Source organism: Bubalus kerabau, chromosome 3 (assembly GCF_029407905.1).
Source record: "Bubalus kerabau isolate K-KA32 ecotype Philippines breed swamp buffalo chromosome 3, PCC_UOA_SB_1v2, whole genome shotgun sequence".
NCBI classification, from domain to species: domain Eukaryota; kingdom Metazoa; phylum Chordata; class Mammalia; order Artiodactyla; family Bovidae; genus Bubalus; species Bubalus kerabau.
The window spans coordinates 9927505-9999593 of NC_073626.1; the positions used below are offsets into that span (position 1 = coordinate 9927505).

General features: G+C 44.9%; 2 long non-coding RNA genes across 5 annotated transcripts; one reads left to right on the top strand and one right to left on the bottom strand.

Moving 5' to 3' along the window:
• Window positions 1-27174: 27174 nt before the first annotated feature.
• LOC129645446 (uncharacterized) lies at window positions 27175-45638 on the bottom strand. 3 transcript variants are annotated; one of them, XR_008711329.1, is made up of 4 exons: window positions 45158-45638; window positions 34506-34681; window positions 28105-28197; window positions 27175-27531 (listed from the first exon to the last, which is right to left on the bottom strand). It is a non-coding gene; the product is annotated as an uncharacterized LOC129645446 (long non-coding RNA). The 3 variants fall into 3 exon arrangements; XR_008711331.1 differs by lacking the exon at window positions 45158-45638 and adding an exon at window positions 44780-44910; XR_008711330.1 differs by lacking the exon at window positions 34506-34681.
• On the top strand, window positions 44784-50828 carry LOC129645445 (uncharacterized). 2 transcript variants are annotated; one of them, XR_008711328.1, is made up of 4 exons: window positions 44784-44920; window positions 47283-47471; window positions 48974-49141; window positions 49393-50828. It is a non-coding gene; the product is annotated as an uncharacterized LOC129645445 (long non-coding RNA). The 2 variants fall into 2 exon arrangements; XR_008711327.1 differs by lacking the exon at window positions 44784-44920 and adding an exon at window positions 45778-46132.
• The last annotated feature ends 21261 nt before the right edge of the window (window positions 50829-72089 follow it).

Genomic DNA, 72089 nt, shown 5'->3' on the forward strand with positions numbered 1-72089 from the left:
AGTAACAACAACCAATCTAAGGTGTTAGTTCTAGGGGAAGCTGTGGGCAGAGGGTGCTACGGAAACTTAGTACTCTCTGTTCACTTTTTTGTAAAATCTAAAATCTAAGGTCAGTTCTGGGGGGGGAAACTCATTGAGGGCACTTGGGTTTTCTCATGTGGATTTCCAGTCCCCACCTCTAGATATTCTAATCCAGCAGGTCTGTTAGGGGAAGCACACTGATTGAAACCGCCCACCCTGGCCAGCTGCCACAGTAACCATTTGCTTGAGTTGTTTTATGACAGGAGATCCTGATAAGGAATACGGAACTAATAAGCCTCCACCAACCGGAAGAGTTCGGGAAAGGTCTAAAGCAGACACCGCATGTCCATCCGTTTCCCAGAAGCCCTCTCGCTAGCATCCATCCTGGCTGAGTGATGCGTGCACCACCAGGAAACACTCTGAATTAGAATGATTGGCCAAACACCACCCAGAAACTAATCCCATCACCATAAAACCCGAGACTGCAAGCCACGCAGCAGAGCAGTTCTCCTGGGTTTCCTTACCCTACTGCTCTCCACCCGGGTGCCCTTTCCCAATAAAATCTCTTGCTTTGTCAGCACATGTGTCTCCTCGGACAATTCATTTCTGAGCGTTAGACAAGAGCCCAGTTTAGGGCCCTGGAAGGGGTCCCTCTTCCTGCAACAGGTCCAGGGGGGATGTCCAGTAATTTCCTTCTTATTATCCTGAAGGGGTTCTGATCCTTTGAGTTACCGTGGACAAGAAAAAAAAAAAAAATCAAAGAAAATCCAGCCACCATATGCATTGGGTTAACAAAGCTGGTGCCTGAAGTCTTTTCATGGTTTGGATTGAGGAGTTAGAAAGGCGGAGCGGTGGTGTGGCCCGCGTGTCCACTCTGGATGGCCGGTTCAGAAGGGGGCCTTTTCCCGGCCAGGAGACTGCCCTCCATGTGGGCTGCCCACATACAAGGAGCCGCCTCTGCTTTCCCTCACACGGCTGGGCACATGGTTAGTTCTACGGCTTTTAACTGTATTTTGAGAATAGTGTTATGAATAATTGATCCTCCCAATTAAAATGTTTTTCTTCCAGTTAAAATTTTTATGCACGACCTGAAAAGATGGCCTATTTAGCCGGTCTCCACCTCTCCACTCAGCCACTCAATTTACTGTTCAGAGTTCTTGTTCTCTTAAGACTCTACACAAACACAATCACAACTGCTCTTATAACAGATGGTCGGTGTGTGTTACATGGCCTCCCCCTTTTGGTAAGCAAGGGTGTTTGGCACCACAATGAACATGTTATTACTCACTCCTTCACTCATTCATTTATCCTACCAGCGGAGACACTACTGGGTACTCAGCATCCCTCTAGATGCTGGTAAGACAGCTGAGAAAAAGATGACAGGTTTGTCCTTAATGAAACAGGTGATTGTTAATTGAACTGAATTGTCCCTCCCTCAGTCGCTACAGTCTGATCAATGAAGTCACAGTAAAGCTGATAAATTATTTCAACTGGAAAATAAGACACTTCCATGACACTGTTTAACACAGATGGACTCAATTACAAGAGTAGATATTTTAGATATTCCTCAAAACGTTACATCTTGAAGATTTCAGCCGTTGTGATACCGGCACTAACCGTCCTGTTTCTGAGTCGGGTTAGTGCTGCCAGAACCTCACCACTGGCTTCGAGGATGGCCCAGCTGGACTCGGGGCCCCCCAGGCCACAAAGTGCCTCGTGGCACCGTTACCTCCACCACCATATGTATGGCTTTGGAGACCTCCAGCATCCTTTGGGGAAAATACACTGAATACACAGGGGCCTTTGCCTTTAAAGCACTTAGAATAAAAGGAGAAAAAAAAAACCCACAAAACTCCCATCACATGTACTTTCATTCGTCATGCCCTTAAAACCAGAGGAAGTTGATAAACCAGGAAGAAAGCCAGAAAACTAAGGGAGGATGAAGCGAATTAGAATACGGAGGCAAGGAGATCATCACAGATGCGGGATGCAGTTGGGGTCTATGTGAACCTTCCAGAAGCCTGGATTTGGGAAGGAGAGGAGGGGAGGAAGAACAGGAGGAGGAAGGCAGACTAGGGGCACAGGGGCTGGCATGGAAAGGGTGAAAGAGGAACCGGAGTAGCAGAGGGGAGGGGGTGATGGTCAGCGCCTTTTGAGCACTGCAGTTGTGTGGCTGGTAATGTACACATACCTCTCATTTAATCTGCACAACAGGCGTTAAGATAGAACACCAAAGGCTGAACTTCCCAGTGCAGGCTCTGCCCTACCTAAGGCAAAGAGGACAGCAGCCTAGCCCTCTTTCCCTGGGGGCTATGGCACCTGTCGGTACCTGTGGGCATGAGTTCTGTGGTCCAAAGGGTCAGCTCCAGCCAGGTGTCTACCAGGGACTTGTGTGGTCACGTCTGTGTGGGGACAGTGCCTGGCCTTGCATCTTCCCAAAGAGAAGCTAGCCTCAGCTAGTCTATACAGTGAACCTTGTGCACTCTTGTGGGTGGACTAGCTAGAGAAAGATATCCCTTCCTTGGGGTCTGTGACTTGGACCCCAGGCAGGAAACAGGGCTCGAGGTACACAAGGGAGCTGCCTGGGTCCAGGCATGCATCTGGGTGGAGGGGCAGCTCGTATTCCCCCCACAAAGTAGAGAGTAAACCGTGTCAGGCAGCGCCATCCTCTTTTAATATCGAGCATTGAATTATTCAAAAGCGCTTTGATAGGGGAGCTGGTTTTCCTCACTCCTATTAATCAAATGGCCAAAGCATAAATTGGCTTTCAAAAGGTAGTTAGAAATGAATTTTATCCTTTAAAAAGGAAGAAGAAGAAAAAAAAAAAAAGATGAAGTGCCACCACAAATCTTCACAATGGAATACCCAGGAAAGATAGACAGTCGTAATAAATAGTAAAACCTTGGTATTGATAATATGCCTGTCTGCGAGGGGTTCAAAGCCTCTTCCTGCGTTTTTAAATGTACTCACGCCTCTCAACCTGTGTGTGAGATACGGTGCACAGGTATTATCATTCCCATTATTATAAGAACCGATTCAGAAAGACGGAACGCCTGGTATACGCTAATATAATACATCAGCATCTGAGAAAGATTAGATCTCAGCCGCCCAATGGCCATTCTGTGGTCATATACAAGATTGTATAGCTGGAAATGACACGAAGTGGCAGAGCGGCAGTTAGGGTTTAAGACAAGCAAATGAGCATTTTGGATGGCCATGCTTAGCAGCTGAGATGAATGATGCTTCATTTACTATTATTAATAAACATCCCCCTGCCCGCAATCCCAGAGGCAGACTTGACTGCCCAGCCTGGGCTGGGGCTGACTGGCTTCCAGCGAAGCAGGAGGAGCAGCGCTCAGAGCCTCCAGCGTAAGCACATGACAAGCTGCTTCCCCATTAATAACAATACTTCTTTCACTGGGAGTAGACTGTCTTGGGGGAACTGCGCTAAGCCCTTCATCTTTCAAAATTCTCATGAGAACCTTGTGAGCAAAGTCTCATTGTCCACGTGGCACACAGATATTAAAGGACCCATCTGAGCCCACACCGCTGCTTCAAGGGCAAAGCTGAGACCTGAACTCAGAGGCGCCTCTGACTCCAAAGACATGGGTCTGAAGTACTCTGCTGAGCTCTGTCTAACCAAAGTATGTCCCTAAAACGTAAACACCGATTCTTCTCCGCATCCTTGCAAATGCTAACCTGTGCGTGCGCGCTCAGTCGTGTTCCAACTCTTTGCAACCCCGTGAACTGTAGCCTACCAGGCTCCTCTGTCCATGGGATTCTCTAGGCAAGAATACTGGAGTGGGTTGCCATTTCCTTCTCCAGGGGATCTTCCTGACCCAGGGATGGAATCTGCGTCTCCTGCACTGCAGGTGGATTCTTTACTGCTGAGCCACCTGGGGAGGTTGGGTGAAGCCCACACAAACTGGCAAGGCCACCTGCTCTCCTCAGTCTACCCACTCACGCGGGAGATACGCTCACAGGCACAAACCGGAATAATATTTTACCAGCCCTCTGGGCATCCCTGAGCCCAGTCAAGTTGACAGCTACTATTAACCATCACATCAGGTTAGTTCTCAGCCAACATTTTTGGAAAAATTGACAAGATTCGACTACATAATATTAGAGTGCATCTCAGGCAATAAAGGTGGTTAGTGTTCTGTGAAACAGCCGTTTCATATGTGCCTGTGTGTGTGAGTAGATGCACATACTCCTAGGTCATCAAGAAAAGCCCGAGAAGCACTGATTCTGGGTCCCTTCTGCCCCTCAGCTTCCTTGAGCTTCCCTTCTCCCCTTTCACAGCCACTTCAAAAAAACCCCTGCATCCTGGAACACACCCTGATGTGTGGTTTTGGAGACATGTTTGCTAAAGATTGGCAGCAAAAGCTAGAAATCTTCCTTTCAGCTCCATGTGCCTCCTGGGTTTTCGTTGATTTCATTTTTTGAATTACATGTGGACTTCACGCTGCAAGAGGAGCTGGTGGCAGGATCTCTGTGAGCCAATGTTGGTGACGCCAACCCTGAGTCCACCAGCAGGTCTGGGGTGTGGGGTGCAGTCAAGAAGGAGCTGCTGCTGCGTTGCTTCAGTCGTGTCTGACTCTGTGCGACCCCACAGACGGCAGCCCACCAGACTTCCCGTCCCTGGGATTCTCCAGGCAAGAACACTGGAGTGGGTTGCCATTTCCTTCTCCAATGCATGAAAGTGAAAAGTGAAAGTGAAGTCGCTCAGTCGTGTCCGACTGTAGTGACCCCATGGACTGCAGCCTACCAAGCTCCTCCGCCCATGGGATTTTCTAGGCAAGAGTACTGGAGTGGGGTGCCATTGTCTTCTCCCAAGAAGGAGCAGGAGACGCTAAATAATTAATAATTCAATGATGGAGGCTTGGAGCAAGCTTGGAACTTTTAAAAGTGGAAGAGAACTTTTAAACCTCTAAACCAAGGCCATCAGGGGCACCAGCTTTGTTGAGTGAATTTATATCTGAGCTAAGCTGGCTGAGAGCAAGAAACACATGGAGAATGTGATTCAAAGGTGTGTAGAGGGTGCCCCAAGGCTTTCTCCCCATTATAGACTGGCAAGTTTACCGGTACATGGGGACCTTCGGGGACCTGGACTGAAGTACAGACAGAAGTAGAAGGTCCCACTGGGAGAAGGGAGGCCAAGTCCAGACACATGCAGGCATGTAAGACGATACTCCTACCCACCGATCCCATTTTCAGAGTCCCCGAGCTGGCAGTAGGGAAAGAAATGAGAGAACAGCAATGTCGGGCAGGGGCTGAGATGGGGGAACAGCGAGGCTGGGTGTCCTGCTTCCCTCCCTCTGCCTTCATCAGCTTGAGCTGCCCTAAGGAAAAATCCTGAACTGTGTGGCTTAAATCTTAAACAACAGACATTTATTTTCTCATAGATCTGGAGCTGGGGGTCTGAGATCAGGGGGCCAGTGTGGTCAGGATCTGGTAAAAGTTCACTTCCTGGCTTGCAGCTGGCCGCCCACTCCCGCCGGGACCCACAGGGCAGACAGAGAGAGTGCTCCAGTGTCTCTGCTTATAAGGCCATCAGTTCAATCAGATCTAAGCACCATGCGCATGGCCTCCTGAGCCTTTATTCCTTCCACGAAGGCCATAGCTCCAAATAGTCACCCCGTGTTAGGGCTTCAACAAGTGAACTCAGCATGGGGTGGGGATACAGTTCAGTCCTGGGGCCTCCCAGGTGGCGTTAGTGGTAAAGAATCTGCCTGCCATTGCAGGAGACACAAGAGACATGGGTTCGATCCCTGGGTCAGGAAAATCTCCTGGAGAAGGAACTGGCAATCTGCTCCAGTATTCTTGCTTGGAAAATCCCATGGATGGAGAAGCCTGGTGGGGTTACAGTCCATGGGGTCACAGAGTCGGACACAACTGAATGACTGAGCGCAGCACTCTGCACAGCACAGTCCAGCCCAGAGCACTCCCATTTCAGCACATACCCTGACCCTACACTGATCACCTGTCCTTCCTTCACACTAGCCAAGACTAGAGGAGCCCTGCCAGCTGAAGGCAGGTATGATCTGTGGGCAGAAAGTAGTTACAGAAGTCAGAGCACCCCCACCTGCGGGGAAAAAGGCTCAGCCTGGCATGCTAAGGAGACTTCCCTGATTCTTGTGAGCTTCCAGCTGGTCTCCCATCCGACCAGCCATCCTTTTGTTTTCCCTGTAACGAAGGTGGAAAATTCAAATAAAAACCCCCTCACATCACCCAGATGTCCAGAGGGTACCATTAATAGGGGTCTTTCGGTCTCTAACTCACATGTTTCATGAATGCTTGCATTTTTAGCCAATGTGTTGAATGGCTTTGTAATTAAAAAAAGTAACAGTTTATAAAAACAGCACAAAAAACACTTTATAAAAACACACAGTAACAGCACAAGCAACTCACTGAGTAAATATGCAAGGGTGATGAAAGCCCTTGGCTCGCGTTCTATAAAGTGCCATGAAAGGGTGGGATTTGCAGAAAGAACTGCCTCTGAGGGGCTCTTTTCCAGTCCACTACATGATTTCGGAGGGGAGAGTGAAAAGATCGTTTCTCTATGCAAAAAAAAGTCAAGGAAACAAGTTAGCTTCATGCGTACAGGTAGTGATGCATCCCACTGCATCTAGAGGAGATGGGAACCACGCTAGAAACTTCTAGAAGCTTCACAACTCCCAGAAATTCCTGTCACCTGATTAGGTTGGGAGCTACCTGCACCTGATTCGCTTCCCCACCCAGGGTGGTTGAAATCTATGCCTGCTCTCAACCGTGTCCTGAGTATAAAGAAAGCATCCTTTCTGTTTCAGACACTGGGGTAGCAACTGCAGGCTGCAATGGCAAAGGGGCTTTATTAGAGCGCTAAGTGTGGGTAGCGGCAGCCGCTGGGCTCCGGCTTTATTAAACCGTAGCTCTTCCCCGCTGGCACCTTGTTATTGCCAGGGCTATTGTGAAGCTGAATGAGGAGCACGCGAGGCTAAGGGGAGAGTTTTAAAAAGGAAAGATGAGCCTGGACACAGGAGGGGGTGCTTCTGCTTATCAACGCACAGGAAAGCTTAGGACGAACAGTCGCGTAGAACATTCACATGATGGAGAGGAACTTGCTCGGCTGCATCCCACACTTGAGCTCCAGGACTGGAAATGGGGTTCCCTTGTGGGCTCCCTTGTGTGGCTTTAAGGGACCACCTTCCCGCACTGTTTCTCTGTCCGGAGCTGTGCATCCTCCCAGCAAGGATGCCATCAGCACCCAGGCAGCCCACTGGTTCCAGAGACGGTGTCCTGCCGGAGGAAGCACTCCACTTTGCTGCTGTGAAGTCCCTACCTCACAACAGAGGTGAGGGCTCACCCGGGGTGCCAACCCCAGGAGGGGAAGAGCTCTGCGACCCCTGAGAAGAACCCAGAAGGGTTTTGCTCACAGTCCTGTGCTCTCTGCTTCTCGTTTCCTCTGGTCAGTGCATCCCGAGGAGCCTGTGCAACTGTGGACGGTGCAGGTCTGTCTGGTCTCAGCCACACAGAGCCACCCTGGGCCCCATCTGTGGATGGGTCACCCCACACTTGCCAGCCTTAGTGCAGAGAGCCTTGTCCCCACACAGCATCACCGGTGACAACCCCAAGCCTTCCCTGTCTGGAGAGAGGTCTCTGCAGCCTTAGGTGCCTGGACCGTTCGTCTCCTACTCTCTGCCCATCTTTGTGCCTTTTCCTCCTTTGTGTCTTCCATTTTTCTATACAAAGAGAGCCCTCCAGTGGTCCTTGAGTTGCAGCCCGTATCAGCCCCTTAGGGCATGTGTATAAGGAGGCTCCCCTTGAATTAGGGGAAACATGAGCATTCGCTGTGTAACCTTGGATATGTCCTTTCATCTCTCCAGGTACCACAACCACGAGAGGAGAGAGTTGAGCCCACTGACATCTAAGATTCTTTCCAGCCTTCAGAACTCTGGCTGTGTGCCTGCAGGGAGCCGGGGACCCCGCCCTGCACCTTTTCCTTAGGATCCACTGTGAGAAGTCCTGCTGTGGCTGTTCTGTTGAAAGTGGGGGTTTTATCCCCCAGCTGCTCAGAGAAGACCATTAAATGCCCTTGCTCCCACTTTTCAGTTATTGTATTACTGTCTGCTTCACTTTTCAGGTCTATTAATATTTGCTTTATACATTTAGGTGCTCTTATGTTGGGTGCATTGGAGAAGGAAATGGCAACCCACTCCAGTGTTCTTGCCTGGAAAATCCCGTGAACAGAGGAGCCTGGTGGGCTACAGCCCATGGAGTCACAAAAGAGTTAGACACAACTTAGCGACTAAACAACAACAGCAGCAATGTTGGATGCATGCGTGCGTGTGTGTGTGTGTGTGTGCACGTGCTAAGTTGCTTCAGTCGTGTCTGGCTCTTTGGGACCCCATGGACTGTACCCTGCCAGGCTCCTCTGTCCATAGAATTCTCCAGGTAAGAATACTGGAGTGGATTGCCATGTCCTCCTCTAGAGGATCTTCCTGACCAGGGATTGAACCTGCATCTTCTCTGGCTCCTGCATTGCAGGCAGATTCTTTACTACTGAGCTACCAGGGAAGCCCGTTGGGTGCATAAATATTTACAAATATTTATATCCTCTTGTTGGATTGACTTCTTTACCACTCTGTAGTGGTCTGGGCTTAACGTCTACTTTGGCTGATTCGCCTGGCTGTCCTCGCTTTTTCATTTTCATTTCTATGAAAATGTCAATGACCCTCAGAGTAATTATTGATAGACATGTACTAGTTGCCACTGTGGTCATCGTTTTGGGATTGCTTTGTAATTCCCTCATTCCTTTCCTCTTTTCTCGCTCTCTGTTTGTGATTGAGGACGTTCTGTAGTGGTTTTCTTATATTCCTTTCTCCTTTTGTGTATCTACTATAAGTTTTGCTTTGTGGTTGGTTACCATGAAGCTTACATAAAACACCTTATGTTTATTACAGTCTCTTTTAGGCCGATGATAACCTAACTTCAAATGCATATTAAAACTACATTTTTACCCTTCCCTCCCAATTTTATGTTTTTGATGTCGTAATTGATAACACATTATCATAGTTATTTTAAATAAATAACCATTGTGTAACCATTAACAAATTATTGTACAGTTGTTTTTAATAATTTTGTCTTTTAACCTTCATACTAGATTTATAAGTGATTTAGCCACCACTGTTACAACATGAGAGTATTCCAAATTTAGCCATATTTTTTTTTACCAGTGGGATTTATACTTTCATATGTTTTCCTGATACTAATTAGCATCCACCTGTTTCAGCTTGAAGACTCCCCGTTAACATTTCAAGTAAGACCAATCTAGTGGTGTTGAACTATTTCTTTGTTAACTATAATTTTGTTAGTCTCATGGACACAAAGCCTCACTGACTTTCAGAGCAAGGTTCTTTGGGGGCCCATCCCTCAAGTGGGTTTCCCTGGTAGCTCAGATCATAAAGAATTTGCCTGCAATGCAGGAGACCCAGGTTCAATTCCCTGAGTTGGGAAGATGCCCTGGAAGAGGAATGGCAACCCACTCCAGTATTCTTGCCTGGAGAATCCCATGAATGGAGGAGCCTGGGGGGGTACCGTCCATGGGGTCACAAAGAGTTGGACACGACTGAAGCGACTTAGCACACACACCTTCAAGTGGGAGTCTCCAAACTGGGGGCACTGGATGTTGGGTCTTTTGCTCCTTGGAAAGAATTTGGAGTTGTGAGTCCCCTCACTCCCATGGATTGCATGCTGCTGTGCCAAAGGTGGGGTTTGAGGCAAGAGTGTGTCTGAGCCTTTCCACCTGTTTTGATGTGGGGATTTTCTCATTCACCTCATGTGTAGGGGTCACTCAGCTGTATCTGGGTTTCTTCACTGGGAATTTTCCATGTGTAGCCATAGATTTGGTGTGTCCAAGGGAGGAAATGAGACCTGGGGCCTCCTGTGTCATCACCTTGCACTGGAATTCCATTTCATACTTTGTTAAGCTGTGAGTGAGTCTAGGTCTCTGGATGTGCTTTGTAAACTGTGAAAGGCCCAGCAGAGGAGGGAACATGGAGACATCACGGTTTCTCGAATAAAGTGTGTGGATTTCCACGTCCTGTCTCATCGTCCCTGAGTGTGTTCATCAGAGTGCCTGGCTTCTGCCCACTCGCCTCCCCTCTCTGCCGCTAAGTCCTCCCTCTGCTCTGTTTCTAAATGTTGTGTTGTTTTTTTTTTCAAACCCATGTTCCCAAACAGGGGAATGATTTAAGCAGTTACAGAAGGCGGCAACTTGGGGGTGTCGGAGGGATGGGTTGAGCTGGGGCTGGTGGCTTGGGCATGCCTCTGGTTGCGCTGGGAAAGGGAGGTGAGCTGCTCGGGGTTAGCCCCAGGGGCCCGCCCGCGGAGCAGGGCCCCACATTGCAGTCTTTCCCCTGATCCTTTTCTGGCTCGGGGCCCTAGAGGAGACATGGGACCATGAGAGCCTGGGGAAGGAGTCTCTCCTGGATCAGGACTGAACAGGGCCGTGCCTGGAGCCAGACATACCCCCTACGACCAGAGCCACCCCTGGAACCCCAGGGCCTTATCTCAGCTTCCTTGAGATTGGTGGTGAACAAGGTGTATGTTCTGAGACCTAGGCAGATGGAGCCCTTGAAACCACAAGTGAAATCATGACAAAAGTGAGAGGGAAAAGGAAATGAGCAGAAGGAAGGGAAAGAACGCCAAGCACAGAAGCTGGGAGGAGAGGGGCGGCTCATGTTAAAGAAGCCTGAGAACAGACGGGCGTGACTTGCTTTGGTGTGGGCTGTATCCCCTGTTTGTCAGAATGTGATGCTGCCAGACAGCGTGCTTCTAGGAACACCCGTCTTTTAAACCCAACAGGACATGTGTTTCTACAGTGTCTTTTTCTCTCCTAGTCTCACTGATTATTCATGGAGCTCCTAGTGGGTGCCAGATACAGTGCCAAGCAGTTGATATTATCAGAGTAAACCTTCAAAAGGTTAGTCACTCAGTCATGTCTGACTCTCTGCGATCCCATGGACTGTATGTAGCTCACCAGGCTCCTCTGTCCTTGAAATTGTCCAGGCAAGAATACTGGAGTGGGTTGCCATTTCCTTCTCCAAAACCTTCATAAAACCTTGTGAGATAGACACTTTTATCCCATTTTAAAGGTGAGAAAAACGAAGTCCAGAAAAGGTAATTGACTTGGGCAGGCAGCAGGGACAGCTGGAATTGGAGACTTTTTACAGAGTTCTTGATCTTTCTACTTAAGTATATTGTCCCTCTTTCTTTACTCTCTTTCCCTGCTAATTGGCAAAAGGTCATGATGATCATCACTTTCTCTTTTTTTTAAAGGATTCTTTAAAATTATATGTATTCATTTGGCTGCTCTGGGTCTTCGGTCCCACAGGATCTTCGATCTTCCTTGCAGCATGAACGATCTTTGGTTGCGGCTTGGGAGCTCTTAATTGCATCATGTGGAATCTAGTTCTCTGACCAGAGGTTGAACCTGGGCCCCCTGCATTGGGAGCACAGGGTCTTAGCCACTGGGCCATCACTGTCTTTCTTAAACTAATAAGATTTGTAAGTGCACACTCAAAGTTTGTTCATTCAGTAAAGACTTAATTGAATTCCTACTGTGTGCCAAGCATCATGGCTTCCCTGGTGGCTCAGTAGTAAAGAATCTGCCTGCCAAGCAGAAGTCACGAGTTTGATCCTTGGGTGGAGAAGATCCCCTGGAGAAGAAAATGGCAACCCACTCCAGTATTCTTGCCTGGGAAATCCCATGGACAGAGGAGCCTGGTGGGCTACAGTCCAGGGGGTCGCAAAGAGTGGACATGACTGAGCAACTGAGAATGCACACATGCCAAGCATCACACCGGCATGAAGACACGTGAGCCACACAAGGATCCCAGGAAAAGCCCTTCTCCCCAGGTAGTCTTCTCTTGATGTACTGCATCGCTGCTCCTAGTAGGGCTTCAGGATGTAATCTGAACAAGTGCAGGCCAGGAAATTTAGAGCTAAAATTCCTTTCCTATACCATCAGAATCCTGTGGGTTTCTTAGAAAAATAACCTATAGATGAAATACAGATTCTTTGGTGGCTGGAAACCTGGGTCGTGGTACTAGCATCATTATGCCCAGGTAAGCTGTGTGACTCCCTAGGCCTCAGTTTCCCCAGGGCTTGGACCACATGATCACCATGTGCTTCTCAGCTCTAACATATCATCAATTTAACCAAGTTCTCCACTTCAATCCGCTGTCCAGGTGAATGAATCCTGAGGCCCATTTTGAAAATGTGAGCTGTTGGCAAGTTTTTTTTATCCCTAAGCCTCAGGTTCTCCTGGTGACATACGGCTTCATCAGTTGGTTTCGTTTCTGCACCTCTGAGTCATTTGTCATTTGCAGACGATTTATCTTTGTCATGGTTACCAATGTTCACTTCCCTAAGAGAGAGGCACATACCCCAAATCTAGAAGCTATATGCTTTCCTCAGAAAACAGCCTACAAGTCAAGAAACTGCTAATGGAATCCTTCTTTCAATGTAGCCGAACCACTTACATTATTATAAAGAGAGAGTAAAAAGTAGAGGCAACATTTTTTTGTTTGCCTGATCTGCATTTTTATGTAATCAGATTATTTTCACGTGAGATGCAAGAACAGAATTTAAAAGTCTACTCAAGTTGGTACAGTTTGTTTAAGACAGGAGCCAGACACAATTTCTTTTTTTTTCCCTAGAAACTTTAAAAAACGCATTTCTCTTTTCCTGGTGATTTGCTGACTATGAATGGTGATATGTTCTATGCCAACTGTATATGTCATATAGACATAATCCTTCACCAATCCTTCCAGAACAGCTGTTGCTGTGCCCATGTTGTGGATGGGGACACTGGAGTTCAGGGAGGGTATGTCATCTATGCAAATTCATTTGGATGAGGAGTAGGAGATGTAGGGTTCAAGTTCGGTTCAGTGTAAGCCCAAATGGGTACACTTTCTCTGCGTGGAAGGGAGAGTATCCATACACAGTCACTGCCTGGGAGCCAGAGAAATGTGGACAAAAATCCAGATGGTTTAAAACACAACCAGAAATTAGCAAGAGAAAGTGGCTTCTATACGGCCTTCTCCACAAAATAAGAAGGAAGAGTAGGCTAATCTCAGCCCAGTACACCTTTATATGAATTATAAATGTTTGAATTACTAATGTATGAATTAGTAAAAGCATGAATTAGTAAAACCCCTTCCTGGCTCCCAGGTGGCTCAGATGGTAAAGAATCTGCCTGCAACTGGGGAGACCTGGGTTCCATCCCTGGGTCAGGAAGATCTCCCAGAGAAGGGAATGGCTACTCACTCCAGTATTCTTGCCTGGAGAATCCCATGGACACAGTCCATAGGGTTGCAAAGAGTCAGACATGACTAAGCGCCTAACACTTCCACTTTCATTTCTTCCTGGAGGTGGGTACCCCCACATGCCAGTGGCTTGTTGCATGCAGGGGGATGACGTCCCATCCCTCGTATAGGGAACTCTTCAGTTCCTAGGGGCCTAGGGGACACTTCAGACATCACTACCCTACGGCTGGAGAAGGGGAGGTACCAGTAAGTAGAGAGGAGCCAAGGGTAACCAACCAGGAGGGTCTCGGGATGTTGGAATGGCTGGAGAATAGAAAAAGATGGCCATATTTATTTCATGATCGCCAAACATTTATACTTCTCACTCTTTCTTTTACTTTGCAAATAGTTGAGTGGGCAGAGGGAAACTCTTCTTATGGTTGAAGAGGTTTAGCTTCATTTCCAGATGCCAAGTCAGTTACAGTGTGACCACGCTTCCCAGAAATGGTCAGGCTAAAAGCCAGGGCAGAAGTAGCACACGCTTCTTCTTGTTACTAAATTGTCACAAAGAAAGTTCAAGGAGTCTTAGAGGCATTCCCTTCTGATAACTAGGTCTGATAGTGTGTGCCTATGACTGTCTGCTGTGTCTTGGTTTCTCCTCCTCTGCTTTCTTTAGCTCATCTACGCCTCTGCGCAGTCTGTGATGTTTGGGCTTTAATTAATAATAGTAATAATAAATAATAACAATACAAGGATGGAGATGGAGGAGGCCAAGGAGGAAGGAAAAAAAATCACATGGACTAAGATAATCTAGTGTGAAAATGTTAGTTGCTCAGTTGTGTCTGACTCTTTGCGACCCCATAGACTGTGGCCCCCCAGGCACCTCTGTCCATGGGATTCTCCAGGCAAACAAGTACTGGAGTGAGTTGCCATTTTCTCCTCCAGGGTATCTTCCTGACCCAGGGATCGAACCGTGTCTCTTATGTCTACCTGTATTGGCAAGTGGACTCTTTACTGCTTGTGCCACCTGGGAAGCCCCTTGACTCTAATAGGTATCTCATAAGTGTTTCAGGAGTAGGTGAATTAAATTATACATTGGGAAAAATACCTGAATCTTGTTGCAAATGTGAGGGAAAACTGTGAGAATGTGTGTGTGTGTGTGTGTGTATATGTATGTATGTGTGTGTGTGTGTACTGTGTGTGTGTGTATATATGTATGTGTGTGTATGTGTGTATGTGTGTGTGTGTGTGTGTGTGTGTGTGTGTGCAGTGAAGGGATGGTGGGGAGAGGCCACAGAAGGGGAGAGTTATGGAATCTGAGAGTTAGTGGGTGCATCCGTCTGCTCGAGGAGCACTGCCTGTAAATCAGAGGGAGAAAATCATTGGTAACTTTTGCCATCAAATTGGGATGTGGGGAAAACCTTAAAGTCACTCAGTGAGAAGGGTGGCTGAGATGGGGGCCTAGCTCTGTCCACTGCAAGAAAAACCCAGCCCCCAGTTTTGGAGGGAGCTCATCAATTTATTCCCTCCCTTCCCTGCTAGCAAAGGCTCTTGCCTACTTCTCTGGGTCCAAGATCGTCAGAGAAATAAGCTGGGCCAGGGGTGGTAGGTAGGAACATGGGGATGTGAAAGCCTTCTTTCTCCATCTTCCAGCTTTCCTTACCATTAAGTTGTGGATTGAGAGTGGTTTTAAAAATTCATATAACAATTAAAATAAGATACTTTTAAAAAGCAAATGCCAGCATATGGAGTATTAGTGTATTGGCGCTCTCTCTCTCTCTGCCATCTCCTCCCTTCTCTTCTTCTCTCCCCTCCCTATGCCTCTATGAATATCATGTATTCCTTTTATTCCAGTTCATCTGTGGTCCGAGTGAGCTGTTTGTGACGAAGCTGGAGCCCTTCTTCCGGAATGCATACCTCGGGTGCTGCAGGGCAGAGGTCCCCAGCCTTTTTGGCACCAGGGGCTGGTTTCATGGAAGACCATCTTTCCATGAACTGCTGAGGCTGGGGATGGTTTTGGGGTGATGTCATAGCTCAGTTGGTAAAGAATCTGCTTGCAATGCAGGAGACCTGGGTTCGAGTCCTGGGTCGGGAAGATCCCCTGGAGAAGGAAATGGCAACCCACTCCAGTATTCTTGCCTGGAGAATCCCATGGACAGAGGAGCCTGGCGGGCTCCAGTCCGTGGGGTCGCAAGAGTTGGACACGACTTAGTGACTAAAGAGAGAGAGAGAAGGACAGTGCATTTATTGTGTACTTTATTTCCATTATTATCACATCAACTCCACCTCAGATCATCAGGCGTTAGATCCTGGAGGCTGGGGACCCTGCTGTAGGGCACGTCCAGGAGGTGGATTAATCGGTCCCTTAAACCCATCTGTCATGACGGAGGCTTAATTGGAAGGTGAACTTCTCAAAAGGAGACTTCAGATGGAAGGAGCGGTGGGAAGAGGTGCCAAGGGACCAGCACCCCAGATAGTGAAGGCAGGCGCTGTGGGCCTCTCCCTTCAGGAAGGAAGAGGCAGGCCCTCAGGGGTGACCCGGTGCCAGACCAGAGGGGAGAAGAGGTCTGCCCCTGGGCGTCTGGGACAGGACAGCAGCTCTGAGGGACCGTGCCTGGCCATGCTGGTGGCAGGGATGGGGGTGAACCATCCGCAGGAAGGCTCTGAGAGGGACAGATTACATGGGAATAAAATAAGCATCACCATGTGAATTTCCACTGACTTCCAGATCACTCTCCAGGACACCCTTCAATAATGCTGCTGCTGCTGCTGCTAAGTCGCTTCATTTGTGTCCGACTCTGTGCGACCCCAGAGACAGCAGCCCACCAGGCTCCCCCGTCCCTGGGATTCTCCAGGCAAGAACACTGGAGTGGGTTGCCATTTCCTTCTCCAATGCATGAAAGTGAAAAGTGAAAGTGAAGTCGCTCAGTCATATCCGACCCTTAGCGACCCCATGGACTGCAGCTCACCAGGCTCCTCCGTCCATGGGATTTTCCAGGCAAGAGTACTGAAGTGGGGTGCCATTGCCTTCTCCTTCAATAATAGCTTTGGGGAAAATGAACAGAGAACCAGGCCCTGCCACCTCTCTCATTATACTCATGGCCCTTCCTGTCACTTTTGGAAAAACAAGCAAATTAGGTTTGCCAGCAAATTCCATTAAATTAGGCACATTTCATTTTTGCAAAGTTGAAAATTCAAAAATTGGTTTTGGATCCACAAGCCAAGATCCTATAAGCCAAGGGCAAGATCATCTTCTTACAAAAGCCTGATTTTCCCATCCTTGGTGTTTCTCTTCTAGGAGATGGTATGACAATTCTAAGCCACTCTGTTAAACTTTCTTTCCATAGAAAGTTTATTCATCTACCAAAGTACTCAACTCATTCTCCAGGGAATTAAGGCCCGAGGAGGACAGGAATGCTGAGTGCGTGTTGGATTTATCACACCCATATTTACGTGTGTGGCGGCCGTGTTCTCCCCTCCAGCACGTGTGTACCTTAGTGACTGCGTCATGCTCATATTTATGGGGACCTGGTCACGTGGGAGGCACTCAGTGACCAGTATACAAAAAGCGCAACAGTTCTAGGGCAATTACAGGGCTTCTGACACAACACGACATGTACAGACTAAATCTCTCCCGGTGTTTTGAGTGGCTTCGAACATTTTTTAATACTGCTACTCAGAGCTGTTTCTTCATATAAGCACAGAATTATAACATCCTGCCTCCTGATTTGCTGTAAGTAAAATTACCTTAATTAGGCCCAGCATTTTGGAATTTCTATTAATTAAGGCACGTGATCTTATTGGGTAAGAAGTTTGAATGAAGGGTTGTAATTTAGAAATCTGTAAGTTTATGAGTCTACACTTCTTACACAATGTTTGTACAAATGAAACCCTAGATTCATTTAGCTAATTTTCCCTATTAGTACCCCATTCATTTCTGAGTTTATAGCAAAAAAGAAAAAAGAAGAAAGAAATACTGTAACGTAATTATTAGTATTTCTTTAAACAAATCCTAGAGGAAGAATGTTTTTTAAAAATTAATTCAAATGAGGCTCACACTCTCCCATTTCTCAAAATAATAAGATATTTTACTCTATTTAATTCCAGTTCCTCAGCAGCTCTCTTTATCCATGTGAGAGGAAAGTTAGTGAAGCCTTGGGGAGGAGATGTGGTGGTTCAGAGTGACAAAGTTGAAGTTCCGTGTTTCTAGGGGCTGTTTGGTAGACGCCAGTTCTTCCTCCGGACCTACTATGGCCAAGAGTCACGTCACCTTTGCTACTGACTACAGCTTCCCCTTGATCATTACATGCGTTCATTTCCTGGCCTGGTTTTCCTACAGCAACCAAATAAAAGTGGGATTGTCACCTTCCTTTTCCCGCAGCTCAGGAGTCTGGACACATTTTGATGAGGCTTTATCTAAGGGGGTGGGTATGGGCATAAGGAGATGTTGTAAAGGAAAGCCTCTCCCACCACCAGAATCTCCCCTTTGGCTCACCTCCTTTGGGAAGCCTTCCTGGGACCCTTACCAGGCCTGGATGAGTTGTTTTTGCTCTCTTAGGGCACTTTGGAGCAACATGCAAAGAATAGGAGTTTTAGAGCCTCACAGCCCAAGCTGGGCTCCCAGGGCTGAGAAACCTGTATGCAGGTCAGGAAGCAGCAGTTAGAACTTGACATGGAACAACAGACTGATTCCAAATAGGAAAAGGAGTACTTCAGGGCTGTATATTGTCACCCTGCTTATTTAACTTCTATGCAGAGTACATCATGAGAAATGCTGGGCTGGAAGAAGCGCAAGCTGGAATCAAGATTGCCCGGAGAAACATCAATAACCTCAGATATGCAGATGACACCACCCTTATGGCAGAAAGTGAAGAAGAACTAAAGAGCCTCTTGATGAAAGTGAAAGAAGAGAGTGAAAAAGTTGGCTTAAAGCTCAACATTCAGAAAGCGAAGATCATGGCATCTGATCCCATCACTTCATGGCAAATAGATGGGGAAACAATGGAAACAGTGTCAGACTTTATTTTTTGGGGCTCCAAAATCACAGCAGATGGTGATTGCAGCCATGAAATTAAAAGACGCTTGCTTCTTGGAAGGAAAGCTATGACCAACCTAGATAGCATATTCAAAAGCAGAGACATTACTTTGTCAACAAAGATCCGTCTAGTCAAGGCTATGGTTTTTTCAATAGTCATGTATGGATGTGAGGGTTGGACTATAAAGAAAGCTGAGCACCAAAGAATTGATGCTTTTGAACTGTGGTGTTGGAGAAGACTCTTGAGAGTTCCTTGATTGCATGGAGATCCAACCAGTCCATCCTAAAGGAGATCAGTCCTGGGTGTTCATTGGAGGGACTGATGTTGAAGCTGAAACTCCAATTCTTTGGCCACCTGATGCAGAGAGCTGACTCATTTGAAAAGACCCTGATGCTGAGAAAGATTGAGGGCAGGAGGAGAAGAGGACGACATAGGATGAGATGGTTGGATGGCATCACGGACACGATGGACCTGGGTTTGGGTGGACTCCAGGAGTTGGTGATGGACAGGGAGGCCTGGCATGCTGCAGTTCATGGGGTCACAGAGTCAGACAGGACTGAGTGACTGAACTGAGCCTTAGGCAAAGTCTCTAAGTCTCTTTCGGTCTCTTTCCTTAAACAAAGGGGATAATGAAATTTACTGGAGGGTTTTGTTCTTGTTTTTTAGATGCTTAGTCGTCTTCGACTCTTTGCCATTCCATGGACTGCAGCTCACCAGGCTCCTCTGACCATGGGATTCTCCAGGCAAGAATACTGGAGTGGGTTGCCACTTCCCTTTCCCAGGGATCTTCCCAACCCACATCACTTGTATCTCCTGCATTGCAGGTGGATTCTTTACCACTGCACCACCTGGGAAGCCCTATCAGAGAGTAGTGGGAGGATTAGACATAATTTGCTTTAACATACATAGTACCAGAATAGATAATACTCAAAAATGGTAACTCTTTTTATTTTGACAACACTTCCCACACTGTTCTCTAATCATGTTTACCTATCTGGCATCTCCTCAGGACTGTGAGCTTTTCTAGAGGATATTTCTCTATCCCTAGATGCTGGGACAAAATCTTGCATGGAGGAAATATTATACAAATGTATTTTGGATGAGTGAATCAATGAGTCCATGAGAATGCCTGGATACATCTTTAATAGCCTGATTTGGTTCATCCATCGTGGAGCAAACTTATTTCTTGAAACACATTGATAAAGAATCTGCCTGCCAATGTAGGAGATGCAAGAGACGAGGGTTCAATTCCTGGGTCAGGAAGATCCCTGGGATTTGGAAATGGCAACTTGCTCCAGTATTCTTGTCTGGAAAATTCCATGAGCAGAGGAGCCTGGCAGGCTACAATCCATAAGATCACAAAGAGTCAGACACAACTGAGCAACTGAGCATACACACAATTATTTGAAATGAGACTATTTATTCTAAACAATGAGGAAATCAGTAAAAAGGAAAAGAACAAAGTAAAGAAATTGGATTCAATATTTTGGTTCTTAAAATGGAGCATGCCCATGGATCATTATAAAACTCAGTATATGAAATCAGAAGGTAACTGGCCATGTCACAGGCTAGAATGTGCACATTTTGTGCTTTCAAATGATGGGTGTAAAATGAAAAACTGGAACAGGGCAGGTTTTTTCCTCCACCTCAACCCCCAGCACCTCTCATTTATCGGCAGGACGATCACTATTCTCCTTCTAGGTACCACTCATGGGGAGCATCGAGACCTTACAGAAACCTGCAGAATGAACAATTGTTGGCATCTCCTTGGGAAGAAGAGAAAAAAGCCAAAGCTTTGATAGATTTTAAACTGCAGCCCTCCTGGGATGCCCCAAATGGCTCATAAATACAGCTAGTAGAATATTGCCTATGTGTATTTTCCACTTACACTCACCTTTGAGTTCTGCTCTGGCCCCTTGAGAATCAATACACACAATAACAGAATTGCTGATGTATTAATCTTTTCTGCTGATCTAAGCACTTTTTTTTTTTTTTTCCTACCAAAGTGGGAATATGGCTGGGGGAGGAAGTGAAATCTAGACCATTCTGAAAGTAATGGGGGGAAAATTTAATTTCCAGACTTCAGGAAATACACTATTTCTCTTTTTCTAACCTCACTAAGGCATCCTGATGGAGTGCTCTGGCTGGCCCAGAGCCATGGTCTTCAGTTTAAGCCAAAGGTCTTCAGATTATCACAACCATCCTGTATCTTTGTTTTGTGACCTTCTTAAGACAAAGCCAACCCTCCAGGTCACATCTGGGCCAGAAGTCCCTTTAGAACACTAAGCTTCTTTCTCCAGAGCTGTCGCCTCTGCCCAAAGCGTTTCATGACCATTCTGTAGCCTCGCATGGCAGTTTTTGGGGTCGTGAGGACTTTCATTTGTGAATATATTTCATCAGGGGGAACTGGTGGTAAACATCCAGAGGTGGGGAAGGAAGGAAGAAGATTTCTGCTGGAGATGAGTCTGAGAAGGAGAACCCCGTAATCTACATTCTCAGCATGAAGTGAGCAGTGTCCACTGCGCTAAGAGGCATCAAGGAAGAAACAAGGGCGAGGGGAACTGGTTCTGTTGTGGCCTTGATTCTCTGCTGCAGCTTCTCTTAGAGATGAAGAGACTGACAACCCCTGGAGGGGGGGCGGGGAATCAACTCCTTTATTTATTTTTGTTTTGCTTTTGTTTCTCTTCCTGCTCCTTAGGACACTGGTAAGATTCTGATCCAAAAGATACACAGATGAAAGGTATACAGCTTCCTCCACCTCAGGATGAGGCATGAAGTCAAAGGGCAGGGGGCAGGGAGCATGGTTTGAGGGTAAGAGAGTGCTGGGCTTAAGTCGCAGGACCTTTGCTTCTTGGGTAAAGTGCTTCACCCTTAGGATCCAGGATCCTCCTCTCAAAAATGGCAACAATCCTATCAGCTTCTGCCATGTAGGGAAGGGTGGATATCTTTTCCCTCTGACTTTCTAGGCTCTTGGTTAGGATCCCTGTAACATCAACAACCGGAGAAGACAATGGCACCCCACTCTAGTACTCTTGCCTGGAAAATCTCATGGATGGAGGAGCCTGGTAGGCTGTAGTCCATGGGGTCACTAAGAGTTGGACACGACTGAGCGACTTCCTTTTCACTTTTCACTTTCATGCATTGGAGAAGGAAATGGCAACCCACTCCAGTGTTCTTGCCTGGAGAATCCCAGGGACAGGGGAGCCCGATGGGCTGCCATCTATGGGGTTTCACAGAGTCGGACACAACTGAAGCGACTTAGCAGCAGCAGCAGCAACATCAACAACTCACATTTATTCAGTATAAGTTTTACACCACAGAGGGGCCTTCACCAGAAAATGAAGACTGAAAGAAACTGCTGGACCTGGGTGCTTTATGCTAAGCTTGATGCAGAGCGGACAATCAGGGACAGGACGAAGGGTACAGGGTGAGTCTAGTGAACGGGTGGAGACTTGGCCAAGCCTAGGTGTCCCTCTCTGTGTTCCATTGTCTTAGGAAACAAGGATGCTTCTCTCCAGGTTAGAGAGGGCACTTCTCACACGAGGGCTTTACAACCTACTTCAGTGGAGAATCAGAAAGCCCCTCCTGCAAGTGCTGCTTCCCAAATCCTTAAAGTATTCAGTATGCCAAGGTACCATATTTTGGGGAACCTGGTCACCAGGTTGTGAGGATCAAGCAAGATAATGAAAAGCTGTGGACTCTGTTTTGTTCTATGACAACCCTGGGGGAATCCATGGTGTGAGTCCCATCGGGGAGGCAGGATTCCGGCCCCACAGGGAAACTGAGCCTTTCACTATTCTGGGGACAGCAGCAAAGTCCCTTCTGGAGGCCGCATCAGGGGCCCAGAGTCTGAGAGTGGCGAGGTCCTGGCCAGAGTGACCCTGTGACAAGATCCAGGCTGTGTCCCCATCGCTCAGCCTTCCTTGATTCCTGCTCATTTTCAGAGCTCAGTTTTCTAGCCTTCCATTCGGACAGTTTCGATACTTTTCTGCTCAGAATTAATCAGCTTGTGTCTCTTTCCTTGAATCCAGGAATGCTGACCATTACAAACTTGAAATGTATGATACAACCACGGCATACAATCGGGTGCTCTGCAAAGCAGACTCTCAGTACCTGGTACCTATTGCTATAATTACTTTAATAGCATATTACTATACTGGGCATTCCAAGATTTCATATTTGATACTTCATCTATTCAGATGTCCGGGATGTGTCATATTTTGCTGAGGTACCAATTTAAATTGGGAAGAATACATGTTAGATTATTCCTTGTTTGATTTTTTATTATGGGGAATATATGTCATCTATAATTCTCAAAAATAATAAATATATTTCCATTTAAAAAGACACATGACTGATTTGAGTTATATAGACTCATAAGCAACAAAGCTTTGGAGATTTATTAACCTCAGATTAACAACTAGCAGGCCTAGATTATAAGAGAGAGAAATGTATTCTGTAATTATACTTTAGAATGGTATCCCATGGAAGGGCAGGGTCTTCTGGTCAGATTTATCAGCTCTAAAGAAACTTCAGTGGTTAAAGAAAGGAAGTCTAAGAAAATAAAGTTTAATATTCAGAATTAAGGCCTGGGTTATAATCTGTATTCAACTGATAGTCTGCTAATAGAGATACTTGGTCTGTTCTCCAGCTTGAGTCTGCATGGACCAGCACCAGAGCATCTTGTCAGTCAGCCAAGTCCTTGCTGCTCAGAGAATGGTCCCCAGACCAGTAGCATCAGCATCGCCAAGGAGTTTGTTAGAAATGCAGGCTCTCAGGCCCCATCCACACCTACTGTATCAGAATCTGTATTTTACAATATTCCCTGGTGATTCATAAGCATATTAAAATTTAAGAAGTATTGATAAGTAACTTGGTCATTAACAGCTGGGAGAAATGTCAAAGCTAGTTTCCCCAAACCAGATGGGGATACAATTTATAACCCATTTTCAAGTATCAGTGATTTACTCTGGAGTTGTTAACGTAAATGAGTACTATATTCTTTAAGGAGGCTACTCAAGGAAATTTCTGTCTTGCCTCCTATAAAATTAGCATATTTTTGTATTTTTTTTCCCTTCAGATTGAGGCGGTGAGGGGAGTAGAAGCCTCTTTTGTGTTTTATCTGCCTCTGGCTTGAAGTGAGTATGTAAAGGGCAACAGAGAAAGTCATCTTAAATTATCGACATCTCTGAAAAGTAGTGATTTCATCTTCTGTGGTAGGACTGGGTCAGCTCTCATCTTGCTCGAGCCGTTTGTTCAGGACCAGAGGTTCCTGAACTAGAAATAGATAAGTATAATCTGCAGAATGGATTAGATCCTGAGGAAGCCATTATCATGGAGTGTCAGTGAGTAAAATTAACATGTATTTTTAATAAGTCTGTAATTACTTATTCTACGATAGACCATATGGTCTGTTCACTTTCATGGACTCAAACACTTAAGCCTTCAAATGCCGTTTAGTTTTACACACACACAGACACACACACACCTCTTCCCTGCAAAGAAAACAAAAGAATTGCTTTTCAAGCTTCACAACTTTCCTTAAGGAGTAAAAATTCAAATTGCTGTCAAAGCCAGGACTTTTACACCCGTGTCTAGAAGGCGTAGTGAGGCATCTTGTACCTTGCACCTCAGGCCTTCTTTTAATTTGTTGACTCAATAGTCTGAGCTGAGGGCAGCCCGGTTGTGCTAAGTTTTCAGCTGTTGGTATCGATTTCCTTGTTTTTGTGAATTTTTGTGTCAGACCTGGCATTGTTATTTAAATGGATCATTGAGTGTTTTTCGATTAGAATTCCATTAAATTGAAAAACAAAGAACCCTCTGCTACGCTCAAGAAGAAAATGCCTTCATTTCCCCCTCTTCTAGATGCAAGTATTTTTTTAGTCAGGTCTTTTTATGATAGTCTCATGAACATACTTTCAGAGACGCGTGCATTTTATGACTTCACTTGGGTCTTTTTAAAACTGCCGATTAAGCAATACCCCTAAATTTTTTTTTCTCCTCTAAAAGGCTGCAGGAAGTCTCATTTTGCTATCATTGCCTTAGAAGGGGTCCACAAAAAATTGCTATCTTGCAACACATTCTGAGGAATGGGGTAATAAATGCCGGCCTTTAGAGGGACAGATCAGACAGTTTAAGATGCTAGTGTATTTTGAAAATTCATTAACTGAATTTTTAAAAGTCAAGCTGATCACCAAGGACAATTTCACCTTTTAAATAAATAAGAGATGTAGATTTGGTTGAAGAATGGGATGTGGATTACCCAGCCTGTTTATGGCAGTCCTTGAGCTGGAAATTCAGAACTTCAGTCCTTGAGTTGGAAATATCTGCAATTTGGAAAGACCCATTGCAGAGAAGACTTGGGAGTCAAGGCTCCATTTGCCTTTCTAAAATTTTTAACTCAGTATTTTCAACAATCAAGGAAAGGGGTTCAGGGTTCACAGTGGTAAAGAATCTACCTGCCAATACAGGAGACACAGGTTCAACCCCGGATCCAGGAAGATCCCATGTGCCACGGAGCCACTAAGCCTGTGTGCCATAACTATTGAGTCTGTGCTGTAGAGCCCGGGGGTCCAAACTACTGAGCCCATGGCCACAGCTACTGAAGCCCAAGCTCCTACAGCCCGTGCTCCACAACGGGAGAAGCCACGGCAATGAGAAGCCCGAGTGCCCAACTACAGAGTAGCTCGCACTGGTCACAGCTAGAGAAAAGCCTGCGCAGCAATGAAGACCCAGCATGGCCAAAAATAAATAAATAAATAAAAAGTATTATTTTTAAAAAGGGGCGTTCAGACTTAGGACTTAGGCTGTCCTGTTGTAATCTCTTCCTTCTCATGGAACTGCATACAATCACTGGGTAGAAAGAGGGGCTAAAGATCTCTGTGCCATGTCGTGAATGGGAAGCCTTGGGGCCCTGCTTCTTGGGTTTCGTCTCTCTGTCCCCAGCACATGGGCAAGTCCAGGACTCAATGCATCTGTTATTTGTGGAGCAGCTTGAGAGTCAAAGCTGCAACCTTAGATGAGCGCCTCCCTCTGGGGACCACCTGACTCTAACCGGAGCTTCTACCTAGACACCTAGTTCTTCCTTCACATTTGAGAGAGGGGCTTCAGCAAACCACCAGAGAGCTGGACGCATATCCTCTGCAGCTGGGAACTCACAGAGGATTTATGCCCGATTCATCCCTGGGGAGAACGTCAGTAAGCCACGGTCACCAGAAGGAGAGCTATATCATGACATTCCCCGCAATGGCAGGGCGAAGTTGCCTGTATCCTAGGGACCCGAGATGCAGCCCAGTTTGGTACTATTGGCCTGGGCTGTTGTAGACAGTATCCTTAAGAGTCAAGAGGAGAGAATGCATGAGACTGCCCTTAAGAAAGTCAACTCGAAACATCAATGGTCCAGAGGTCACGATACCATTGTACGGCAGTGTTACTCAACTAAGAACGTTATTATCTGTTTCCTTTCTTTTCTGCCCCAAAGGGTAGAAACTGAAGCCAGTGAATGGGGAGAAGGTGGACCGGAAAAGGGGAAAATTCAACCACATCCTCTCCTGAAAGAGAGGCAGCACAGTTGCTGGAGAAGGAGGCGCAGTGTCTCCATGGGGTTCACGACACGCCACCCCCCAGTATGGAGCCTTGGCAGAGTGAATATTTTAAGCTGAAGCGGTTTGAGAAGACAGCAGTAGCAGGAAGGTCACTCTGACTTTTCCCTACCCTTCTCCCATGAAACAGGTCATAAAGCTCTCAGATGAGAAGTGACCTCCCACACCTGGAGGAGAGGCACATCCTTATCTCTGAAGGCAAAGGGTTTCCTGGCCAAGTCTCCCCCAGTTCACTCCCTTGACCATTTTTTTTCTTCAACTCTTTAACTTGTCTTATTTCTCCACAACTATCTACTGTTCATCAACACTAAGACAGAGGGCTTCCCTGGTAGCTCAGTAGTAAAGAATCCACCTACCAACACAGGGGACACAGGTTCGATCCCTGATCTGGGAAGATTCCACACGCTTATGCCGTGGAGCAACTGAGCCTGTGCACCAAAAAAAGGAAAACTGAGACATGACTCGGGACTGTTTCTTCAGGTCTTCATTTCCTCACGCAGGCTCTGGGTCATGTAAATAAATGTGTGTGCCTTTCTCCTGTTGCTCTGTCTTCGTTAGTTTCACCTTCAGACTCAGACAGGGATCCTAAGAGGGTTGAGGAAAACTTTATCCTCTCCCGCAATCTCCCTGTGAATACTGAAGTTGTTTGGTATAGCAGGCTGCACACACTCTGTTATTGAATTAGCTGAGACATGGCTGAGATGTAGAAGGACAGTGTGATTTTTCTGTTGCCTGAGAGTAAATAGTAAAGCTGTGGGATATGGAGTGTCTGCACTTTTATCCTCAGACAAGGCAAAGTTTCCCCACTGGGTGGTTTAAAAGAGCAAGGCTGTCAAAAGTATTACTCCCCTTGAAGACTGTGGGATTGACTGGATGCTGGCTTGTGTATGTGTGCTCAGTTGTGAAGTCATGTCCGACTCTGCGACCCCATGGACTCTAGCCCTCCAGGCTCCTCTCTGCATGGGATTCTCCAGGCAAGAATCCTGGAGTGTGTTTCCACGCCCTCCTCCAGGGTATCTTTCCAACCCAAAGATTGAACCTGTATCTCCTGTATTGGCAGGTGGGTTCTGTACCACTGAGCCACCTGGGAAGCTCCTCAGAAGCCATATTCAGTTGTGATTTCGTCTTGGGTCCATGTCAATTTTTAGCAAGGGAAGTATCAGACTTGCACTTTCGAGTGATTTCTCAAAGAGGAATAATAAGAACATTTTAGATTCTTTAATCATATTGTTTAAGATTGCACACTTAAAATTTTTCTCTTTCTCTACCTGGTTGACACATTCACTTTAATGTGGTAGCCAGAGTACGTGCCTGTCATTTGGAAATAAACGCATATTTGAGAATTCGTGGACAGTTGCTTTAGAAAGGTCGCCCGACTGCAGCAGATGACAGCGAGGAGCGCGGACTGGAGGGCGGCAAGGGTGGAGGCTCGCAAACTATGGGAAGCTGTCGTGCCGACTGAAGTAGGAATGGCAAGTGGCACCGAGGGTGGACGGAAGGGGCTACGTATGAAGCTGGCGATAATGTCACTGCAGGCTTGCGTGGGTGACTGTTCCATCAGAAGCCTCAGCACCTACAAGCGAGCTGACAGATCAGGAGTATAAAGAGTAGCGATGTCAGAAGATCCAGGCTTCAAGTCCTGGTTTCCTCACTTAATATGTGATTTGGGCCAGTCATTTACTTTCTGAGCCATAAAAATGGGGCTATTGAAACATGAACTTGCTACCGCCTGGAGCAATTGTGCTGACCCACTGCGATAATGAATAAGAGGTGATTCTGAAAAGAGTGAAGCACTCGACACACGATGGGTGTTATTTCGTATCTATCATTATTCCATGATAGAAAGATTCCATGCGCACTATATTTCTGAGCGTGAGTTGTCAGGCTCCACCTCTAATTCTAATCAAGGAAGCAGACTACCCTGGTTCTTAGCAAAAGCAAGCATCATGTGTCAAAAAGAGTACTAAATGGCTCAGGAGACCTGGATCTGCCCTTTCCTCCCTGCGAAGGGCCGAGACTCAGCTTCCTTATCTGTGAATAGTGCAGGACAGCCCTGTCTTGCCTCTCTCTCCACTGACCCCAGAGGGAGTCAGTGAGCACACCCTGAGCTGAGGAACTCGCCTGGGCTCTGCCCTTCCCACGACTTCCCCGCCTCACCTCTAACAAGTCACCTTCTCCCTCTGCGAAGTGGGCAGACCATCTGTATGACCTTTCAGTTATGACATATCACCATTGTATTAAAGATGGATCCTGAAATGAGATGAAATAGAGAGTGCATTAGTCACGACCGAGAGTTAATTTTTCTCTGTTCTGCCTGGTTTGGTGGGGAGGAGGGGATAAATAGGTTGAAAGGGGGAATAAAAAGTTTACCACTAACATTATCCACACATTAACCAAGCCACGGAAAATGGAAGAAGCTGTGAAGATTTTCTCAATATGCAGAGCCACCAGGCAATCAGTGACAATAAAATTGTGAATTCAGCACTTCCATGCTGGGTTTTAATTTTCTGGCACTGGCGTGCCCATTATTTAAGCATGCATTTGGGTTGGTGCCAGCCCGCCCGTCTTCCCCACAGCAAGGGAGGGGTCCCGAGAAGCCTCCCACATCACACACCAGCGGGTTCAGGGCTCCCGTAAACCCGCTGCTCTTGAAGGTTCAGGAAAGGGAGGTGGCACAACAGATCTTGTAAATGACAAAGGGAAGCTGGGGAAGAACTGATGAAAAATGAAGAGCATGGAAAAGGAGGGAGGAACCAGAAGAAACATGGGAATAGAATTAAGGGAGGAAGGCGAGAAGGTCATGACTGTCAATGCTGTTTCGTGGATGGCACGAAAGGGGAAAATTGGGTGTCAGAATAAGGTACAAGAAAAGAATGGAAGATGTTGATGTACAAGGACTGTGTGCTCCAGATACCTTTCGCTTCCCTGGTCAAGGATGCAGTCAGGAGACACCCCCAGCTGCAGAAATGTTGCACCTGCCACAGTGTTGGTCCTGAGCCTCTTCCTAGCAGCTCCCAACCAGGGGTGAGGGTCTGGGGTTTTTGCCCAACATGAACCCTGCCCCAGAGCGCCCCACTGGGCGGGGGCTAAGGCCTTCTCAGAGCTGCCTTTACATGGAGACTCTTCCTACCCAATCTCCCTTCCTTCCCCTTTATGGTGGTTTATTTTATATGTCAGCTTGGCCGGACTATAGACCCAGTTATGTTAGCACACTAATCTCAGTGGTGCCGTGAAGGTACTTGGTACATGTGGCTGCTGCTGCTAAGTCACTTCAGTCATGTCCGACTCTGTGGGACCCCATAGACGGCAGCCCACAAGGCTCCTCTGTCCCTGGGATTCTCCAGGCAAGAACACTGGAGTGGGTTGCCATTTCCTTCTTCAATGCATAAAAGTGAAAGTGAAGTGGCTCAGTGGTGTCCGACCCTTCGTGACCCCATGGACTACAGCCTACTAGGCTCCTCCATCCATGGGATTTTCCAGGCAAGAGTACTGGAGTGGGTTGCCATTGCTTTCTCCAACATGTGGCTAACAATCTCTAATGAGCTGATTTTAAGTGAAAGAGATGGCTTTCTGCAACATGGTTCGGGCCTCATCCAATTGGTTGAGCACCTTCAGAAAAAGTAAATTAATAAAACTAAGGTTTTCTGGAAAAGAAGGAATTCTGCCTCAAGGCTGCAGAATCAACTCCTCCTAGAGTTTCCCGCTTGCCAGCCTGTCCTACAGATCTACAGATTTCAGACTTGTCAGCCTGCCGCACCCCAAATCACATGAGTCAATGCCTTAAAAATAAATCTCTTTCTCTCTCTCTCTCTCTCTCTCTATATATATATATATATATGTATGTATAGGAAATATATTATTGTTGTTATTGTTTAGTAGCTAAGTCATGTCCAATTCTTTTGCAACCCCATGGACTGCAGCCTGCCAGGCTCCTCTGTCCATGGGATTTTCCCAGGCAAGAATACTGGAGCGAGTTGCCATTTCCAACTTTGGGGGATCTTACCAACCCAAGGATGGACCCCACACCTCCTGCATTGGCAGGCAGATACTTTACCACTGAGCCACCTGGGAAGCCCAAGGAGATATACATATACAGCTCTTCTTTTGGTTCTGTTTCTCTGGAGAGTCCTGACTCTTCTTTCACACACATCAGACCTGTAATCTATCTGAAGGCTCTCCCTACTTGCTCCTGTCCCCCCTCCTCCCCTTTATCTTTTGAGCTGTGACCCAGATAAATCTCTTGCACTCTAACTCCATCAGGCCCTCTACTTCCTGAAGAAGCCACCACTCAAGTTCTGTGGCTTCATTTACACTTTCCAGACTGTGTCCTCATTTTTATTTTAGAAAAGCTGGGCATGATTAGACACAGGATCTTATAACACTTGAGTGGGAGGAAAAGAAATTGAAGAAACACAGTGAAAATGGAGAAATGAAAGGAAAGTCAAAGGCCAAGAGAATCCTGGGGTCATAGCTAGGAGAAGCATAAAGGAAACTGCCTTTCCAAAAAAAAATATGTCAATGTCAGATTTGGATGTTTTATTAAATAAAGTATCTCCCAAGGGCTTTTTGCAAACAGTGGATTGGGAAGACACCAGGCAGGAAAGCAGAGGAACAAACACATACTGGTGTTGATCTCATGTTTGCTTTTGCTTATTGGAGAATCCATGGAAAATGTATATTTCTCCTTTGCCGATTGCCATCTCTTAAATTACCTTACTTAAGAACACACACAAAAACAGTATTCATAGCATCTGCTTCAATTTTCTCCCCAACTTTTATGATTCCTCTGCCTGGCTTATTAACAAAAATTGAGTCTGAATTGTAGAAACGTCTGTTATTTCCCAGTTGATTTCTTCCCCCCTTGGTTGCTTTACTTGTGGTTTATATAGAGAGTAACCTGGATGGGTTGATTCCGGGGCCAGCCCAGGCGATACAGTGATGCAGTGATGAGGTGAAGACAATGTGACCGGATCAGCCTGCTACACGAAGGCAGAAAGGAAATGGCAAGTGCTAATTAAAGCCACTGGACCTGTATCCTGGCACGAAGTTACCTGTGAGCCTCTGGTGCTGGGTTTCTACTTCCGCGTTTGCACTGACTCCCCTAAATCTGCACTCTTTCTATTTTTGTGGTGTCAGTTATAATGTTTCCTCTTTGATTTATAATTTTGTTTGAGTCCTCTCTCTTTTTTCTTGATAAGTCTAGCTAATTCTGTCCATATGGTTTATCTTTTCAAAAAATAAATTATTAGTCTCATTGATCTTTTCTGTTGTTTTCTTTCCTGATTTCATTTATTTCTGCTATGATCTTTATTTTCCCCTTCCTTCTGATAACTTAGGGTTTAGCTTGTTCTTCTTTCTCTAGTCCCTTGAGATATCAAGTTAGGTTGTTTATTTGAGATCTCTCATTTTTCTTAATATAAGTGTTAATCACTGTAAACTTCCTTCTTAGAACTGCTTTTGCTATACTCTACACATTCTGGCATGTTATATTTTCACTTTCATTTGTTTCAAGATTTTTTTATTTCTTCTTTGACTCACTGGTTATATAGGAGTATTAAGTTTCCGATGATTTTCTTATAACAGTAGAAGCATACTGTAGATATTTTGTTAACTTGCTATTTGCACTCGATCACATACTGTGTGAATTATTCCAACATAATATATACATATTTCTCCATAACAGCATTCTTAATTAGTATAACATATTCTGTTGCATGAATATACCATTGTTTATCCAACCAATCCTCTATTGATGGACATTAAAAGAGTTTCCTAAGGCGCCCCAATTATAAACAAGTCTACACTGATTGTCTTCAGTCATACATCTCTGTCCCTTTGTCCAAACATTTCCCTGATAAATTCCTAGGAAGGAAATTACTAGGTCAATAGGTGTGTGCTGTTTAAAGGGCCATTCGTGCCTATTGATAAACTGCATTTCAGAAAAATACACCAGTTGAGACCAGGGCTATTATTTTAATAGCATATGTTTATCAGCTTATATTAGTTCCATATGTTACTAAAGACCTCTAAATCCTCTATTTCCAAAATTAACTTTGGAAGAAAAATGTTGTTAATCCTGAGATAATAAGAGTAATTAAGAGACAGCTTAATCCTAACCCCTTTGACATTAAAGAAAATTCTCTTTATGGACTCTAAAAAAATTAAGTATATTTCTCTTTGCTGATGAACCAGTCTACAATAAAATGGATATAGCATTACCTAAGAGTAAATAGATTTAAGAAGCAGATGCTTTTTTAAAGAATATATGTATGTTGTTGGGGTTCAGAACACACTACCCCAAAATGTGGCAACTTGGCATATTGATTATTTTAAGCTGAAGGTCATAGAAACGGCAAAGCTGAAAGGATTTTCTAATCTCCTCCTTATTTTCTGATGCAGGTCTTAGACCCTCCCGTGGCAGGTGGCCTCTCTATATACCTGGAGGAAAAGAACATCCTTATCTCCAAAGATGGAGGGGCCCTAGAGGAGCCCACGTGAAAAGCCTCTGCTACGTTTCCCTCAGTTTACTCCTCATATCTCATACTCCTTCCTTTATGTTTTCCCCCAACTATCCACTCTTCATCAAACCTCATACAAAACACTCTGGTCTAATCACTTCTTCAGGTCTTCCTCTCCCTCTGAAGGCGCCTGAGTCATGTAAAAGTTATATTTGTATTTTTTTTCTCACTAATCTTTCTTTTGTTAATCTAATTTAGAAGTCCCCAGCTGGAGAATCTAGGAGGGAAGGAGAAAAATATTTTTTTCCCTCCATTACATGTATATAAGGGCTTCTCTGGTAGCTCAGCTGGTAAAGAATCCCAGTTCAATTCCTGGGTCTGGAAGATCTGCTGGAGAAGGGACAGGTTACCCACTCCAGTATTCTTGATCTTCTCTGGTGGTTCAGACGGTTAAGAACCCACCTGCAATGCAGGAGACCTGGGTTTGATCCCTGGTTTGGGAAGATTCCCTGGAGAAGGGAATGGCTACCCACTCCAGTATTCTGGCCTGGAGAATCCCATGGACTGTACAGTCCATAGGGTCACACAGAGTCAGACACAACTGAGTGACTTTCACTTTATGTATATAAACAGAGTTGATGATGTGGCTTAATGTTTGAACACTGGCAGGCTGGATGAAGAAATACATAGAGAATAACTAGGTATCCAGTTTTTGGAATCCAGACATTCAATACTTTTTAGTAGAGACAGATTTTCCACAGTCATCATTATTATAGCATTCCGTCATTTCAGATCCTAGAAACTCTGCAGCCAGACTTGAGGTAAGTTCAGGATAACAGGCAAGCACTCACAGGAGTTGACACGAATGCATTTCTTAACAGCTAGACATCATCAACACCAAACATCCCAGCTTCCACTGGCCAGTTTGCACTGGCTGCTGTAAACACACACCCACGCGGCTAACAGCAAGAATCACCCTGACTTTGTCTCGAAAGTCACAAAAGGGATGCTGTTAATGACTCAGCACTTTCGATCAGTCATAGACTGAGGCTCGATACATGTTTGTTGCGTTGAATTGCTCGGTGTTAATTGTCTCATCCTTAGGTGTTGTTCCCTTTCTAAGCATAAATGGGATTGACAGATTGAAATTTTTATTCATGGGTCCCTAACAAGATGGGAAGCAAGGGAAGCTGGATGAGAAGTGTGCTTAGGCACCAACTTTATTAACGTCCATCAGGGGGTCAGAGGGGTGGAGGGGGAAAAGAGATCGGTGCTCCTGAGTGCCCGGTTAGCATAGCATCTGGACTGTGGTCCTGTGATCTCAACGCCGTCAGCCCTCCGCTGACGGCAACCACACACAATTCCTGTGAGTCGGCACACACACGAATTTCATTCAAGGCAGCATTAACCTAGAGGTGAAGTCACTTCTGCCCCCACGATGCCGACTTCTGAACTGTCATCACACACCTTTTACAATCCGAACCGCCAACATGCCAATTAAAAGCCAGGTTTGCAGTGGGACAATAGAATTGAACGTGGGTTTCATTCTTTTCCAGTGGAACAAAAGCAATGGCGTTGCTCCTTGAGCTCTGGGGACAATGAGCCTTTCTTGAATGGTCCCCGCCACCGCACACTTCCCAAGTACAATCACTGGCTGGGTAGGTAACAAAAGGGGAGCAAATGGTAATGAATCAGAATTTGCGGAGTCGAGCTGCTGCGGGGCGAGGGCTGGCTCCAAAGAACAGCAGAGCGACCCGTTCTATTTGTATCACTTGTTAACCAAAATCGTCAGTGACTTTTGGAACAATTACCACCTCCCTGACACCAAACCCTATACAACATAATAACTCTTGAGCCTTCCTCCGTCTGCATTATTAATCACGTTCACGGCGCCTTCCTTAGCAGGTTACGATGTTAGCTGACTCCCCGACGCTCCGTAACAAACAAATTGAAGAGGCTCGCTCCGCTCCAAGTCTATTCATCCAGTCTATTCACCCGCCCTAAATGCTTTTCCACTTCCAATTGGCATTCTGGCCATGTTGCACATATATATATATATTTTAAAAGCCATCTTACAGGTCAATAATGTTAAACTCTTACCCATGACAATAATTTCCTCTTGTCCACTGTGTACACACAGAGAGGCGCACACACAGAGCGCACGCGCGTGTGTGTGTGTGTGTGTGAGCACGGGCACTGAGCCCTTTGGTCTCTCTCCGCATCACGGGGCCTCTCTTCCTATTGTGTCTCAGCCTTTTACTGGCAGTCGCTTTCTCCTGCAAAGAGAGATTACAAATACAATCCTAGAATTGCAAATAGAATGGTGGATGCCTTTTGTTCAGCTTCCTGTCCAAGTTGTTACAACCTTTGTCATGGTAATGAGCCATCAGAATTTCATAGCCTGAATATTCTCTCCACTCCTCACTCCTGCGTATGCAGGGCCTATCTGTGGGTGAGTTTATGGTCTCCTTTCCTGGATAAATACGACTGTAAAAGTTGACCGGCTTTAAGAGGACCAAGGGTTCTAAGTGGAAGGGAATGGTTGTCAACTGCAAATTGCCACTTGCCATGGGCACTTGCCATCCACCTCTACAAGGGTTAAATCATGTGTTGCTGCAGCTGCTGACCTTCGCCACCTGCTGAAAGGAGTTCAGAGTGGAGAGCAGAAATAAGGCACTCTGGGCTGGGGTTGGGGCGGGGGGACGGGGACTATCAGGGCAGGTCTTCAGATAGTTAGATATTTTCAGGAGCTGATTTTATGAGCCCAATTCTTGTATCTCCTCATATCTAGCAAAGTACTAAAATCCTTCATGGTGATGACTGTTTGTCATGACTAACAAAAGCTTCACAAGACTAGTAGAAGACTTATGGAAAAATAAGTGCTTGACTGTATGTATGCCCCTTTCACCAAAATCACACATTTACTGATCTTGACCCCTGCCTCTTCGGAGCGGTTTCTCAGAGCTCTCTGAGGTGCTGCCTCCCAGGATACAGTCCTCACCTTGCCCCAGACGAAACCTAACTTGCAACTGTCACCTTGTGAAATTTTTTTAATGTCAACATGGGTTACTGATGTTTTTGAAGGGGTCACACTGCCACACATATCAACTCAGGGAAGCCCCATGTGGAGATCTGAAGATTAAGATACGCACTTGCCAAGTTTTCCATTGGGTCTTGAATGAGGTGGAGGGGTGTGGCATGCTTAGATGAATTTCCCCCAGTTGTAACAGAGCAGTTTTCATCATTGGTCAAAGGATGTGTGTGGAGTGCCTGCTCTGTGCCAGGCACAGATGTACTAGGGGAGAACAGACATGGCAGGCCAAGAGAACAAGGGCACACATGAATTTGTATTTATACCCAGCACACAACGCAAAGAAACAAAAAATGGAATTCATCTCTATGTATTACTGTTACGTGACTCTCAGATCAAACTTCACCAATGAGAGCCCATTTATAACAGCCAGTATGCTAATTAGTAAGTCACAAATTCACCAATGAAGACTCATTTCTGACCCTGACCATGCTCTTTCAAAAACTGTCCGATATTGCTCAAGATAACAGAAGTGCCTTTGTAGAAACTGGACTTCCCAATGAAAACTCTGACTGCCCGCCCCTAAGAGGTAAATTCCTTTTAGCGTAACTCCTACAATTTGGTTGTGAATTAAGCGAACACATACATGATATTCCATTATCTATGCTAAAGCACTTTAAAGCAAATTACAGACCTCAGAACAGTTTACAAGATGATCCGATCTATATTTGATTTCTGACATGTATGAATAATTTATTTCACCAGTGTTTCATCAAAATTGTGCCCTGTTAATTAGATGGAGGGTTTTTGTGACAAAGCACAAACTGTTGGGGTGGGTGGTCCTGTGAGGTTGTAGAACATAAAAGGGCTTTTTATCCCCCCAGCAGATGGGGTCCCCCAAGGATAAAAGAGGCTCAAGAGCCACTTAAATGGGCCTCGGGCTGTTTGTGATTGAAGCTAAGTGCTAGCTGTCATTAAATTTATGTAAAGTATCCAGCACAGTGCCTGGCACTAGCTGCTCCTTGATAGCTGTGAGATGTTTTTCCTCTGGAGTTGGGCATGCATAGTTAGAAAATCACTGCACTGAGCTACCTGAAACCATCTCCAGGTAGGTGTGACTCTTAGTTCAGCGACTTGTCCTGAGTTTGTATTGAGAAATCATGGATGGAGCTAAAAATAGAACTCAGAATCTGTGTTCAATTTTCAGTCAATACTTCCTCTCTCTGGGATGCCTGCCCTCCACCAGCACCTTTGCCAAGAGAGAACAAGAGTCTCAAAGAAACCCAAGTGCTCTGGTAGTTTTTAAACAACCAGTTCTTGCCTACTCTCCAAATATATTTTGCTCTTATATTTGCAATTTCAAAGCAGCTGAACACAGAGGCTTTTCTCCCTCCCTCCCCTCCTTCCTGCCTTTTAGTCCGGTCACCTCCAGTAGCAGGTTGGGGATTGGGCACGGTGGGAAGGAAAGAAAAAATAATTTTCCCTCTGCTCTTCTGAGCTCTTAGCTGAGACTTCTGTAATAAAAGATTAACAAGAGAAAAACAAACAGAAGTTTATCAACATGGGTGATACCAGGGGGAAATGAGTAACTCAAAGAGGTGGCTTAGAATTCAGGCTTAAATATCATCTTAATAGGCAAATGGCAGAGGAGATACAGGTCTCTTAGAGGAAAGTCAGTGGTATTTAGGAGAGACAAATGGGCCTATAGAAGAATAGACAGGAGGAATGACTGTTTGTGACACAATCTGTCTGGACGTGGTGTCAGGTGGCACAAGTGGTAAAAGACCTGCCTGCCAATGCAGGAGACGTAAGAGATGCGGGTTTGATCCCTGGGTTGGGAAGATCCCCTAGAGGAGGGCATGGCAACGCACTCCAGTATTCTTGCCTGGAGAATCCCATGGACAGAGGAGCCTGGTGGGCTATGGTCTATAGGCTGGGAAAGTGCTGGACATGACTGAAGTGACTTAGCACGCAATGGTGTCAACTTCTAGTCTTGCCTCCTGCAATAAGGACCAGTCTCTCCTGGCTGATCAAACTCCCGGGGAAGGTGGGCAGAGGACTTAAATGATAGAGTTCATTTTGGAGGGTTTGTTTTATACAGATAAGGGGAGTTGAGAGAAAGCCTCTACCTACATTTGCTGTTTCTCAAAATTGTCAATGTGCTAAAGCGGCATATTTGGGGGTGTCATGTCCTAAACCCCTGCAATCATATCTTGGAGTGGCATTTTCTTCTACCCTTCAAAAGAAAAGAAAAAAAAAAGTGCCAACCGCTTTATCTCCTGTGTGTTGGGGGCACAAAGGTGGCAGGAGATGGGGGGTGTTGAAGGAGGAGCACAGACACATCTGATGCTAAAATAACCAGTTCTAATTTGAGAAAAGTCTGAAATCCAGCGGGCACAGCACTGTTTTTGTTTCTTCAACTGTGCTGTGCTGTGTTCAGTCATATCCGACTCTTGTGACCCCGTGGACTGTAGCCCACCAGGCTCCCCTGTCCATGAGATTTTCCAGGCAAGAATACTGGAGTGGGGTGCCATTTCCTCTTCCAGGGGATGTTGTATCCTTAACTGCAGAGGAGGAAAAAGTTTTCCTTGAGCCTCTTAGGGTGTCTGATTGGGTCTGAACATTAAATCGACAAAGATTAACAGGAGATACACATACAAATGTATTTAATGTAAACTGTAAAAGTCACAGGAGTTTCAAAACGAAATGGACATGACCTGAAGAAAGTGAGATTTGGGTGTGTCTGTCCCAGATTTGATGAAGAGGGCAGTCACGAAGGAATACCTAGGGCCAAGGGTGTGAGGTTAGGGGACTAAACCGGGGGACACGTTGCCAGGCCTGTGTGCTCCGATTCTTCTTGGCATTCCTTTGTCTTTGGAGCCAGGCATGCTCCTCTCCTCCTGATCCAGGGAGGGCACCTCTCACAGGAAGGCTTTTTGACTTATTTCAGGGAGGGCAATCAAAGGAAAGGTCAACGTGACCTTCCTACATCTTCCGTTTTCTTAAACTCCTTTAGCTTAACACATTTGACGTGCCAGATGTTGCATTTTGAGATAGCAGGTCCTACACTCCATCCTTACCCTTACTCAACCAGATGATTAAGAGATCTCTGGACTCTGCTTTCTGTAATCACAGTCTCCTGAATTATCAAGATGAGAACCATGGGGGGAATGGACCTTGCATCTGCAAATATTGTTATTCCACAAGGTCAAGGCCAACACTGCTTTCCAACAGCTGCAATGCCCGCAGCTGACATTTCCTCACGCTTTGCCTTGGCCCGAGGCCCAAAAATGTTAGGAGTAGCCTTGCCCTTTCTCCCCATCCCGTCTCCTCCTTCCCTCCCCAGCTCCCCTCCCTGCCAAAGGGAAACTCCTCTGTTTTGCTCAGAAGTTTCTCAAAAGCTACAGTGCAAATCACCCTAATTGTTTGCTAGATGAACAATGATCACTCTAACCTACTAATTAACATTGTTAAAATCTGCTAACAAAGGACATTGAACAATATCTTAATTAGGAAGGATTTCCAATTTGTGATATGGAGCATGTTAGACAAACAGGGCACAAGTCTCCCTTTGTTCCTGGGCTCGGCAGCCAGGGAGATTACTTGATACGACACAACACGGCCGGCGTCTGCCGTTTGTCATTCTATATCCTTTACACATTTGCGCCGCATAATTAGTGCCGTGTCTAATTTTACCTGTGTTATTGTTTGCACTGTAATTTGGAGAGAATAGAGTGGGTGATGCCGGGTGATGGAGACTGGGGCAGCCATCTGGTTCTGCCTCAAAACGACTGCGGCTTTAAACACCTCTGGAAGAAGACCCTGGTTAACAAACACACCAAACTTTTGGGGGCTTCCAGTCGTGGATAGTGGGGTACAAGGTGAAGGGCCTTTTGGAGTCACTCCCAATAAATATGTGGTTGACAAACTTTCTTGGTTTCCCTTCCTTTTCCAAGCTCTTACGGCTTATTTTAAAAGCTCCTATTAGCTATCACTTAATTATTAAAAAGTGTCTACTCTGTTTTCATAAATTATCTATGTGTTAGAGATATTGGCATGTGAGAGAGAATCATGGGGATGAGGGAAGATTCTAAAGCCAATTATCCCAGCTGGGAAGGTTTTAGAATCTAATGGGACCCTTGAATTATTCTGTACTAGAAATTAAAGGGTGTGTGTGTGTGTGTGTGTGTGTTTGGTTAGTTTCGTTGGGTGCTGGGGGTGGGAAGAGCTAGGGTTAGGAACTCTAATGATGCCTATTTTTTATGCTCATCTGTTTGCAAGAACATCCTTACTGTTGAATCCTTTCCCAGGTATCTTAACATCTTTATTCTGGAGATCTGGAGACAGGAAAAATGCTTGGAAGAAATTACTAACACCAAGTGTCATTTGAAATTACCATTTATATAAACTACATCATCTAAAGTAAATGAGAAAACATAAGAAAAAGGCTTAATAGCATGTCTGGCACATAGTTAATATTCAATAAATTGTAGCTGCAATAAACTATGCCATATTATAAAGCTGTATATTCTCTGTGATGGCATCTTGGGTGTGCTGCGCAGTCGATGGTGCAATAGATAATAGATAATAAATTGCATATAATATGTAATCTAATCAAATGTTCAGAGGCTATTTCTAGACTCTGGTCTAAGTCCTTGAACGGTCTCTTCTATGGAGACATCAGGGAAGAGACCAGAGGTGCAACTTCCTCCTCCCAACTTGTCAGGAAAAACCTCCAAGGATTGTCCAATAAGAAAGGAACCAAAATATAATAGAGCAAAAACACAAAACTTTACAATTAAATAACTGTGGTCTGAGGCCAACTGAAGTTACTGACCTTGAATTGGCATCTGCTGCTTCTCTCTTTTCCTCACTCTCCCCACACCCAACAAAAACCTCCAAAAATCAAAACTAAACACCCAGTGCATGCCATACTTACACCCTTAACTAGGGAAGGGAGAACTGTACTGATAAGGTACTGTAGAGAGGTTCCTGGTAGAGATAAGAAACTTGGTGAGTGGTACTTTCACCACAAAATTTCCTAGCTTCCTTGGTGACTCAGATGGTGAAGAATCATGCCTGCAATGAGGGATACCTGGGTTTGATCCCTTGGGTCAGGAAGATCCCCTGGAGAAGGAAATGGCAACCCACTCCTGTATTCGTACCTGGAGAATTCCATATTATGACACTTTCCTCATAAAATTTTTGTTTAAAGAAAAATACTACTCCTAGCCCCATCCTTTCCATCGGCATTTCTATAACTTCTACACACACACACACACACACACACACAGAATAATGTCAGGGGAAAAAAGCCCTTTCTACTACCCTGTATGTTCTGTACACAGGAGCCTACAAATTAAATTGACAAAAGGCAGATTAGCAAGAGAAAAGACAGATTTTGATTTATATAGATACATGAGAGTTCACAGAAAAAAAAATGTGATTCAAAGGAGGTTGTTGGAATTTGGGGCTTACATGTCACTGTGCCTTGTGGCTCAGCTGGTAAGGAATCTGCCTGCAATATGGGAGAGCTGGGTTCAATCCCTGGGTCAGGAGGACCCCCTGGAGAAGGGATAGGCTACCCACTCCAGCATTCTGGTCTGGAGAATTCCTTGGACTGTATCGTCTATGGGGTCGCCAAGAGTCGGACACGACTGAGCAACCTTCACTTTCACTGCCACTTTTTCATAAGGGAGGAAGAAGAGCACTTACGAGAAGACAAATGACTTTTAGGAGAAATAAACGGGCCCTTACGAGAATAGATGAGAGGTATGATGGTTTTGTGACAATGCCCGACTGGGTGTGGTGCTGGCCAGAGGTCTCTTAGAGGAAGAGGTAGCGCTGGCTCCCAGGCAGGGGACGCAGCAGCTCATTTATTTGGAGGAGACTCTGTTTTTTGGCAGATAAGGGATTCAGGACCTCAGCTGAATTTAGCTCAAAATAATTCTTATGCCAAAGCAGCGTATTTGGGGTTGCTATGTCTCCTTCAACAACACACACCAAATTACTGTTGGGCCATATATAGGTAACATCCCTAGTGACTCAGCTGGTGAAAAAATCCGCCTGCAATGAGGGAGATCGGGGTTCGATTCCTGAGCTGGGAAGATCCTCTGGAGAGGGGAAAGTCTACTCACTCCAGTATTTTGGCCTGGAGAATTCCTTGGACTGTATAGTCAATGGGGTCGGAGTCGCAAAGAGTAGAACAGGACTGAGCGACTATCACTTTCAAGAGTTGGAAGAGATCTTAGAAATCATCACTGCCTTATTTTATAAATTAAGAGAAGGGAGGCTCCCAGTGGAAAAGAAACTGCCTGATTTCCTCATGTTCGAGGGGAGAAAAGGATGAAACCTTTGGAGCCTGATCCCCAGGGTCTTCTGTCCCTGAAGGCAACAGCTAAACACAGTTCTCATTTCAAAGAGAGAGGAGAAAAAAAAAAAAAAGATGTAGGAAAAAGAAGAAAGACCTCTTGTTCATCAAGCTTTGTCAGTTTCTGCTCATTTGTGAAAGGGTGGAAAAACCAAGATGATAGCAGTTCTCCTGTAGAGGGTGAGGGAGAAAAGGGGTGAGAGGGAAAAAAAGAGATTATTTAAATTGACATGCTCTCTCGTGATTGCTTGCAAAAACAATCACTTTTTGATGATACAGCAGCCTTAACAGGAGAAGTAATTTATAGACACCATTTCAAAGCTAGGGTGGGGGTGGAAATTCTACAAAATCTAGCAGCATAGAAATGCAGAAGGAAATATTGCTTAGGAGAAAAAAATAAAACAATAAACTTCTCCTGCGCTTTCTATGTTGAAAAGGTTTGACTGTAAATCCTGATTTTGACATTCATCCCAGATCCATTTTAGAGGCAGCCCACAGACTCAACAGGGCGAGAGAAACCACTAAATCATAATTAGCTCATAAAAGCCAAGCCTGTTTCTCTGAATGCCTGAGAACTGGTGTCGCTTCTCAAAATATCATAAATCTATTGTGTTCTCTCCTGTTTTACTTAACAGCCAATTAATGTTACTGTTTAAAAGAATTAAAGCCATGGCTTGGATGAGGGTGTGTGTTGGGGGGAATCAGAGGTCTTTAAACTTTGACTAGCACCCAGATACTGTTTGCAGATCGGCCCTCATTACAAAACAGCTCATTAAAAGCCTCGGCCACGGAACAGTCCTGCTGCAATACACATCGGTTGTATATGATCTTGTTCTTATTAGCATACCGGAAAGGAAAACATTTTTCAACACTATCTTGAGTCAGTTTTAACATCTTACAGGCTGACAGCAGACATGATGGCAGGAGGCCTTGCTGTTCTCTAGGAAGTCCTCCTGCGAGAGAAGCTTTGGGTCACCCATGCAGCCAGCACGATTAGTAGGGGCTTTAGGATGAGTCAGAACCAGACAGACAGGCAGCCCCAAAGGGTCCTGATGCCATTGGTGACTCTGGACCCCAACACAGTTTGTGACTACACCCTATGTTTTCACACATAGACAGTAAAGTCCTCGTTTGTTCTCTGAGGTCTCACTAGGTCATTCCATCAGTTGCCACCCTAAATTCACAGTGAAGACGGAGGCAGCTGGTTATGGGCATTCCTTGGCACTGTAGGAGAACCAATGTGAACAGAAGCTGAGTTGGGAGCATTCAGATCCCAGCCTCAGTTCCTTGATCTGGAAAATGCAGATATCAGTAACTACCCACGTGCAAAAATATTCTAAAATGACTCAGACTCTCACTTTTGTTGTATACGGATCCCTCTATACTATTGTGAGATGTGGCCCGTGTGATATTCAAAACAGGTAACAGCCAGTAAGGCATGGGTACTGGGATGGATGTCCAGCCCACTGGAATATGGTGTGGTCCTTAGACTAGATGACAACGGGATATAACCAGTGTGGCAGGACCCCTGTGGACGGGAAAAAATCCATCAATCCTTTATCCTTGAATAATCTTGAAGGTGACTGCTATACACTGAACATTTGCGTGTCCCCCTCAAATTCATATGTTGAAGTCCTAACCCCCAGCATGTTGGTATTAGGAGGTGGGAGCTTCCCTGGTGGCTCAGATGGTGAAGAACCTGCCTACAATGCAGGAGACCTGGGTTTGATTCCTGGGTCAGGAAGATCCCCTGGGGAAGGAAATGGCTACGCATTCCAGTATTCTTTCCTGGAGAATTCCATGGGCAGAGGAGGCTGGTGGGCTATGGTCCGTAGAGTCACAAAGAGTTGGACATGATTGAGCCACCAATGCACACACACACACACCCTTGCAAAGTGATTAGGTTATGAGTGTGGAACCCCAAGGAATGGGATTAGTGCCCTTATAAAAGAAGCCCCAGGGAGCAACCTCATCTCTTCCGCCATGTGAGGACACAGTGAAAAGACAGCTGTCTACGAACTGGGAGTGAAAGTTGCTCAGTCTTGTCTGACTCTTTGCCATCCCATAGGCTGTAGCCCACCAGACTCCTCTGTCCATGGAATTCTCCAGGCAAGAATACTGGAGTGGATTGCCATTTCCTACTCCAGGGGATCTTCCTGACCCAGGGATCAAATCCAACCCAGGGATCGAACCCAGGTCCCTTGCAATGCCAGCAGATTATTTACCATCTGAGCCGCCAGGGGAGCCCATGAACTGGGAAGTGGGCTTTTATCAGACACCAAGCTTGCTGGTGTCATGATCTTGGGCTTTCCAGGCCTCAGAACAGTGAGAAATAACTATCTGTCATTTATAAGTCACAGTCTATGGTAGTTTGTGATAGCAGCCTGAGTGGGTTAAGACAGTGAGAAGAAGATAAAAAGGAGGAAGGAAAGGAAGAAGAAAGACAGTGAAGAGTATTTATGTCAATGGAGAGAGTTTCAATAATGATGATATTGAAGGCTGGGGTAGCTTGGGAGATATTACAGCTTGATTCTATGTGTATTATCAGTTCATCTTTTTTTTCAAAATTACATTTCTTACATGTCTACCTCCCCCAGCAGCCACCATTATCATTTTGTTAATAATATATATTTCTTCCCATGATGTATTCTGGGCATAGTTTTGTCACAGTGTCTCACCTTTATTTACAAATTTTATTACAAATAAGGCCATGTCTAGATTGCCATGATCAGATTTGGAACTTTAAATTTGAGACTTCAAGCAAAATTTTGCTAGGAACTGATGTCTTCTCTTTTTTCTTTCTTTCTCTCTCTTGCTTTTCTAACCTCACTCTATTTCCTCCAGCTAATTATCAGTTAATATGAGTGAATTACTTGCTGATCGTTTCCCTTGCTATGGCCAGGTCTTAGGCCTTTTCCTGTGTAATTAATAGGAAAAAAGCAGGAATTATTCAGAGCCTCTGGCTCTTCCCACCTGTACAAGCAGCTGTGCTGCTCTTTTAGTCCTTCGTTTGCAGAATCGGGAGGTAGGGCAGAACTGAGAGTAGCCAAGATCAGCTGGAGTGAAGCCCATTGGAGACGTCAGCGTTTCTGGTGGAATAGAATCCAGTAAGAGGTAAGAAAAGGGGTAGGGTGGAGCAGGGCGCTGGGACTGTGCAGTTATGTGGACCTGAGATGTTTGAGGAGTTTGGAAAAAGAGAGAAGAGATGTGGACTGCGGGTGGGGCACAGTCAGTGGGAGAGAAAGTTTCAAAGGATGTTTGCATAGTGCTAGAGATGAAATGCCATTTGGAGGGAGAAAAGTTTCAAATAGCCTTTAAATAAGGCTCAATAATTGTGGTACATGGGCTTACCTGCTCCGAGGCATGTGGGATCTTCTTGGATCAAATAGCCTTTAAATAAATTTTAGTTGCCACCGTTCTTCCTTATTTCAGTAGCTTACTTAAAAGAATGTTTGTAACTATAATTGTTTCATTCAATAGTCATGATGTACATGCCATCTTGTTGCTGTTTTCATCTCTTCCATTTCATACTGATGACCAGTGAAATAATTGCTCAGATCAGTCCTTGAAATACCAGTCTTTAAAAATCCATAGAAAATTGCTGTAATTAACCAGCAATTGAGCAGTATACACGTCTCTTGTGCCCTGTCCATAGGTCAACATGGAGGAATGTGCTGAATTGCTCCAATTGTGTCTGGCTCTTTGCAACCCATGGATTGTAGCCCACCAGACTGCTCTGTCCATGGGACTTTCCAGGCAAGAATACTGGAGTGGGTTGCCATTTCCTATGTCAGGGGATCTTCCTGACCCAGGAATTGAACCTGCATCTCCTATGTCTCCTGCATTGGCAGGTGGGTTCTTTACCACTAGCGCCACCTGGGAAGACCCATGACTTCCCCAAGTCAATTGGTAAAAGCTGACGTTTTCTCAGCTTGAGTAATAACTGGGACACAGCTGCTCTCAACAGCAGACTCGTGACAGAAAATCAGTCAAAGCAGGCTGATTCAACAACTCACGCTCAAAGGGCCCTGCATGGCCTCCTGGGTGTCTCATACTTCTAGAAGCGTGAAGACAGAGGCATGTCTATATCCTCAAAGACTCCTGTGAAATGAGGAGTGCTGGAAGAAATGTGTGGGGATCAGGGCCGCAGTCAGAGAAACGGAGCTTGGCTGCAAATTAAACAGCCAGTCTGCTGAGACCTGAGTCACCACCAGACACTGCAAATTATTAATACTCACGCCTGCTAAATTCTTGGACTTTGCAAGACAGTGTCTCCCTGGCTGAAGCTGAGTCTTCCAGCTGATGACTTTACCCAGACTGAGAAAGGTAGGAACAACAAGAGAATTAGTCAAGGTCTGTCCTGGGGAGACAGCCTCAGCAGCTCATTTCCTTCTTCCTGAAAGTGAACTGGTCACTGGACAGCAGTTATCCAAGGATCTTAAGGCACTGGGCAGGCTAGTGAGTCGGAGTTTTATTGTGGAGTTGGCTTTTTTGCTTGCTTTCATTATTAACAACTTGCAAATATGCCTTTCTGAAATCTTGGATTTCACTTTCTAATTAAGCCGATGACTTGGAGTTAATTGAACAAAAATCTTCCACTCAGTCACAAATAACGCTTTCATTCCATAGGATTCCAATACATCTTCTGGGTTCCTTAAAACTGAAGTGAATAATCACTGTATTGCTGAATCTTTTTTTTTTCCCATTACAAATATCCACACCACTGGGCCCTGGGGCTGTAAAGTTAGCTACAGATAGAATATAGCAACATTACACCTGGGGTCCGAAAAAAGGGAACTTGAGAGATGGACGAGTGGACAGTCCTGCTCTCCTGATGTGGGTGCTCTCGTGGTATTAAGACTTAAGCTAGTGACTTCTATGAGCATATCTCTGTCACTTTTCGTGTGAGTATATGTCTTATCACAACCCCCTCCAGGGAGTCGTGCCTGCATCCTTTTCCCAACTGTATATATCCCACTCCACCAGCTTCAGATGCCTTCTCTGATAAGAAAGGGGGAAAAGGTGACATGGGGGAAGGAAGTGTGATAGCCATTTGTGTTATCTACCTAACTTGTGTTCTCAAACTCTGTTGTGTTTCAGACCTTTATGACAGCATATTAAGAGATAAGAACATTAGATGCATAAGTTTCTACAGAAAGGGTTTTGCCTTATTCCCAGTGCTCATCCATAGACTTCAACCACGGGACCATCAGGCCTCTGTGACTCTCTGATTGACAGTAGGAAGGCAGGGTGGGGTACAGAGAGCGCTCACAGCTGGGACAGCGTGCAGAGCAGGAGGGTATTCTCAGTGGCCATCTTAGCGCACAGGTGGAAAGTGGTGCCCCAGTCTTCTCCTTCTCACCTCTATGCCTTGTTGGTGAATTACCTTTAGCTTCTGCCATACGGTGATGCTTGATATTTTCTGAAATAATAGCAGAGACCCTGAGTCATCAGCTACTGTTTCCTCCCTGGACAGGTCACTTCACAGGCACTGCCTCTGGTCCTTATAGCTCAGCGCAGCCTGGGAAACCTCAACGGTGTTCTACAGACTCCACCACCTAGAACCTCCTGTGGTCTCTCAAAAGGTCCACTCTTATTCTGTCCTCCTGTGAATGAGAAAGGGACTGCATCTCAGTTGAGAGACCCTTTATGCTCCACGAAAACGGTTAGCTTCTTTTGTTCGTTCTTCTCCAGAGTGAATAATTCTATTAACATTTACTCATGAACTTCTTCACAAACTTTCCTGTCAACATTTTTTGCCTCCTTCTGTGCTTAGAAAATTGGGCTAATGGTTCTCGAGGCCCTGTCTAAAACACAATGATCTCATTTTTGCTATATATTTCTGATTAGTATAGCATGTCTAAGTAGATTCTAATTCAACTTTAGAGCTGAATTGAAAATTGTATTAACATGGTCATTTGATACATAAATGTGTTAATTTAATCTACATTTCTACCCCCATAGCTAATGTTTTTCTAGCTATAAAATCATAGTTAGAAAAATTAAAAGATCTAATAAGCCGGTTCTCAAACCTTTGACCACTTAAATTGAGAAACACACCAAGTTCTGAAAAACATCCAGACTTCATTGTCTTTGTGTATATTCTTTCTTTCTCTGCAGGGTGTTATAGAAAAACAAAACAAAAATATTGGATTGGAGCCCTTAAACCAATGCTTTTGTCTTTATGAACTCAGCTGAGTCATTTAAACCTTCTGTGTCCCCATTTCCTCATTTATAAAATAATAGGAATATATATATAATTTGATTATATCAAGTGGGATTTCCAAAGTTCTTTTTCTTTTTTTGCCATGGAACCCTTTCTTAAAAGAAATCTTTAAGTAGAAGCACAATGCGTATGGACAGAGGAGCCTGGTGGGCTACAGTCCACGGGGTCACAAAAGTCAGACATAACCAAACTGCTAAATGATCATCACCACCACAATGCATATAATAGACAAAAGCAGAGCTCTCTGGTTGAAGCAGGGATGATGGGACCCTCAAGACTCACCCACTTAACACCCCCCATCCCACTAACTCTCACCTATTTCCACCTCATTTTCACAGTATATGGTTTAATATACAAGCATAGCTTGGGTATGAGTGAGCAATTACATTCATAGTACATATCTTGATAGGAATGCATGTAAGTGTGTGAGCTTATATGTTCTTCCATGAGTAGACTGAAGAACTCCAAATTTCCCCCACCCGCCTTCTATCTGAGACTAGGAGTGAGATCTAAGGTTGCAAACTCACTGGTCACCAGCCTGACACACTACGGCAGCCTCATGCCCATTACCCCCAAGGATTCCTGGCATCTGCTCTCCTGGGAGGGACAATAGATGGTCTCCTTTGTGCTCTAGGAGCTTCCCTGATAGCTCAGTTGGTAAAGGATCCACCTGCAATGCAGGAGACCCCAGTTGGATCCCTGGGTTGGGAAAATCCCCCTGGAGAAGGGCTAGACTACCCACTCCAGTATTCTTGGGCTTTCCTGGTGGCTCAGCTGGTAAAGGATCCGCTTGCAATGTGGGAGACCTGGGTTTGAGCCCTGGGTTGGAGAAGGGAAAGGCTACCTACTCCAGTATTCTGGCCTGGAGAATTCCCTGGACTGTATAGACCATGGGGTCACAGAGTCCGACATGTCTGAACGACTCTCACTTTGCACTCTAGGAGATGCAGCCGCCCCTCCCCTGCTGCTCAAGGAGAGGACCAGAAGCCTCCTCTCCCACCAGACGCCAGAACTTCCGCTGGTGACCATCACAGCCGCTGCTCCTCCAGACGCAATGATCTCTTTGTGGTTGTTGATTCCACACCACCCGTTGCTGTTCCGAAGTGCAGGTGGGGCGCAGGGATGTGCCTTTGCCAACAGCGCCCCGAGGAGGCCGTGCTACCGTGTCTCGCTCTCTTGGGGGCAGCTGCAACCTCAGGGCGGAGAGCTCTTACCCGACAGACACCTTGCAATGTGGCAGGAAGAATGCCCCCTTCAGTTTAGAAACAGAGCCACTCAGGCCTTGAGGTTTTAAAATATTTCAAGAAAAACCTCTTTCATTTTTTATTTACACTCTTTCCCGTTTGCCACCCCTTTACAGGACTCAAGCAGACTGGTGTTGAAGCCGGGGACCCATCTACATGACAAGAGATCGCACGGTCCTCAGAACTGTTCCTCCCCAGAATGATGAAAACCTAAAAAACAAAAAACTCAGTTAAATTCATCTGCCTGGCTTATTTCTCCCTTAATGCTCTCCCAGGAGGCCTCTCAGATAACCCTGCAGATAATCTTCAGTTCTCCAGATGTGTCCCAGGGTGTCGGAGCTCCAGCTGAGCCATCCTGGGCTCTTCCTGAGACCCTTTATACACACACACGTATGGATGAATCAGTGTGTGGTTACAGAATAAATCAAGAGCTGCTCATTGTCAAGATAACCCCACAGATAGGGGATTGGGATCTTCCCCTCAAAGTTTTTATTTCCGGACACATATGGACACTCTAAGTGTGATAGGGAGGTATTAACTGGTCGACGAGGCAACACGATCCTTCAGGAAGTACCATGAGGTGCTGTGCTTGGCACCCAGAGAGGGTGGGAGAAAAGAAATTGCAAAAGTATTAATAGGGGAAGGTAGGTATTGTTTAGCTGGGATCAAACTGGGAACCTTCAGAACAATCATGCTATGCTTAAGAGGAAGGGGCTTCAGATCTGGGCAGAAGTCTTACCTCACTAGCAGTGATACTGCTTTGGTTTTTTGGCAGCCAGTTTCAGAAATAACACAAAGCCTATGAGTAAGAACTCTGTTTAGTATTTCCCAAAGAGCGCTGTGCACAACCGCCTGGATTATGAGATTTGCTGGAAACAGACACATGTACGACCCTGATGCTGGGAAAGGCTGAAGATAGAAGGAGACGGGGGCAGCAGAGGATGAGATAGTTGGATAGCATCATCCACTCAATGGACATGAATTTGAGCAAACTCCCAGAGATAGAGGAGGACAGAGGAGCCAGGCATGCTACAGTCCATGAGGTCACAACGAGTTGGGACGATTTATCAACTGAACAACAGGGAACAGGTTTGGAGACCTCCACATCCTCTGTCTTAGAGGGTCATGATGTATTCTGGCCACACTCCACAGTAAAGAAAATATTAAGTAGAGAAACTTATAACTTCTTACAATTCATTGTGTTTAAATATGTTAACAATAGAACTCAAAAACTCTAACACAATATCTTCAGAAATAATGTTTTGTGGAGTGCATTTTGAGAAAGTTAGCTTAGAACAGGGGTCAGGAAACTTTTCCTATAAAAAATCAAATAGGAAGACCTTTCTGGTTAATGGCCATGCGGTCCGTGGCAATGACTGAGCTATAACATGAAGACAGCTGTAGACAACACATAAACTAGCCTGCGTGGCTGTGCTCCAAGTAAACTTTGGTTGCGGACACTGATATTTAAATTTCATGTCATTTTCACATGTCACAAAATATTATCTTTCTTTTGGCTTTTCCGAGCCTCTTAAAAAAATGAAAACAAAAACCAACTTAACTCAAGGGCTGTACAAAAACACGTGGTGGGCTGCATTTGACCTCCAGGTTATAGTTTCCTGACCCTGGAGCTTAGAAGCAGCATCCGCCAATAAAGGAAGTGAGCATTTGTGCAGATATCAGAACCAGAGTCCACAGAGCAGACACCCGGTCTATTCACAGCCCTATTCAACCTCCAGTGCTCTGTTTGCCACTTAGGACTGTGCTGAACCATATAGTGCATGCTCGTGAATATTTACTGAATGAAGGGATAGCCATCAATTCCATTTACCTGTCAGTAGCATGGGCAGAAGTTAGTTTGAACTGGTCCTGATCACTGGATATGTCAGCGTAGGAGGCAAGGAACCCATGACTCTGATGTATTCAGTGCCAACAAGAATTCCACACTTTTCTGAATAGCCTTTGGTTGTAGAGAAATGGCAATCCACTCCAGTACTATTGCCTGGAAAATCCCATGGACAGAGGAGCCTGGTGGGCTACAGTCTATGGGGTCGCAAAGAGTCGAACACGACTGAGTGACTTCACTTTCACATTCTTTCAAAGACTGTTGCAGCCACCTGGGGTACAAATAATGAGCAGATTGACTGGCTGGATTAACAATAAATGCATTAGAAAACTCGCCTTGTCTTTGCAAGATAGGAATTTATAGTCAGTGGCAACCATCTGGATCAGAACATATATCTGTTTCTAGATACTTCTTTTACCCACAGTTGACTTTTTACTCGTTTCCTAGAAAGGCTCTGTTTTGGTGTCCCCATGGCATGCGTTTGTCTCCATCAGTCTCACCAAAGTTCATTGTCACCAGCCTGCTTTCTGGGCTTACTCTCAAGTTAGTGTCTTTCTGGGACTGTCTTGTCCTTCGGAAGTTTCCGCTGCTAACATGGAATCAATCCCTGGATGACAAACCTTCGGCCTGGCTGCAGCCTCACCTCCTCATTGACATCTTTCCTGACAAGTCCAGTCCTCCTTCCTCTGAGCATATGGATTCATTCATCCATCCATTCATTCATTCAAAAGATGCTTACTGAGAAGATGCTTACCCTCACACTGCTATGGCCTGGAGGGGGAAAACCACCTCCTTTCAAAGAGCTCACAATTTAATAGAAGAGCAAGAGCCACAGATAATGAGGACAACTTCATTAACACTGGGAACCTCTCCCCCAGCTCCTGACTACACACTCTGGTACCTTCAGTTCCCTTTTCTGGGGCTGATGATAGCCTCCGACCATGGGATTTGGTGGTGAGGCTTCAGAATTAAGACTACATTGGTTTAGTATCTTTCTGTTGTCTGGAAAAAATGATTTTACCCTCCTGAGCCTTAGTTTTTGCATCTGTAAAATGGGAAAATGAATACCTTTTGCTCTCATGAGGATTGCAAGAGAGAATGTGAAGAGCCAGGCACCAACAAGCACACCACGATGGTAACTAGTGTTATTACGTTTCTGCTGCAGGGACAGCCTTCAGGGCCATGCTCACTCCCAGCTGCTGCCTTCGTGGGCCCCACGCCCAGGACTCCCTGTGTTCTGCAGAGAGAATGGGCTTGATTAGCAATGGTAACCCCCACCAGGCTTTCGGGTTTGACTTTCCATAGATCTACTAAACACCTTCCCATTCCTCCATCTGTTTCTCATCTCCATATATTGTGGTTCCAGATTACAGATCTCTCCTGCTCTTGAAGAATACAGCGCCTGTGTTTTTGTTTCTTGTTCTCTTTGCTGTTTTGGAGCAATTCTGAAAAGAGGGAGGCCAAGGACATCATTGCTCTGTCATCGAAGAACCTGGTTATCTTTTCAGATACATCAAAAAGCACAACCCAGAACAGGGTATCTTAGAAATCAAAAGTAAAAGCCGAGCTCTCCCCCTTCCTCCCTGCCTCTCCCCAATGTAATAAAGGCACAATAGCTCGCTTATTCTGTTTCCCCACCATCAGCACATTCCTCCCGTGGGTCCCTCAGGCCCTGCTCACGGATGAAGCAGTCAAGGCTGGAGCTTGACTGACTGGAAGGAAGGGGGGATGGAATCAAGGGAGGAGAGCTTTACCACAAACCAGCTGCTCTTCCGAGGTTGATTTCCATTTTGGAAAATAGCAGAAGCAATTACCGTGGCTCATTAGAAGGCCTAACACACTGGCTGCAAACCTATATTTGGAAAACCGTATTCACTGAGCTCCCGAGTGGTGAGAGGGTGTGAGCGGGTGGCAGGGAGAGGAAATGACAGACAGGGGCCGGCCATGTGGTGACTCGAATCTGCAAACAGGTGATCTGATTGAACTGTGTGAGGAAGGAGAGACGGATAGAGCCAGGACACCAGTCTACATGGACCTGTGTCTTGATGCTCTGAAGCTTGGAAAACTCCAGCCTGTTAGAAACCTGAAAACTGAAATTGCTCACAGAGAAGCCCTTCTTTCCAAGTAAGGGCGTCGAGCTAGAGTCTCTTTCATGAGTCCTTCTGAGAAGGCCCAGCTACCACCTCGAATGCTCAGGGAGCAGGGGTGGGCTTCCATTGTCACCCCTGAATTTACCATCCAATTACATCAGGGCCGTGGGCCTCTGAAACAACCTTCCATTCTTATCTCCCTGCTGCTTTCTGACCAGCAAGTGTCCACAACACAGGCTGCTAACTCCTGTCTTATATTTGCTCATAACTAAAGGAAGGGTTCTGGGACAGGAAGGACATATTTTGGGCAAGAAAAAGCATGGTTCAGGAAGCTTGTCGGGTGGGACTACCCCAGAGAGAACTTGAAGAAAAAAATCACCTCTGCTCTCTATGGCTGGATGAGGGTACCTGGAGCCCTCCATCCCAGGAATATATCTTATATAAATTGTGCGATGGAACTATTTCATTTGTACTTAATCCTCAGTGTTTTTATGGTTCTTTATCATTTACAGAGTACTTGATATTTTGCCAGAACTGTCAAGAGCTGCTTCCTGCTTTAAAAAAATAGAGGAGTTCCCCTTCAGCAAAGCAGAAGTGGGGAGAATGGTCTTCGTCCAGCATTTGTATTGATAGGCAATGGACAGGAGCCAGCCATCTTGGAATTCCACAGCCTTGCTAATTTGTATTAACCTCCCCTGCCCTGTTGATGACCCCTGGATTTATCATAAAATATATCATTTAAAATCCAGGTACCTATTATTGTTTCTATTTTGCTGCTGCTGCTAAGTCGCTTCAGTCGTGTCCGACTCTGTGTGACCCCATAGACGGCAGCCCAACAGGCTCCACCGTCCCTGCGATTCTCCAGGCAAGAACACTGGAGTGGGTTGCCATTTCCTTCTCCAATGCATCAAAGTGAAAAGTGAAAGTGAAGTTGCTCAGTCGTGTCCAACTCTTAGCGACCCCATGGACTGCAGCCTACCAGGCTCCTCCATCCATGGGATTTTCCAGTCAAGAGTACTGGAGTGGGGTGCCATTGCCTTCTCCGTGTTTCTATTTTACAGAGGAATAAAATGAATTTCAAGAAAATATTATGACTTTCCCAGGGCCACCCATCTACATGGGGCTTCTCTGGTGGCTCAGTGGTTAAAAATCCACCTGCCAATGCAGGAGACACAGGTTGAAAAAGCTGTACAATTGCTTCTGATGTGCTCCCCTGGTAAGGAAGCTCTGAGCACTAGTTTTAAGGCGGTTTTTCCCCAGAGGGGCTCCTGATACTGGATAGTGATTAGACAAATCAATCAAACCCTTTCTGGAGGAAGTCTGACTTCAAAACTCACAGAGACCTGATGATGCTGGAGAGCCCAGAACAGGGGCCCTGGAGCAGAGTACGAGGGCTACTTGATCTGAGCAGAAGTGAGCAGACAGATGCTGTGTCGTCAGGGCTACTATCAGGTCATAGAGCTCTGTTTCTTCAGTTGTCCAGTCGTGTCTGACTCTTTGGGACCCCATGGACTGTAGCCCACTAGGTTCCTCTATCCATGGCATTCTCCAGGCAAGAATATGGAGTGGGTTTCCATGTCCTTCTCCAGCATAAAGCTCTGACTGGACCCCAAATAGTGAGAGCCATGCTCCATATCCCAGGGGATCCTCTAGAAGAGTTGCCTGAGCCCTTGCTTGCTTGTGTATCGCTTATAAATGCCCACTCATTGAGGCAACCCCACTGTGTCTCTACTGCTTGCAAATTGCAAGGACTCAATGTAGAAAAATAGCTCGAAGCATTTATTTCACAATGAGAATATAAATAAGATCAAGAACGAACATACTCTTCACTAAAGAAGTGGTGAATTAGACAGACTGTGCTCCTCTTTGCATGGAGCCAGCTAATCGAACAGCTATGAAGAAATCACGAGATGGTCTCAGATGAGAGTGAGTGCTGTGTTTGAGGATGATGGGAGAGGGGAGCACTTGGGTTACTTGGGTTACTTGGCCGGGGCAGATGTCAATAATGATGGGCATTTTTCTAGATCACACATATGTGCATTAATATATTATATTTGTTTTTCTCTTTCTTACTTCACTCTGTATGACAGACTCTAGGTTCATCCATGTCTCTATAAATGACCTAATTTCATTCCTTTTTATGGTTGAGTAATATTGCATTGTATATGTGGACACAGGGGAGGGATTGGGGGAGGGTGGGCTGAACTGGGAGATTAGGATTGACATATATATACTGCTGCTGCTACTGCTTCTGCTAAGTCACGTCAGTTGTGTCCGACTCTGTGCAACCCCATAGACAGCAGCCCACCAGGCTCCCTTGTCCCTGGGATTCTCCAGGCAAGAACACTGGAGTGGGTTGTCATTTCCCTCTCCAATGCATGAAAGTGAAAAGTGAAAGTGAAGTCACTCAGTCATGTCCGACTCTTAGCGACCCCATGGACTGCAGCCCACCAGGCTCCTCTATCCATGGGATTTCCCAGGCAAGAGTACTGGAGTGGGTTGTCATTGCCTTCTCCCCATATATATACTACCATGTATATAATAGATAGCTGGTGGAGACTAGTTGTAAAGTACAGGAGAGTCAGCTGGTGCTCTGTGATGACCTAGAGAGGTGGGATGGAGGTGCAAGGTAGGAGGTTCAAGAGGGGGGGATATATGTATACATACAGCTGGTTCACTTCATTGTAAGCAGAAACTAATACAACGTTGGAAAGCAGTTATACTCCAAGTTAAAAAAAAAAAAAAAATATATATATATATATATATGTGGGTAGCCCTTTGTTCTTTTCATCACTTGGGGCAGGTTTCTTTCCTACCTGGAGAGGTTGGAGGACCACAGCAAAGGGTGGAGGGCCAGGCATGTTTTGCAAATTATGAGGGACTCCTGGAGGCAGAAGCATCCCACTGCCACCGTCTGACAGCTGTCTGAATATCTATCTTCCCCAGAGACTGGAGGGGAGAGGAGTGAGAGAGACAGAGGGAGCACGAGGAGGGGAAGGTGATCCTCCCCAAATCCATTAGCAACGGATGTAAGGCTTGCTCCCAAATTTAAAGAACCGTCCACTAAAGGCAGGTTTCCTTAGAGCCGTGTTTAGACGCTCATGATCTTCAGCTGCTTAGAGTTCCTTTCCCCTTCTCCCCCTCCTGGTGCCCGGGTCTCTCTCCTCCCTCAACCTCGCCGCCTCCCCTAGCCCCTCCTCCTTTCTTGCCTCTCCCCCTCACACCATGTTCCCATTATTGTCAGTAGAATGAGCTGCACGCATGCCAAATCAGGTCATTCACAAATATAGAACAAACGTCTGTCACTACAGACTTACCACGATGACTAAGGCATGGCCCTTCTGTCTGTGAAACATGTGCCCATTAGTTACGTGGGATCGCAGCCCGTGAAACCTCTTAACCCTATACCTTAGCTTCCTGGAGGGGAACATTCCTCCAATACACATCCGTTGGAGTGTCTTGGAGTGATTTATTGTGGTGGCTTGTCTAAAGCCAAGACAAAGTCAGCCTTTCCATTTAATCCCTACCCCTCCTCCAGCATACACACAAAGCCATTTTCTGGAGTTGAGGGTTTAACTGTAAATATTTGTTCTGGCTGAAACCTGCTAGAGGATATTTACCTAAAATGAGATAACTAACAACACTCCATTAAAGAAAATAAGCATGAACGGAGGCGACTTTTCAAGAAAAATTGCTAACCAAACATTAAACTCTACGATTTTCAGAATTCTCTTTTGGATGTTTTAAATTCATCATGCACTTTTACCTTGTAAAAACCAGGTCAGTTTTCCATCCAATCTGATATTAAAATATACCTGGTGACAACTGAGAGAAAGAAAAAGTGAGAAGGAAATAATAGTAATTTTTTAAAAAAGGATAAGGGATTCCCAGGTGGCTCAGTGGTAAAGAATCCACCTTCCAGGGCAGGAAACATGGGTTCGATCCCTGGATTAGAAATTTCCCTTGGAAAAGGAAATGGCAACCTACTCCACGATTCTTGCTTGGAAAATCCCCTGGACAGAAGAGCCTGGTGGCCTGCACTCCATGGGGTCGCAAAGAATCAGACATGATTGAACAACTGGAGCACAGGCAAAAAGGATAAAATGAACTTTTGAAATATCTATTTATCTTTAAAATGGTCTTGTTTTCAAGTGGTTTAGTCCATGTTAAAGCATAGGCCGACCTGAGTTTTAAAGATAACTAAAGCAAAGTCAAAAGTTACATATGTATGAATGAGAAAATTGGTAATGAAGAATATAATTTAATACGGAACACAAATTCCAAAAAGCTAGAGTCTTTATTTTAATTTCTGCAGAACAGTCCAGAGTAATTTTAAAAGACTTCTGAAACCTAAGGAGAAAAACGTAAATAAAAGCACAAACTACTTAACCATACAACTTGTTTCTATTTTGATCATTAGGCTAGGTCTATTTTCATTGAGAAATTCTGTTTTTAAAAAAATTAAGGCAGGTGAAACCACAGATGTTAAAATGAGAATATTAGACCTGTATTAACTGCCCCCAAATAACTATAATACCCAATTGACCCCCATTGTAAATGCCAGTTAATTATTAAAACATCAGTATTGTTATCACCTTTGTTAGTATTTTGTTCATTTCTTTGATCATTAGTTTTCTGGTTCAGCCATCTTACATGGTTGTAATAGAAATTCATTACCATGTGGTGGCTGTTGGGCTGCCTATGGGAAATGACTCGATAGTCTTGCAAACACTGAATCATGCAGAAAATTAACACTCATTTTCATGCACGTTTCCTTGCATGTTGATGACCTAGAAACACATGCTTACACTCCATATTTTTCCTTGTTGCTCTTGATTTGTCTCTTCTCTGGTAGGAATGGAACAATATGGGCTTCCTCCAGGGAACAAAACAACACCTAACTCGGTGACATGGAAGGGCGAGAGGAGCAGATGGATGTAAACTGTACTGAGAGGAGACTGGCAGAATGCACGCAGAGGGGAAGTGCAGCTACCTGGCATCGCACCTGGGCACTGCCAAGCACCTTGGCAGTTGGGCTGCCTGAGAAATGGGAAGGCGTGGGCCAGAAGGAGAGTGGGAGCCAACCATGGCCTGCAGAGCACTCCCTCGAGAGAGGATGTTCTAGAGAGCTCGCTCCTGGGGCCATGGAGTTCAGAAGCTCAGTCTTTACCCCAGTCTCACCACATGAAAGAAGGGAATGACTTACATGGATGCCATTTATTCATCAGGTACCTCCTGGCTTATCACAGTCTTTCCTCCTTCGGTGGACAAGAAGACCAATTAAACTAGTCTTTTATTCAGTGGACATCATCTTTTTAGTCTCTAGAGTGAGGCCAGGGACAACCGCTTTGCACGATGAGTGGACTTCCTCAGCAGTGCTGTACCGAAGAACTTTCTGCAGTGATGGAAGTGTTCCACATCTCCACTGCCCTAAGTAGACACGAGGTAACATGTGGCTGTTGAACACTTGAAACGGGCTACCTGAACTGAGGAGCTAAGTTTTTAATTTTGTATGATTTTAATTCATTTAAAGTTAAGTGTAAGTTCAATTCAACTTGCACTTTCCATAATAAAAATTGGGATTGTTCCAAGATTAAAACTTTGGTTCTTATCTCCCCCTCTTTCCTTCTATTATAACTTTAAAATCTTCTCATTGAGAATCTACTAATTGTGAAGCTTGGCTCTAGGTACCATGTGAGACTAAGCCAGTAAGATCCATGCCCTTTGCTCCCATGTTATCTTCTCTGTGAAAATTTTCTCAGAACTTTCTCACATGACCATCTCTTCCTTTGGTTTCCCATCGCTCCTTATTTGCTTCACTCATCTGGCTTTTATTTCATACTATCTTGGTTGGGAATTCCCTGAAACAATATCCCAAATCTTGATTGAAAACAGGATCTGGACTGGGCAGAACAATCTCCACCTCCAAGTTTGATTTTGTCACCCATCTGTATTTAATCTTTCATTCAAAAGTAAGGTTCAACAATTATATCAGCCTTGTAATTGATCAGAAAATTGTGACAATCTTTTCAATTACAACACCACCTTATACTAATATAAATATATTTTGGAGTTATGCAAAAGGTCAGTTAATATTTGGAAATGTTGCAAGATGACAGGGAAAATGAAATAAAAATCCACTTCTAAGCATGTTAGCACAAGACAAATATTTTAGGCATTTACTTTTATCTAATTCATTTCAATGAACATGTATTGACAGATCCCAATATACAAAACACAGTGCTATTATACTTGCCAATGCAGGAGACATAAGAGATGCAGGTTTGATCCCTGAGTTGGGAAGATCCCCTGGAGGAAGGCATGGCAACCCACTCCAGTATTCTTGCCTGGAGAATCCCACAGACAGAGGAGCCTGGTGGGCTACAGTTCATGGGGTCACACAGAGTCGGACATGACTGAAGCAACTCAGCATATGCACACATGCATTTTTTTCCCCTCTAGCCTATACCATGCCACTTTAAATTGGGTTGGGGGTGGGATATAAATTGGCCTTGCTGGGAGTTCCCTGGCAGGCCAGGGGTTAAGACACTGCGCCTCCATTGCAGAAGGCACAGGCTCAATTCCTGTCTGAGGAACTAAGATCCCACATGCCTCACTATTTGGCCAAAAAATGGGGGGAATAAAAGAGGAAAAAAACAAAATTGGCCTTACTGCCTCCCTTCTGCATGTAGCAGCAATCAGTCAAAATAGTGCTCATCTCTGTGGATGTCTGTGTTTTAAATGCATATAAGTGGGAGTTGGGGAGAATATTTTCACATAAAATCTGAGTAAATGTCAGTGGAAACCTCTCTGAGCTCTCTGTGTCCTGTCCTCCAGACTCTTTCTCTGTGATACAAAGTGCTCACAGAAGACATCGGAGTTGTAACAGAAATCCGAGCCTGACCTGATGTACTAGGTCCTCAAATGTTGACCTCTCCCGGGCAAATAAGTAGCATGGGATGGAATTTGGGTAAGAAAACTACAGAGGAGCCATGAGTAAACCAGTAGATCTTCGGAATCAAACAACTTAGCATAGAATGAGTATCAGGCATTTCCTGGGGAAGGACGGAAAGGTCATTCTGCCTATCGGCTCATCTTAGGACCATATCAAATTTAAAATAGCCTCATACCTTTCTGTGGTAAAGAATCTGCCTGCAATGCAGAAGACCCGGCTTCAATCCCTGGGTCAGGAAGATTCCCTGGAGAAGGGAATGGCAACTCGCTCCAGTATTATTGCCTGGAGAATTCCATGGACAGAGGAGCCTGGTGGGCTACAGTTTGTGGGGTCACAAAGAGTCAGACACAACTGGGCGACTAACGCTTTTCACTTTCACCCCTTCCTGCATCATAGTGGAGACATATCACACTCACATTCAACTTATATGCACTCAAACACATTTTCAGAAAAGCCAACAGTCACAGAAACCACAGCTCTCACTTAACATGGCCGCTAAAGCCAACTACTTCATCTGATGCTCAAGAAACAGAGATGTATTTCAATAATGAAAAAAACGAAACAAAACTGGCTCTATTGGCTCCATTGAAAGATGGTGTGATATATGCAAAGCTTACACACTGTTCTCCATGGGCGATTTAACAGCTCTTTTTCGGTGGAAAAAGAACTGATGTCTCAGTGCCCCTAGGGCTTCTATACGCAGCTGGGGAATCAGACTAGTGGCTCTCAGAGGCTGCTCTTCCAGACCATCAGAGGATGAGGGCACCAGGAAGGCTAGGTCTCTATGGAAACCACCTTCCCCTTCCTTTCTATCCTGCATACTCCTCCTTCTTCCCTCTTTTCCATTTCTCTTATCAGAGAGCTTTCCTCACTTCACAAGATGGGGCAGTAGGGGTGATGCAGTGAAGGTTTCATTGATGGGGGAAGTTGGTACCGTGCACTTTGGGTGGGATCTCTCAACCCAGATAAACCATGTGGATCCCTCAGGGCTCCTAAGGCCCAGTGCAATACAGTAGCTGCATCCGGCTAGGCACCATCACAGCTTGAAGGTTTCCCAAGCATGAGAAACCTTGGGTCATCCTTGCTGTAAATTCAAGTTCGGATTATTTCTAGGCAGGTCACCATGGAGACTATTTTTATCTATGCCAAACAGTAGCCCTTCTTCCAGCTGAATGATTACCAGGTTTTTAAGAGGATAGAAGTTATATTTATTTTCACTGTTGTGCAGAATTAGGGAAGAAATATGTAATTAGGAAAAAAAAAAATCCATACCTCCTGAAAGAAAATGGGAGGCAAGTGGGAACTCACGGTACGATGGCAAGTTGCTAATCCATCAGGGGAGCGTTGTGATTGCTCCAGAAAAACGAGGTCACCAGGAAAACCTTTGCTTAGAAACTAAATTAAGAATAAGGTCCCCATTGTTTGTCTTACGGTGGCCAGAGTTCATGAGTGTCTTGCTTTGTCCCCAGGGGCTCTGTTTCTCCACTCTAGGCCAGCTCTGATGAAGAGGAAGCCATATATCTTCTAAGAATATTTCTGTCTTGTGCTTAACTCAGTAACAATCACAGAGGGAAATGAGGTTATGTGAACTTCCCATGGATATCTGGATGGGAGTGACTCAGTTGATACAAAGGATTCCCTGTGAAATATATCCAAGTAAATGGAGTGGAGTTGATTCTTGTGATTCCCCTAGGTTTCACCAGCTCAGCTGTCCTCAGAAATGGTGACTCCATAACTATATGCAGATGGCCAAACCACATGGTGGGAGATGCCCCCACACAAAACAAAGCCGTGTAAAAACTTTCCACTGCAAATGGGCTAGATGTGGAATATTTTAATGATGGAGTCATTTCTGATGCAAATAGCTTCCTCATTGTTCCATTTTCCAAATAAAAGATTATTCTTGTTGCTAGTTAGTGTGTTAGTTTCAAAACCTCTTATCTTTGAAACCTTCCAGAGCTGAAAATTGATAGCAATGAGGAAAATCAACTCTGAGGCAAACTAGTTTATGGATTCACTCAGAATTTAGCAAATGTGGAAATTAGCACATTTAAAAAAGATATCTAGCCATTTAATCCTAGAAACAAATTTCTAACACTCAACCCATACACACACAAACACACACACATACACACATGCTCTTAGATTTCTACTTTTCAGGAAGTGTTAATTAAAGCCCCATCGGAACTATAGGAAACCTGGGGAAAAGCAGGTCATTTCCCTATGCAAGGGATTAGACTAGCATACACATTCCCATTTTTGGACCTTGCAAAGAATCAGTTTTGATCTCCTCTCTGAAATATGAGTGAAACTGGAGTGTCTAAGTGGCAAAGTAGAACCACAGTGGGGGTAAATTGGAGGGAGAACAAATGTCTTTGGCATTGATCAGTAGCTTCTATCTACCTTTGGAATTGCCAGAGACACAGAATGCTTGCCTCCCCTCTCTTATCCAGTCAGTTACCATAGTTTCTGTTAATAAACAAAATAAATAAATAAATTAATAATAATAGTAATTAATATTATCTCTTCACTCTAATTTTTTGTTCATCCCTCAGAGTGCTGAGCCAGTATCCTTTAAAATAGTAGTTATTCAATAAATATTTCATGGATGAATGGATTTTTCTCATTCACTTCGAGGCTTCAAATACTTGTCCAGCTCTATCTCTCCACAGATATTGGGGTGCAGGAAATTTAGAAATACCACTATGGTAATTACTACAGGAATTATTTCTCCTATTTCCTTAACAGCCTTGGCATTATATGCTAGAGTGGGTTACTGAGACCTGAAATTACTTATCACTAAACAATGTGAATTGGGATCAAATACAAAATGGGAAGAAGAGAAGACTTTAATATCTAGATCCACTGTGACATCACAGAAACGCTTAAGCATCTTCCTCTTTGACTCTTTCAGGAACAGTAGCCAGTAAGTGTGGCGATAACTCAGATGCAAAAGGAAAGAAAAAGCCCACTGGAAGCTTTAGACAGAGAAATGCTTCTCTGACTCTGACACAACTCTCTTAAGAGCCTCTGCTCCCTCCTTTAAGAAAGCCACCCATTTTTGTTTTCATCAATAACTTCTATCACCAGGTCCTACGTTACTAACATAAATTATGGATAAAGAATCAGTAACAGAAGTTCCATAGCTTCTCTGGATCAGGTAAAATGAAAGGAAACTGTATTCCTTGATAGAAATGTTCCCCCCTAACAAAAGTAAAAGTAGAAAGAAAAAAATTTGCCTTGATGCCTGTCCCTCTTGTACTTCCTACTTCCTCACCTTGGAAGCAAACTATTGAAAATGTTCACAGAAAGAAGGTTCTGCTCAGCCTTTTGGAGAGTACAGCACCAGATTTATATTCTGCAATGCCCTGAGTTGGCAGTACCAGTAAATATATTGCAAACAAAACCGTTCCGGGAGAGAATAGTAGTCCCAGCCATCGAGAAATGAGGCTAGGGCACCACACAGCACTCATCCAAGTCACCATACTTGAGCATACTGGAGGGTGGAGGGTGTTCCAGGCTTGGAAGAAACTAGACTCATTTGACTTGCATGTGGTTTTCTGCTTGACCAAAATGAGACAGTAGCAAATGTCCAATTACACATCGAACAGACTTCAGAGCGTTTCAGCAAAACTCAAGTACAGTGACATTGAGGCACCATTATATCAGCTTGGCAAAGTCAGATCCTTTGGAAAAGCCAGATCTTGTATAATATTCACATAACACACATGTGTCCAAAATCAGCTCTGGGGACTTGCTCACAGTCTTCTCAGATGTTCCCAGTTCTCTGTTTTGACTCCTAGAACCACTTCATCCCTTTCAACATATCACAACCCACCAGAGAAAAATCTCATGGCCTTCTTACGTCTTTCCCTTTTTTTCTGATGAAAGATTCATTGTCGTTACTGAGTTTTCTTTTCTCCCACACAAGATGGTAGCCAGTATTCACTGTTCTGGACAAATCACGTTGTAAAGCGCTTCCACAAGTATGATGATGGGTAATGTGGGGGTTCTTGAACCACTGATGGGAGACTTGGGTCTGGTAATCCAGAGACTGTGAGGGTTGTGCCTTTGGTCTTTGCTGTGTGAAGAAGCTATGCAGTCAGAATGCAGAATGAATCTTTTGGGGCCACTGGACCCAGATGACACCACCCTTGTGGCAGAAAGTGAAGAGGAACTAAAAAGCCTCTAGATGAAAGTGAAAGTGGAGAGTGAAAAAGTTGGCTTAAAGCTCAACATTCAGAAAACGAAGATCATGGCATCCGGTCCCATCACTTCATGGGAAATAGATGGGGAAACAGTGGAAACAGTGTCACACTTTATATTTTTGGGCTCCAAAATCACTGCAGATGGTGACTGCAGCCATGAAATTAAAAGATGCTTACTCCTTGGGAGGAAGGTTATGACCAACCTAGATAGCATATTCAAAAGCAGAGACATTACTTTGCCAACAAAGGTTTGTCTAGTCAAGGCTATGGTTTTTCCTGTGGTCATGTATGGATGTGAGAGTTGGACTGTGAAGAAAGCTGAGCGCTGAAGAATTGATGCTTTTGAATTGTGGTGTTGGAGAAGACTCTTGAGAGTCCCTTGGACTGCAAGGAGATCCAACCAGTCCATTCTGAAGGAGATCAATCCTGGGATTTCTTTGGAAGGAAAGATGCTAAAGCTGAAACTCCAGTACTTTGGCCACCTCATGCGAAGAGTTGACTCATGGAAAAGACTCTGATGCTAGGAGGGATTGAGGGCAGGAGGAGAAGGGGACGACAGAGGATGAGGTGGCTGGATGGCATCACTGACTCGATGGACGTGAGTCTGAGTGAACTCCGGGAGTTGGTGATGGACAGGGAGGCCTGGCGTGCTGTGATTCATGGGGTTGCAAAGAGTCGGACACGACTGAGCGACTGAACTGAACTGGACCCAGATATGATCATGGAACATAACTAAGAAGACCCTCATAAGGTACAGAAGTAGAAGAAAGAGGTTTGAATGAGCCAGGAAGGAGCTTAACCCTCAGTGTTGATGGCAAGGAGAGTGGCTTTAACAGGAAGTAGATGCCTTCTATTGTATTCTTAGTCTTTTGGGTCAAGCTGGTATATATAGATCAGGGGTCAACAAGCCTGGGGTCTCTGGAGCCAAATGGCCCCTTGTCTGTTTTTATATGTCTATGAGTCGAGAATGATTTTTACATTTTTAAATTGTTGGGGGAAAAAAATCAAAAGAAGAATAATATTTTGTGACATGAAAATGATATCAAATTTACATTTTAGTGTCCATAAGTAGTTGCATTGGAAAAAAATCACACTGTATTGACAAAGGATGATTTTGCACTACACAATCAGAGCTGAGTAGTTGCAATAGAGACCATATGCCCAGCAAAGGAAAAAAAAAACAACCTTACAAAAAGTTTTCTGACCCCTGATAAAGCTCATTCTTAAGTTCAACCTTGTTCCTTAAATAGATATCTGATGTCTTGACCAACGCACTTGACCAACATTGACAATAGTCAGGCAAACACAAAACCACAAGATACTGCTTCACGCCTACCACTTTGTGGAGGTACCACCAGGCTTCCCAGGTGACGCTCGTGGTAAAGAACCTGCCTGCCAGTGCAGGAGACACGAGAGATGGGGCTTCGATCCTTCGGTCAGGAAGATCCCCTGGAGAAGGGCATGGCAACCCACTCCAATATTCATACCTGGAGAATCCCCATGGACAGAGGAGACTGGTGGGCTACAGCTCACAGTGTCGCAAAGAGCTGGACACGGCTGAAGCGACTTAGCACACACGCACGCACTTTGTAAAGAAATTTCAAGTCTGATAACACACTGTGTTGTGAGGGGCAAAGTACTGTATCCACAACGAGGGTTCCAGCAGCTCAGTGGCAGCCCCCCGACAGAGAATCAGATATTGGCTCTTGTAAGTCAGGCTGGTGAGCATAAGAAAGGCAAGGGGGCATATGAGTGGAGCCACAACAGGGTCTGCTTAGCAGCCCTGTCCAGAAGTTACAAAAAGAACAGCCAATGAACCCAAAGAGAAGGCAATAATTAAAATAAATTCAAATGTATGAATAGGTAAAGCCACAAAATTAGAGATTGGTTCATTAAAATACTAGTAACATTTTAAAATTACTGTTAAAACATCAAAAATAAGCAATATGAGGGATTTAAAAATAGGACACTATTATAGATCCCACAGACATGAGATCATTAAGAGGAGAAATAGAGATTAAAGAGACAGCAAGTAGCAATTCCGCTTCCCAGGTGGCTCAGTGGTAAAGAATCTGCCTGCAATGCACGAGCCTCAGGTTCAATCTTTGGGTCAGGAAGATCCCCTGGAGAAAGAAATGGCAACCCACTCCAGTATTCTTGCTTGGGAAATCTCATGGACAGAGTAGGCTGGCGGGCTACAATCCATGGTTCACAAAGAGTCAGACATGACTTTAGTGACTAAACGACAAGCAGCAATTCCATCCCTAGGTATATAGTCATCAGAACTGAAAATTAGTTCTTGAACATAATACATGTATATGCATGTTTGTAGCGGCAATATTCACAAAAGCCAAAAGGTAGAAGCAACCCAGATTTCCATCAGTGGTTCAAAGGACAAGTTGTGGCAGTCCCTACAGCAGAATATTCTTCAACCAGTACTCATCCATGCTACAACATGGATGAACCTTGAAAGCATTATGCTAAGGGAAAGAAGTCAGACAAAAAAAAAACACATATACTGCATGATTTCATTTATATGAAATAATCAGAAATTGGTAAAACCATGGAGACAGAAAGTAAGTTGTTGCTTGCAAGGGCTCAGGAGGAGCAAGAAGGATGGGGAGTTACTGTTTAAGGGGTTCAGGGTTTTCTTTGGAGGAGGAGATAAAAATGTTTTGGAACTTGATAGAAATGTGATTGTACAGCCTGTGAAATTACGAGATGACACTGAAGCGTTCATTTTGAAATGGTTAATTTTACTTCAATTATAAAAAAAGAGAGGATGAAACAGGAGTAGAACCACCTGGTGGTATATAAGTATGGAGCACAGACCATGTGCCAGATTGACAGTCGCCTGACTGTCAATTGTCAAAACCCTGGCAATTTTTAGTATTTCGATGATCTCAGCAAATGTTTCCAGCTGTTCCCGTAAGGCTGTTGCTGTTGTTCAGTCGCTAAGTCGTGTCTGACTCTTTGCAACCCATGGGCTGCAGCATGCCAGGCTTCCCTGTCCTTTACCATCTCCCAGAATTTGCTCAAACTCATGTCAGTTGAGTCAGTGATGCCATCCAACCATCTCATCCTCTGTCATTACTAATAATGCTCATTTTTACAGAGGAGAAGGGAGTTCACGGGAAAGAATCTGGTCATTTCCCTGTCTTTGTGTCAATTTGCATTTTGCAGAGTTGGTCCAGAATATCTCTTTTGAGAAACAGAACCCAGAAATGTAGATAAGCTTACTTAAAGACTTGGAGATGTATCAGCTAAAGGAAGTGGGCCAGGGTGGAGTGAGGTGCTCTGACATTCCAAATATAGCCCGTGCTTGGCCACTTAGGAAGATGGATTCGTTGCTAGCAACAAGTACTTAGCACGTGTGTGATTTGGCATGTCTTGAGCTGTGAAGTAGATGCAATGCAGGCAAAAAATTGATGATGTTACAGGGAGGGGCTGTGTGGGGTGCTAATTGCCATCTGCAATGCCTGGAGGAGGTGGGGGAGAGGAGTGAAGAATCTCTTTCTTTTTAATAGATTTTCAAGATGGGAAAATCATATTTCAACCCCCAAGCATTTAGGAACAATTGTACATAAGATAAAAACTATACCTAATATGAAGCTGGGAAAACTGGAACTTTGCAGATTCTTGGGTGTCAGAAGAAAAAGATCAGAGCATTTCAATTGCCAATGGTCCCCTTACTCCTTCCAGCCACTTATATGGAGCCCCAGAAAGACAGCAAAAAGAAGAATAGCAAGTACTGATGGCTGTGGGATTTCTAATAATCACCTAGGGTGACTTCTATGATCCCTGGAAAAGTATGCAAAAGATGTGCAGTGAGATGGGAGCAGAGAAATGAAGGAAGTCTAAACCTCAACCCTATGTCACGAAGCTAAACCTTTAGCCCGGTTTAGAATTTACATTAGAAGGTACATTAGCAAAATCTCTGAGACTCATGTATGTTATTCCCTATAATTATACCTGTAGAAGTAGGTTAATATTTAATCTTTATTTTAATCTTACCAAGGAGAAAATTACATTACAAATGTTAAAGTGCAAATTAGCATAGAATCATAGGTCCAAAAGTTGAAGACTTTTGACTAAGTCCTGCCTGGAAGAAATCAGACTATTGAAAGGAGAGGGAGAAGAGGAAGAAGGATTAAAATAAAACTAAAAGTAGAGAAACTTAGACTCACGCTTCCTTTCTTAAACCCTAAAACCCTGAGTTTTTATTATCCTCCATTCATCAAATTGATCAGCACTTGATCTGTTGCATTCAAGTCATTTCTGCCACTTTCCTGCCTTCATTAAACCTGGGCTATTTCCTTTCCTTTTTCTTTCTAAGTATGTTTTTTTTCTTGTGTTAAAATATACATAATGTGAAATTTACCATTTTAACTATCTTCAAGTGTACAGTTCAGTGGCATTAAGTGTGTTAAGTGTATGTTGTATACAACCATCACCACAATGGTGAGAGTGGAATAGAACTTTAAGGATGAGTTTTCTGAATTGGTTCTGGGAATTGACTCTCTAGTCTGATTATACTTGGAATAAGTCACTCATCTGAAACCCTAATTATTTATACACTTCTATGAATGTACAACATACTTCATTACAATTTTTAAGTAAAAAAAAAAAGCAGCTACTGATTTCTATTTTCAGTACTCAAGGCAGGCGTAAGTTACATGCAGAAATGGTCAAAATGCCAGTCATCTCCCCCTTCTGCTACACCACTTTCTCTCTCCTACAGGAAGTGATTAAAGTCTAGTTTGCTGATGGTTCTGCGCGGTATGCAGGCACCAGCCCAGAATGAACAGCCGCAGCGCCGCAGCCCTTCTTTCTGGAACATCCCTGAAGGACAGTGGTGAAGGGGAATCCTCTCAGTGGGCAGAAGAGTGAGAGGTGCCCCTGGGTTGTTTTATTTGCTTAGAAGGAGAAATGACCATATGTGTGATTGTATGATTATATCCTGATTCATGGGCGGTGGCCAATAGTTTGTCTGGATGAGCATGGACTTGGAAGGAACATGATGGGAAAATTGGGTGATAAAGAGATTTGGGGAAGAGGTATGTGGATGGGTATCTTTGATAGGGCAAAAAATGTGTGTCAGGGTCCAAGAATTCTAAAGCTATCTTTCACAGACAGAAAAAGTATTGCACATGTTGATCTACTTTAAAAGGAGAACTTAAAACAAGCCAGTCCTGGAGGCAGAGGAGAAAAGGCAGGTGACAGCTCAGAGGCAAACGGCCCAGGGCTGGCTCAGATGGTATTCGATCGATTGCTGAGTCTCTCAATCATGTCCGATTCTTTGTGACCCCATGGACTGTAGCCTACTAGGCTCCTCTGTTTATGGGATTCTCCAGGCAAGAACACTGGACTGGGTTGCTGTTTCCTACTCTAGGAGATTTTTCCGACCCAACTATCAAGCCCTGCCAATCTCTTGAAATTGGCAGGAGGGTTCTTTACCTCTAGCGCCACCTGGGAAGTCCGTTCCCCTGGGTAGGAGACGCTGAATGAGATTGCTTCCCGTCTGTTTTTGTTGTCTTTCTCACAACTGTTCTTTCAGTTTTTATGTGAAAGAATTGCTCCCAATACAGGGAAGACGTGGGGTAGAAACCTATATTGACATTGTAGATCTTGAAAAAGTGCTCCAGAGTCCTAAGCGGGTGGACTAGACTCAGTTTGGGGCCAGATCATTGCGGAAGGGAACATCCTGCATCCTTCCTTCTCAAATTAGAGTCCAATGCTACCATCTGGGCCAACAAATCTATTTTTAGGAAAGAAGCTCCCTTCTCTCTTTAACAACCAATTTCCTCTAAACTGTAGGCTGGGCACCGTCTCAGATCACCAGGCCACGCAGACCTCCCCACTAACTCCGCCCACCCCAGCCGCTCCTCCACAGAGGGGCCCCTGGAGGTTAAAAGAGTTCATTTTAAATGAAAGGGCCACTGGAAAAAGCTTTTATTCTCATATGGGAAAAGCCTCATAAAGCATTTACTTCTCTTGATTAGCGTTCACAACCCAGGATGCTTCCTCTGGCCAATTTGCTGTTGATCTTATAAAACAGATCTCTCTTCTTGATCTGATTTTCCCCCGCCCTGTGCATTTGTTCTACTTAAACCTTTCAGCACATTTGTTAACTTGAGTGACACCGAAAAAACCCGCCACCCCATTAATGTGGAGTCATGCAGTCCATGGGATGTGCCTCATTCATTTCATCAGGGCTGCTTGGTTCCTTCCCAGATGTTCCCTTTCAGCAGATATAACCATTGTTTTTTAAAACTTGGGATAATTATAGCTCTGTAAACCTAGATGACAAGATTGGTTGGCTCCAGCCAGCTCCTCACTCCTTATGTAATAGCTTCATTGTTTAGTAATTGCCTTATTCACGGAGCAAAGGGATCCACGTCAGCCAAGACATCTATTCAGAACACTTCCCCTGTGCTGGATAAACAGGAGCTGGAGCGGTCCTACCCAGAGAACCAAAACCTCTGTGAGAGACTTGCTCCTTTTCTCTACTCAAATGCAGCCCTCTTTCAGAAATGGCTTCACCTTTTCTTTAGTAACAAATCGGTCCCCAGGTGGGTCTTTGCCTCTGCTGGTAAATCCTGAATGAGTGGGGTGGCCCACGTGGATGATGAGGAAATGCTGGACCACTGAGCAATGAGATGAAGGGTGTGGGGTAAGACACAGCATGGGGCAGTGGTCTACACCTGCTGTCCCTGCTGGGGAGGAAGAAAGTTTCCTCTGTCCTTCTAGGTTATCCTTCTGGTCTAAGAATTAAATTGACATGAGACAGATGAACAGGAGAAAAATCAAACAAAAATTTAATAACACTTATCCATGGGTGAAGGACATGTACACTAGAAGAACTGATGCTGAAGCTGAAGCTCCAATACTCTGGCCACCTGATGTGAAGAACTGACTCATTGGAAAAGACCCTGATGCTGGGAAAGACTGAAGGCAGGAGGAGAAGGGGATGACAGAGGATGAGATGGTTGGATGGCATCACCAACTCGATGGACTTGAGTTCGAGCAAGCTCCGGAAGTTGGTGATGGACAGGGAAGCCTGGCGTGCTCCAGTCCATGGGGTCACAAAGAGTTGGACATGACTGAGTGACTGAACTGAAACATGGGTGAGGGGCTTCCCAGGTGGTGTTAATGGTAAAGAACCTATTTCCCATTTTGTCATTTGCCAAAATAGACAAAATAGACAAAACCCTCAAATACCATCTTCAGCTAAAATAAAAAAGGAATGTTGAGGGTAGTGGTTTGGGACTTCAAAGGGAAGGCAGTCAACTGACATGGAGGTGGATGAGTAAATGGTGGGTAAATAAGTACTGGACCAGGCAGAGACGATGGGACATGGAGTGAACTCTGCCTAGATATCCCCCACCAGACCCAGCCTGTATTCTCTGATGACATCTTTGGGGATAGCTCTATTCCAGGTATGTGCCCTCTGTCTGAATTCTTTTAGGTGATAAGGGGCAAGGTCAAAGTTTCTTCCTGAGACTTTTGGGCCTTGGTTGTTTTCAGCTTGAAGTAATCCACATGCCAAAGAGACATTTTGGGGTAATGAGTTTTGCTGCCCTACATTCCGAAGGATAAGCGAAAGGAGAGATAAAAGTGCTAAGTTATTTTCTGGAAGAATCCAGAATGATTTCTGGGAGCTCTCCTGGGGACTCTGGGGTGGAGGAGCTGCACAGTGGCAGGAAGAAGTAAA